Source organism: Strongylocentrotus purpuratus, unplaced genomic scaffold, assembly GCF_000002235.5.
Source record: "Strongylocentrotus purpuratus isolate Spur 01 unplaced genomic scaffold, Spur_5.0 spur5_scaffold_10, whole genome shotgun sequence".
NCBI classification, from domain to species: domain Eukaryota; kingdom Metazoa; phylum Echinodermata; class Echinoidea; order Camarodonta; family Strongylocentrotidae; genus Strongylocentrotus; species Strongylocentrotus purpuratus.
In genome coordinates, this window is record NW_022145595.1 from 4767626 (window position 1) to 4826620 (window position 58995).

General features: G+C 38.0%; 2 protein-coding genes and 1 non-coding gene across 3 annotated transcripts; 2 read left to right on the forward strand and 1 right to left on the reverse strand.

Annotated features, from left to right (window-relative positions):
- Positions 1 to 976: 976 nt before the first annotated feature.
- Positions 977 to 1048, forward strand: TRNAE-CUC. The gene has a single exon. It is a non-coding gene; the product is annotated as a tRNA-Glu (tRNA).
- A 5085-nt stretch (positions 1049 to 6133) lies between these two features.
- Positions 6134 to 19841, forward strand: LOC581457 (matrix metalloproteinase-16). Its single transcript, XM_781452.5, has 9 exons — positions 6134 to 6419; positions 8568 to 8691; positions 9754 to 9962; positions 12095 to 12317; positions 13978 to 14136; positions 14542 to 14661; positions 15574 to 15710; positions 17229 to 17373; positions 18338 to 19841. The coding sequence occupies exons 1-9, from the start codon at positions 6342 to 6344 to the stop codon at positions 18721 to 18723; spliced, it is 1581 nt and encodes a 526-aa protein (XP_786545.2). The 5' UTR covers positions 6134 to 6341; the 3' UTR covers positions 18724 to 19841.
- A 1688-nt stretch (positions 19842 to 21529) lies between these two features.
- LOC581509 (SPARC) lies at positions 21530 to 52979 on the reverse strand. Its single transcript, XM_781502.5, has 7 exons — positions 52803 to 52979; positions 32775 to 32805; positions 28779 to 29009; positions 27520 to 27677; positions 26525 to 26710; positions 24104 to 24218; positions 21530 to 22599 (listed from the first exon to the last, which is right to left on the reverse strand). The coding sequence occupies exons 1-7, from the start codon at positions 52848 to 52850 to the stop codon at positions 22589 to 22591; spliced, it is 780 nt and encodes a 259-aa protein (XP_786595.1). The 5' UTR covers positions 52851 to 52979; the 3' UTR covers positions 21530 to 22588.
- Between the last annotated feature and the right edge of the window lie 6016 nt (positions 52980 to 58995).

Below are 58995 nucleotides of genomic sequence, written 5' to 3' on the forward strand. Positions count from 1 at the left end.
TCAATTTTTTAAAATCCTGACCCGTTTTGGTCCAAAATTTTACTCACTTTCTTTTTTATTCTTGAAAATATAAACGTAACTAAAGCCCGATACTTTGTTCAAGTTCTGAGCTTTTCTTTCTTTTCATTAAGGCCCGGCGGGAAAGCAAACAACCCTAAAGGAAAGCAGAAAAATCAGAGAAGCAGACTGGTACAATAATTATTTTGAACGTAATTGAACAAAAAATAAGGACATTTTAAATCATAATCTTTATGCGTATGGGACCTTCAAATTTGCTGAATCGGTAATGCCATTGTTATTGTAGTGTCGGATATCCATTTTCTCCAACACGCAAAATGACTAAAATGTTGTTTTTTATTCAAAGTGTATGACTGGGGAGGGTCTTTTCTCCAGTCAGAAGACCTATAATCATGTCAATAATATACTGTCCAAATTAGTATTCATAATATATTTTGAGTAGTGCCCCAAGCGAGAAGGCACTTGGAATTTGAAGAAAAAAAAAACATTAATGATACTAATTGTGAACACGACAAACGAAAAAGTGAAAGTGAAAGTTCATTTTATTCAAAACCACACAAAACATGATTTCTTTTACATTAACAAAAATAAAATAAAATCCACTATAAGATTAGCATAGCCATAATGATGTCATATTCTACATATTTATAACTCTCTTATTTGTTGTCATTCCGTATATTTGTTTGCCTTCATACAAATGAATTTATTACATATAGTCAAACCATATATTGTTGTTTGTAATTAATTATTTTCATGTATCAGGCATAGATGTTCATTTTTATTCTGCCCTTTTCTTCTTTTCTAAGCGCATAGGGACTTTCTTTATGTGAGTGATAATTATGCGCTATACAAATAACGTTCATTATTATTATTATTATTATTAACCATGGACAAACTGAGCGTGCAGAAAATATCGGGCCGTTAAATTAGCCACAAACTCTAATTACCAACGAGTCAATCCCATATGGTCTAGTGGTTAGGATCCGGCGCTCTCACCGCCGTGGCCCGGGTTCGATTCCCGGTGTGGGAAGATATCTTTTTCATGATTTGAATGGCATTGTTGAGTCTTGGCGATAGACATTAACTTTTTAAAAAGCCGAAATGAACTCGGAGGTGATGGAAAATCGGAACCTTTCTCGTTACGCCTAGATATTTGTAATGATGTGTGTGCCCCGGGGTGTTTCATAAAGCAAGTTACGCATGACTTTACGAACAACTTGAATATGAAGTGCCAGATAGAATGCCCAAAGTTTTTCCCTGATGTTTTAACAAAGTGTGAATATATTTCCAATAACCTCAATTGAATTATGTCAAAAAATATACCTTGCATTAAAAATGTTTGTTATAATAAGAATGTTAATCTATATCTGCACAGTCCAACTTTAGTCGATGCACTTCAAAATTATTTGAGCACCCCATTTGGCTTTTCATGTTTAACTCATTCGTAAAGTCATGCGTAACTTTACGAACAGTTTTATGAAACACCCCCCCCCCGACCTCTTTCAAGGATAAATCTTATATCTATAATATTCGAACAAAGGGAGAAAAAAATTTACCCTATGAACAAAGTGACATCATAGTGCAGTTTGTACTCTTGTAGGTTGGTATCCCGCTAAGAGTCCATGTAAAACAATAGGATGGGTGATGACGAAAAGTTAACACAAGCTATTTGTCAGCGGGTGAAAGTGGTATGCTTATATGGTAATACCTATAAGGCCAATGCAATTTGTGGAAATGGAAACGTAAGACAGTTACACATCCACATAATATAGTAGGCACAAGGCATATCTCGTTACAAAATCAATAATTTTGAGAAAGATATATATTTTAGAACTAATGGATACTTAAGATTGCATGTATCAATGTATTATTAAAATTATGAAGTACTGTAGTACATGATATTCGAGTCATTTTTCCAAGTGCTCGAACTTACGTAGCGATTCCACAGTGTCATGTTCATTACACGTATCTCATTGTATGTTATTTCTGTATTTGTCTTTTTGTAAATGCATAATTATATGTATTATTTTTCCACATTGTACTGTCCTGTGTATTCAAGTAGTAGCCTGGGACTGAATTTTTTTAAACATGTTTTCTGTTAAATTCAATAAAATGAAGTATGGCAATAAACAATATTCCACTATAATGATGGTATAATGTCCCTATTTGATGGCAAAGAGCTTTGCAAAGCTTTATTTGGCTTTATCTCTGGCTACCGTCATCAGTGCAAAGTGCATTCCAGGAAACAAATGACGTTAGTTTGATATAGGCCTACCTACACACTACACATGGGTCTAGTGGCGAAATAATCTCGACTAAATTCTTTTCAATTAAAGGATATTTTAGTGCCGCGCTTGGGTCTCGAACCTACAACCTTCACATCCCATGCCTATATTACTTTTACCGCCTTTGGTAGCTCATGTGCGCTTCCCCTCACCCCCCCCCCCCCACACACACACACCGTTACGCCACTGGGAGAGATAGCTGTTAAAACGGTGGTTAACTTAGATTGCAAGTGAATGTCAGACTATAAGAATCTTCGATGAAAAGAGTGGCATGAAGAGTACACTCTCACGAAAATGATTAAGCGTTTTACTGCATAACATGATATAACATACTCAATGTACTTAATATTTATGATTCTATGAATCAACTCCTCACAAACTCGCCACAATCAATTTTAAAATTGTATGATTAACACATACATATTTTGTTCTGGCTTTATAACACCTTCTCAAATAAAACAGGAATATTCTTGAGTTATGCCCTTTGCCAAGTGTGACGTTAAGGAAAATTAGTACATATATTGACATTTGGCTAGCAGATCTGTCAGTTGGCAAAAGATGACAGAATACAAGGAGTTGTCTGTTTAGTATCGCCTTATTCAGACTAATATGGACGTTAATTCGATAATGTTACCAAATTTAACCACTGTTTTCTTATGTTAATAGGTGTAAAGGAATATAATCCAAGATAATTATTATGATTTATCTCATGAGTACCTGATTATATGTGTTTGTCTTTAAACGAATCTAACACACAAAGTGGAAAACCAAAAGTGTAAATTAAGTATTATTTTCCCCTGATATTATTACTGTGTCCTTGATTTGTTTTTCAATGAGAGTGGGTGTGGCCGTTTAGGCCCAGCCATGGATCGGCATATGTAAAAATATACCCCTCCCCTCCCCCCTCTCCCCCCCCCCCCCCTCTCTCTCTCTCTCTCTCTCTTCTCTCTCTCTCTCTCTCTCCCCTTCTCTCTCTCTCTCTCCTTCTCCTCTCTCCCCCGCTCTCACCCCTCTTTCTCATCATCTCTCCCTCTCAATCAACTACACTCTCTGCATATAACATACATTTATTTCTTTATTCACATACAACAACACATTGCACATAATTTGGTTACACTTTCACTATGAACTTAGACTTCCTACAGTTTTCTTTTCCTTCCCCAAACAACCGTTTAGATCAGTTTCACATGTTGCATTATTTAAGGGAAACACAAAACTTGAAAATGCTAATCCTTTTGGAGTCTGAATTCTAGCAAGTTCTCATGTGAAAAAAAACCCCAAAAAACGAAGGCTGTCAATAAAATAGTGAATTTGATTAACCAAACGAAGAAAAAAAAAACATTAATGATACTAATTGTGAACACGACAAACGAAAAAGTGAAAGTGAAAGTTCATTTTATTCAAAACCACACAAAACATGATTTCTTTTACATTAACAAAAATAAAATAAAATCCACTATAAGATTAGCATAGCCATAATAATGTCATATTCTACATATTTATAACTCTCTTATTTGTCTTTAAACGAATCTAAAACACAAAGTGGAAAACCAAAAGTGTAAATTAAGTATTATTTTCCCCTGATATTATTACTGTGTCCTTGATTTGTTTTTCAATGAGAGTGGGTGTGGCCGTTTAGGCCCAGCCATGGATCGGCATATGTAAAAATATACCCCTCCCCTCCCCCCTCTCCCCCCCCCCCCCCCTCCTCTCTCTCTCTCTCTCTCTCTCCCCTTCTCTCTCTCTCTCTCTCCTTCTCCTCTCTCCCCCGCTCTCACCCCTCTTTCTCATCATCTCTCCCTCTCAATCAACTATACTCTCTGCATATAACATACATTTATTTCCTTATTCACATACAACAACACATTGCACATAATTTGGTTACACTTTCACTATGAACTTAGACTTCCTACAGTTTTCTTTTCCTTCCCCAAACAACCGTTTAGATCAGTTTCACATGTTGCATTATTTAAGGGAAACACAAAACTTGAAAATGCTAATCCTTTTGGAGTCTGAATTCTAGCAAGTTCTCATGTGAAAAAAAAAACCCCAAAACGAAGGCTGTCAATAAAATAGTGAATTTGATTAACCAAACGAATGTATCTCACCCTTTCTCTTTCTTTCTCTCTTTCTTTCTTTCTCTCTCTCTCTCTCTCTCCCGTTTTCTCCCTCATGTCTCTCTTTCTGTCTCTATCTCTTTCTGTCTCTCTCTCTTGCTCTCTCTCTCTCTCTCCCTCTTTCTATCTCTCTCTCTCTCTCTCTCCCCCTCTTGTTCGCCACACCCTCTCTGTCTCTGTCCCTTCCAATGTAAGTATGTACAAAATACTTATAAAGTCATAATTGACATAAAATAATGAAATTATTTTGTAAAAAAGACAAATAGAAAAATGAAAATGATAATGGAGCTTTTTGTTCACCTACATATATACATTGCAACTTGTAACACGGTATCTATTCTAAATATCAAACGACTTATCTATTAATTCTTTTGTACGTAATGTATGTAATATTTCAAATAAAATAGGGCGTAGCGTGGGACCAACTATAGAAGGGCCCTTACATGGGGGTGGAGGAGGGGGCATCGATCATACTAATAAATAATAATAATAATATATAATAATAATAATATTTTTAAATATTTTTAAGATGAATGCTGCATGTGTGAATTAACAAGGCTAATCATTAAACGGAGTGTGATGCAGTATATGTTTTTCGTCCACTCCCCTCTTACTTTTCATCCCTCCTTTTTCTCTCGACCCCTTTTTTCACCAACCGATGTTCATGATTCGATAAGAGGAGGAGGAAAATGCCTCCGCCCCCCCCCCCTTAGCTACACCACTAAATATGAGACTAACATGAATGTAGGCATTTATCGTAAACATATAGACATTGATCAATTAATAATAATTGCCCTTCAAATAATGAATACAAATTAATTGACAGATATAATTATCAGGAGATAAATATTTGGCGACCATCCATTTATTCGGCAAACAAAGAGATATGTAAACTATTCAATGTATAGCCTACCATATTTCACACCCCTTGGCCACTTAAGTCCCCAAAATAAACTTGAAGAAATCGACCGTATGAGATATGTTTCTTATGTAGGCCTATTCTTGATCTTTCAATATTTTTTAAATTGTTATTTTCTGAATAAGTTAGGCTAATGCTCCTCTGTGCTTTATGTTTTAAATCATTTATTTCATGGAAACTTGAATCCGTTTGTACTAATACAATACAAAACATATGCCTAAGCATACGTATCATTAATACGAGTTGTATCAGTTTTAGAATTTCATGTTATGATTAAAAATTACGTGGCTATCCCCCCTAAACAAAAACAAAACAAAACCAAAAAAAAGGAATTTCGTCTAATATCTATCAACCCTTCCAAACATTGCGAGTAAAATGTGTTTTGAATGTAAATTTAAATTGGGAAGAGGAGGGTTTTGGAGAAGAAACCGAAGAAAATCGTCGACAAGGTAGGTGACATTTTACTACAGGTATATAAAGAAATAATCTTTAGGTTGCCCGCAGAGCTCTGAAAATACCAAATTTGGTGACAGAATTATTAAATTTAAATCTAGCGACTCCCAGAAGATTGATTGTAAAAGGGAAACACCACCGATGAATCATCAATAAATCGGAACATGGGTCATCCTTCCACTTTCAAAATCTTCTTCTTCGGTGACTTACCACTCCCCCACAATCTGCGAGTCACAGCGGGAAATAGCTCATTCTTTTCTTCGCGTGAAACTCGTCGTGCGTGGGTCGTCTGCACATCAACGGTGGCTGAAATCGTCGACTATATAAGCGCGCGAACATTCAGTGTGTCTAGGCAGTATTGTTTTGGACTTTCAGTTGAACTGGATGCAACTATTATTTGCATATGAGCTTTTTTTTGCCCCCTGTCTGGAAAGTGTTTTTAAGAAGTAGTTTGACGACTTTCATTTTTTTTAAATAAGTTATTATAACTTATGGTCGCCAAATTTACTGTGATTCGTTGAAAGCAGAACTTCAAAAAGTGACTGGAAAATGGAGGTTAAAATTGCGCTCGTTTATGCCATGACCTGCATCGCTTGTGTTCAATCGTTTGGAACGAACGAAGCACTGGTAAGTTTGATTTGTTTGAATTGCATCTAGCAGTTTAGTAAAATTAAAATTGACACTCTTTGTAAAAATCGTTGTCAGTGTTGAAAGCAGGGGCGGACCCACATAGCGATTTTTCCGGCCCGCCCCCCCCCCCCACCCCCAAAACGATAAAAAATATAGGATAATAACGTAAAGTTAACCTTTTTAAAACAAAAACAAAGCCCCCCCCCCACCCCCGCTTATTCGCCGGCCGGCTAAGTCGGCGCTAAATTTTGTATTTAGATTTGACCCCCCCCCCCCCCCCCTTATCGCCGACTTGATCGCGCGGATTCACGGGGGGGGGGGGCTACCGGGTCAACAACATCCAAAAATAATTATTTTAAAAAAAATTCTCAGGAATTAGGCCAAACAAACAAAAATAGTGATCTCACCCACCCCCTCCCTCCGCTTATTCACCGGTGGCGGAGTCGCAACCAAAAGAAAAAGTGCCTCCTACCCCCCCCCCCCCCCCCCCGCTTATTCACCGGTGGCTGAGTCGCAACTAATATTTTCTCACGGATTGGGCCCCCCCCCCCCCCCCCCCCCTCTCTCCGCCTGCTGGATCCGCCACTGGTTGAAAGCATGTCTTCCTTATTGCATATAGAGTCATCACAGACTCACAGTTATAGCTCCTTAGTTTTTCAAGCGCTTTTGACTAGCCTTCATATCAATTGCGTTCAAATAACTTTTCAGATTAAAAAAAAGTCTTCAAAGAGTTTGAGACGCCTGTAGCCAATATTCAGTGTCTTATAATGGGGTGAACTGTTCTCTACCAATTAGCTGCTACCCTTTATTTATCACAAAGAGTCGAACGTGTTACTGAGGGGATAATAAATGCCTAAGTTTTATAAGTGTAAAATGGTTGTCAGTTTCGACCGCAATTGTATTAAAGTACGTTACTGCTATATCGAATATCGAAAAACCTAGCGATAGCTTTCACTCTCAGTTTGAGATGTGACTTTGGTTTGAACAGGAATTAAAGAAAGACGACATCGAATCCGTAAATTAATTATTATAGTTAAAATCTTGAAATTAACATCATGTAATGTTACCAACAGAATAATACAGCAACTTTTACGAATGCCATGTGCATTTCCATTTCAAAACAGTAATGTCTGCTTCACGCGGTATGTCATTTCGATTGCGCCATTTAATCCTGTAAAGGCAATTAGCGCATACGTCAATAAAACAAAGGAATATTTGCACTGTTCGTTTTGTGTTTAATTAGCGCATACGCCCATAAACAAAGGAATATTTGCACTGTTCGTGTTGTGTTTAATAGTGCATACGCCAATAAACAAAGGAATATTTGCACTGCTCGTGTGGTGTTTAATAGTGCATACGCCAATAAACAAAGGAATATTTGCACTGTTCGTGTTGTGTTTAATAGTGCACACGCCAATAAACAAAGGAATATTTGCACTGTTCGTTTTGTGTTTAATTAGCGCATACGCCCATAAACAAAGGAATATTTGCACTGTTCGTGTTTTGTTTAATAGTGCATACGCCAATAAACAAAGGAATATTTGCACAGTTCGTGTTGTGTTTAATAGTGCATACGCCAATAAACAAAGGAATATTTGCACTGTTCGTGTTGTGTTTAATAGTGCATACACATGTTTTCGACTTTGGAAATAACATACATAACATGAGCTGTAAAGGGTACATGAGCATTTATTTACATCAATAACACACTTCTTGTAATGGCCAAAATAAAACCGATTGAATCTTTGCGCAGCATAAAACGTCCGACCATTCGGTACAATGGTCTGAAAATCAGACTATTACTTCCTGGCACTATAGCTCTTAAGTCGATTCGACAACTAATAGTCGTTATTTTCCCACGTAAAGACATTTTCAAGAGCCCACCCCCCTTTTTTTTTAAAGGGAAGTTCTAAATTAGTATTATCTTTCAAATGCCGTTGGAATTTAACCTTTTCATTTTATGGCCTGCAAATTGGACATAGTACCTTTAAAACAATTTGTTGATTCAGTGTTTGGCCTATTTTTATTCTATAATAGAAGCCAAATGAGAACAGCTGTCAGTTAATTGCTGTGAATCACCAGTATTCATTGAAGTCAAATGGGTTAGTTTTATCAATGCGAACAATTTCTGATCTTTTTAAACAGAATTATCTATCACAATTCAACTATTTTGAATCAAATGACCTGTCTACCGGTCATCTTAGAAGTCAAGACTCCCTCAACGATGCCATTCGGTTATTTCAAAGGATGAATGGACTCAATGAAACAGGTTGGTGTTTTTTTTTTCTCAGATTGTTCGTTTTGTTTTGTTTTTTAAACCCAGTATAGCATCGTTAAAAAGAGAGAGAAAGAAAGAGAGAGAGAGAGAGAGAGAGAGAGAGAGCAAGAAAGGAACAGAGGTGTCGAGATAATATAGATTCCAACATTTAACACTGAAAAAAAATGTTAAAGTCTGTATTCTTTATTCATTATCACCTCTTTCATTTCTTTTATTTTCGTTTTCACTTTCATCAATATTATTCCTCTAAACGCCCCACAAAATAGCCAAATAACCGGCTTCTTTTGACGATAGTTGGTAGTTGGAAAACTTCTTGCTTTTTATTTCATGATGTACATTCCATAACAGAATAAGGTACCTTACTACCCTTCAAACAAATGTAAAGGTCAAACAGAGTATCTCGTAAAGTTTAGAGGTCAAGAAGTCTTGTTGTTGTGGATATAGTCACAAATATTTCGTTTGTTACTTGAGTCTTACGACATCGAAACAAAAGACACAGGAACACGCACCAAGGTTTCCCAGGGTAGATTCCGGGGATAACAAATACATTATGACAATTATAGAAAACTCTAGGAACTGATCATCATTATCAGCGTCTTCATAGTTTAGACTTGAGTTACGTCAAATGCCTACACTCTCTATTACGATTCGATTCGATCAGAATGCCTGGGAAGATGACTTTTTTATATTCAGTTCTGATGGCAGGAGTAAAAATGTAAAATAAACCGATTGAAATATTAAGATGGAAATTCAAATACACATAGTATTACTGTAATCATATTGGGGGCATCATAATAATAACAATTTACTAATTATTACCAGATACCACGAACACTGATTAGTGATGTAAAAATATAGATATGGCTGGGAGATAAGCGTATTCTTAGAGCAGTCTACATTTCTCGTCTTTTGTGCTAAAAAAATTCCATGTTGTTTATCTAGGACACAAAGTATGATTATATCATTTTCTTCCATTACTCTACCTTCTGTCGGTGACAACTCTTTAGGAATTTTTTGTCCCTCTAAGATTCTGAACTTTTCTGTTCATTGCAGGAATACTTACTGCAGAAGTGCAGGATTTGATGCAGATGCCCCGATGCGGTTTACCGGATAATACCGGTACCCAAGCAATAAATCGAGCCCGACGCTACGCACTATCCGACGTCAAATGGTTCAAGACCGATCTGACTTGGAGATTGGAGAACACCACACCAGACCTACGTAGGTCCAGTGTACGAGAAATCATCGCCAGAGCTTTGAAGGTAAAGAATATATCGATAAATCGATGTATCGAAATTATTGAGAGAACAAAGAAAAACAAACAAACATGGGTTGTCCTTGGTTACATTAAATGATAACTTTACAGAGATATACCATCAATTAAAAAAAAAAGTATTGTAAAGATTCGGAGTTTTACCCTGTTACTCTAAAGTTATGAAAACAGAAATTGTCGTTCCATCAGTTTGAGTACAAAGCAAAACAACAAACAAGAAACAAACCAAAAAGTCACCTCTCGTAGTCCTTGTTTTCTCCTTTAGATTTAGTAAAACCTTTTTATCTTTTCCCGCCTTTAAATGTTTTCACGCCACGTGATTTCATCTATCAGAAACCAACTTGAGAGCTGATTGGTATTATTAATCATTCTTAGTTTCTCTCAGTTTCTTCAATTTAAAGATAAACTTTAGTACTGGTAATGCGAGTGCATTGTGAAAGAAAAGGTGTGGAAAGGATCAGAAACAGTTGATCAGTAGCATGTAAGTATTGGTGTGCACTGCAAGGTTCTGGAGTCATCAAAATCATAATAAATTTGACCGAGTCTTGACCGAGTCTTGGGAAAGTAACACAGAAAGCTATATGTGGGACAACACACATGGTGTCGGGGCTAGTACTACCTCGATTTCCTTGTCTTTCTATGCTCATTACTCAGCCAGTATACATTTTCTTCCAAAATTGTTTGGCACATGTCATTTATTTGTAATCTTGAACATTCAGTGTAAGTTTCGTTTGATTCTGTGAGAATGAATTTTCTTTTTTTTTACCAGAACTGGAGTTTATCTTTAATTTTACAGTATCATTCACATATCAAAGTCCTTTACGAAAGCAATCGTCTAACCGGAACTATCTACTCTCCTTAATATTAAACGTAGGACTGTTAATAAGAGTTATTAGTCATTGAAAACAGTCGGTTTTTACTCATTTCCGATCATGACCCAGTTCTTAAAGAACATTCTTACGCAGGGACGGATCAAAAGTATATAGGCCTGCGTGTTACGATGTTATTTGATGCAAAAACAATGACATCCGGGTTCTTAATTCTATTTCTTTTCGATAGATCTACTCAGTCTCCCATGGCTTTTGAAGTGGTTTATATATATATAGGCACTCCCACTTTCATTTCCACTGTGGCAACTCCTTGAATTCAAGATCATTATTCTGAATTATTGTTAGTATTTTTTGTTGATGTTGGAAGTAGTTTTTTAAATCTTTAAACAACATCGTTACGATCCATCGTTCATCTTTGCGCAACGGGGCCAATATTCCGACTATGAGGATAATATAACATTAATACTCCAGTGATGTTTCATACAAAATTAAAGGGTGCGGTTGAGGGTTATGCCTGGGATTAAGGTTAGGTATGGTTGTGGTTCACCTCGGACCAGTTGTCACTGGAGCATTTGTCGCAAGCTACAACCTTTGACCAATAATCCGGATATTTTGCCTTAGAGGCTTAGGTAACCACGATGAATATTACTACATACTCACAGCGTCGGCCAAGCAGACATGGTTACTAACTGAGGTTTAGGATTAAGGCACATTTCGTATTCTAGCTAAACGATTCCCATCTGGTATTTAACTAATCATTTGACCCGAATTGTTATAACCTATTTTAGCCCAGGAAACGAGCGAGATTGTGTAATGGTTAACAGCCATCATGAAATAATAATAAACCGACTATCGAATGTCTAGGAATATTCGCTAAAATTGTTAAATGCGATAATAATCCTTTCATGACTGTATTTAGGATTTTCGATATATTCTTAATCCAATCTTGATCACGTACCAGAAAGATATTACTGTTGAAAGTGATCTAATGATGATTGGGCGTTTTATGCTGGATATTCATACCGAACAGTGTTACGTCAAGTCCTGAACGTCATAATTAAGAAGTGGGAGAAGCAGAAGATGGGGTCACGTAATTCATCGTTTATCGTCAATACAAAACAAAACAAAAACACTATAAAGTCAATGAAACTGTCATAAAATTTTGAATGCATCATATAACATCTCTTTCTCTCTTTATCTCTCTCTCTCTCTCTCTCTCTCTCCCTCTCTCTCTCCTCCCCCCCCCCTCTCTCTCTCTCTCTATCACTCTTCATTTCTGTTATCTCTTCAGCATTGGTCTGACGCGTCTCAGCTGACGTTCCGTGAGGTCCAATCCGGCGATGCCGACCTCCTCATGAAGTTTACTAGCCGCGACCACGGTGACGGCAACCCCTTTGACGGCTCAGGCAAGGTCTTGGCGCATGCCTTCTTTCCCACCTCCGAACGCAGATATAGCATCGCTGGCGACGCCCATTTCGACGAAGCGGAAACGTATACGGACAACTCTTACGCCGGTGAGTAACGTGATACCGCTGGTACACGATGCGTCATTTCGATTGCGTTAATTCTTGCGCTAATAAAGCCTACGAAGGTAATACGTGCACCCGCTAGTGATTCCTCGTAATGTCTGCCCTACGTCAAAGATAATGACATGGGGCTGACGCAGTCTTACGTCAGTCAAATTGACGCCTTGTGTGCAACAGGTTTGATACGAAGGTAATACGTGCATATGCTAGTGATTCATCATAGTGTTTGCACTGCGCCAAATAATATGACGTGGGGCTGACGCAGTCTTACGACAGTAGAATTGACGCATCGTGTGCAGCAGGTTTGATACGAGCTGCACACGAGGCGTTATTTAATTGTTTGATGACGTCAGTCCGTCAAGCGGCTGGTGCTGCGTTTTACGCGCCTTGTGAGAAAGAAATATCTTACAAAAATGAATGCAAAATACAAACTGAACATTGCGTTGTACAAATGATTTGTCATGCGTGTATTTTTGTTGCATTAGAACCTCCCTTTAAGGGTATAGTATCCCTTTTGCAGCCAACATCAAATTCTGTAGAACTTTGTAGGAATTATTTATATGCCTATGTCACGTATATGTCCTATCTGTGAAATTTAAACGTTAGCAGTGTCCTAGCATTCAAATTATGCAAGGAAACCCGTTTACTTCTGGACTTCACTGTCAGACACTATTGAGTGTCTGACTAGCCTCTTTTTTTCTTTGGTAATATCATACATAAAAGGAGCTGTAAAGGGTACATGGGCATTTGTTTGCATCAATAACCCACTTCTTATAATAGCCCACATTAGACTGATTAGATCTTTGCGTAGGGTCTGAAAATCAGACTATTAAATTAAACAACCGCGATTGCTAAATTCGATTCGACAACTAACGGTCGTTATTTTCCTAAAAAAGACATTTTCAGGCCCTTTTGTTTGGAGGGAAATTCTAAATTAGTATTTTCTTTCAAGTGCCGTTGGAATTGAACCTTTTCATGATTTTGGGACATATTACCTTTAACTCTTATCATGCCACAGAGCTAATCCCCATCGTGCCAAGCCCCAAATCCCCCCGTGTCAGGTTGTTTTGGAGATAATCTGATTAACGCGATGGTTCTATATATGAATGGCGAGTGCAAAACACACAGCACAGTCCAATGAGCATGAACAATAACTGCTATTATACCATGGCACTCAAGCGATAGCTCTCTCGCATGTACAAAGCACTATAGCGATAGCGTGCATGCAGCCTTATGGCAGGCTATGAGTAGCAAGAGTCATTCACTCTTGCGTAAAGATTGTACTGAAACCAATAATGGTGCTTCATAGCTCAATTTGTAAATGTTCATAAATTATGATTACCTAGGTCCAATAATCAGCAAATTTGAAGAATTTGTCAGCAGCATTATACTCTTTCTATGCATTGCTACGTTTGTTTGTTTTTCTCATTCAATATTAAATAAAACAATTTTGAGAGATATGTTGTAGCTCCTAATGCTAATCTTTAGGGAAAGTTTTGGAGAGACCTCTAACTATTTCTTACATGCAGGTGATACAAAGTCATATTCCAAGTTCACTTCCTCTATCGGTATATAACCGACGAAAGTCAAAGAGTCAGAGGAAACGAAGACTGGTTTCATTTTTCATCATATCCTCCCACATATACAGGCACTAACCTCTTTCAAGTAGCAGTTCATGAATTTGGTCACAGTCTCGGTCTTGGCCACTCCAATAACCCGGATGCCATCATGGCCGCTATTTACCGTGGCTACGTGCCGAATGCAGAGCTGCGCGAAGACGACATCGCCGGGATTCAGGCCCTCTACGGTAACTATTTGTTAACCTATACTAATCACACCCCTAACATCAAAATAACCAACCAACCAACCAAATAAAAAGCAAAAAAAAAAAAGCCAACAAACTAGCCGCCCCCCCCCCCTCCCCGCCACCAACAAAAATAAGCCAAGGCAACTACAAAGAAGAAAAGAAAAGTTTCTCAATTATTTAAAGGGTTTCATTAATCCAATGAAGACAAATATGTACTGATAACTCGTCCGCCTGCACAGCAAATGTTTAAGTCATGCTAGCACTGTTTTGCTCCATTTTTTTAGTACCGTGTACTTGTTTATATTATCCTTGGAGCTAAAGGCAAAATTTCGCTAGGTGTGATTGACTCTTTTTATTTCATTCGATTTTATGGTCATTATTTTCCATGATTTGTTGTATTTTTAGGTGCAAACTCTGGTGTGCCTGAGGTGGAAGGAACAGAGGGACCTAAGGCGAGAGGAAGCTGTGTCGCTAACTTCGTAGCCGCTGCCCAAACTCATACGGCTGGATCGTATATCTTTAATGGTAAGAATATTAGGGTGACGTAGCCCCACAGGGGTGGGGGAATCATCGAAAGGGGGGGGGTAGACTCAGAAAAGGGAGAATAGAGAGAGAGAGAGAGAGAGAGAGAGAGAGAGAGAGAGAGAAAATCGAAACGATGAAAGACACTTAATTATGACTCCTTTGAAATACTAAGGCAACTGCAATTGCGATTGATCTAATGAAACTGAAAGATTTTAAAGCGCTTCATTTCTTCATTTTCAAATAGTATCTTTTTATGCCAAGGAACCACTATTTGGGACAAACTACCCCCTTAACTTAAACAGTGTGCATCTTTAAACAGTTTTAAGCATCTTTTAAAACTTCACCTGATACAGCAAATTTGAATTTGACAAACGCAATTTTTGTGTGTGCAATTACCATTGTAGTATTGTATTTTCATTGTCCCCCTTTTGGATTTTTTTGTGTGTACATTTTTAGGATCATCTACTTATAAGTTTGTGTAACTTTTTTGATGATCCAACCACTTCGTAATTTCCTTTAGTGTATTTTCCATTAGTTCCATTGGTTTATCTATGTTTGCAAGAAACTATTGTATTCTTTGCCTTTGTATTTTTTTTATGAAAGTGGTGAATAAATTCAATTAAATTCAATTCATCATACAACGTAGATTGGTATAATCATTCACTTGACTCTCAATCCAAGGACTGAGGGTTCGAGTCCCTGGTAGGTAATAACGTCCTTTGGCAAGAAATTAATCAACACTTTGCCACTCTCTGCCCAGATGTAAATGGGTACCTGGCAATTGCTAGGGTAATAATAATTGCAGGGCCCTCATGAAGAACAGCATTGATGCTGATGTGGTTTCCTTATGTAAGTAAAATTTATTATCATCTTTTTTATTGCTATTATTATTAAATCTTCTCTGTCATACAGACACTCATGCATTTTTGGTGGACCTTTTCGGGTTGGTATCAGAGCCAAAACCCATATCAAACATCTTCCGAGGTCTACCGACAAATCTTGATGCGGCTTTTTACTACGAGAAAACTGGAAAGACTTACTTCTTCAAGGTATGTTGCTGAAATGTCTTGTAATGTAGCCTTTAATTCCACTTAAAAAAAATATTTTCGTATTTTCTTGACGAGTCAATTAATTTTCTTCAAAAAACCACTAGGACATGTTAAATATTATTTTCGATACAAATTGTCATCTTTTTGTAAAACTCACATAATTCATTGTTGTGTCATAAAACGTTTCATTAAAAAGAGTTCTAGGTGATATAATTTGTGGTTTAGTATGTTGTCGGCCTACTGTTGGTCTCGTCGGTATAACTGGGTTCGGTCTATCTGGATTGATAACAGGCGTGTAGTAACAGGCGCGGATCCAGGATTTCTTAGGGGGGGGGGCCAAATTTGAAATCATGCGAACCATATTGGTACTACGCAAAATGTTGACCAGTGACATAATTATCTGGCGCTTGGTCTCGTAGGGCGGGGGGGGGGGGGGGTGCGAAAGGGGCGCAAAAGGATATCCCACGCCTGTCATATCGAAACATAACACCCACATCTAGTTCATAACTTTGGAAGGGGAGGGCTTTCACCAGGCTTTCACTCCCGCCGGAAAAACAGTCTGAGATTTTTATAATGGCTAAAGTTTCTAAATTCCGAAAGAAAATGTATATTTATACCTATGGTGTCGAGGTGCTACTTCTTCATGTTTTGTTCGGTAATGAATAAAGTTAGTTTCTGTGGGTGTCAATCATGGACATGTACGCTAACTCCCCAACCGCGTAATCGTTTACATAGTGCGCTAGGGGGGGGGGGGGGTGTAAGGATGGGGAGTTTTCCCCCTTCCTTATCAGCATAGGCCTACATGTACGTCGGCTCTTGCTGAAGCCGTAATGGCTTATCATACCTCGGCGATCATATCAAATAGTTATTTGTCTGCAAATACTGGAAATCAATAACCATTTTCAATAGGATCAGCCGTTATGTGTGCAAACAAGTCATTGTCCGATGTCGTACGTGATAATAAAGATGTCAGGCTCGGTATTAGGTTTTAAAAAGTAGACTTTATTGACTTGTAAAATGATAACTAAAATATGATTACAAGTTGTGTTTTGACATGATTAAAACAATATTGGTTGGCTTTCGCCCCCCCCCCCCCCCCGATTCACAACTGTCTTGTTGGAGGGAAAATCGCAACTGATATGACCCTTCTTTTCGTCTTCCTCTTTTTATTCTTCCCTTTATCTCCTTTTTCTCTTTCCCTTTCCTCCCTTCTCTCTCTTTTTTTTTTGCTGGGGGGGGGGGGGGGTGAGGGAGGGGGAGGCAAGGCCATTTCGGCACCCCGATCTCCTTCGTTTTCTCTTTTTCTTTTCTTCTTCTTCTTCTTCTTTCTTTCCCTTTATCTCCTCTTTCCCCTTCCCTTCTTTTCATTCTCTCTCCTTCTCTTTTTTTGGCGAGGGAGGGGGGGGTGCAAGGCCCACTCGGCCACCCCTGGATCCGTGCCTGTGTAGTAGAGCACCCTTCGGATACAAAATCTACCAGAAAGTAATCACCTACCTTTTTCATTATGTGTACTATTAGGGATCAAATTATTGGAGGTTTGCGGATTTACAAATGGACCGAGGATATCCGAGAAGTATCCGAGTTGGATGGGGTGGTGGGATACCCGATGACCTAGATTCTGTCTTTGTGTGGAGTGGAAATGGAATGACTTATTTTGTCAAAGGTGAGTAACTTCTTCTTCTTCTAGTAATCTTCAAAGGGCTCTGCAGTCATCATGAAGATTGTTTTTTAAGCAGATGTTTCTGCATTTATTGAAAAATCAAATGCAACATTTGAAATAACAATAATAGTATGTAATATAATTGATTTACGTAAAAGTGACAACTGAGATGCATACACATGAAATGCATATATATAATTGAAAACTTGAAAGTATGCGGGTAAGTTAAGGAATCAAGATAAATTCAAAGGCCAACTATCATAAGCATGAATGCTTGAGTCGATAGCAGCCGGGAAAGAGGGGTGGGTACAAGACGCTGTTATATGAATATGTACTGGAGAATAGAGTGTCACGTATAAAAAAAAAAAATTCAGAAAGTTTCTAAATAAAAAGTACGAAGAAAGTAAAGAAAGAAAAGAAAATTTCAACTGTGTGCATGTGGGTGTGTTCAGGTCAAGTTAGAGTTCGATTCGTATTGTTCATGAACTGGTCGTCTTGAATTAATTGATATAAACAAACCATTAAAATCGTTAAGACCCTTACAATGTTTATGAATATTTGGATATGAAAAGATGAACTGATGATTGCGAGCGCAGTGTGAGGAAAACAAATGAAGCTTAGCGGGGATAGAGGCATTGGATGCCTGAGGATTGGGCCCTGGAAGACTTTAAATCGCTCTTTAGATTCTCGACTCAGGGGTGGATTCTGGATTATCGGGGAGTCCCCCCCCCCCCCCCCCCCACCCCCTATAAAGAGAATTCCATCTGGTACATGATTATGGAGTCAGGTTCTAAATAAACAATAGGAGAAAGGTGATAAAGGTCACTAATGTGACAGTAACCCCAAGCTCCTTTACAAGATAAGCCTGTCTTCTAGCTACCACCGGTAAACCAAGAATACCTAAGTCTTCATTTCGTCGGTGTCACCTTTAAACTTTTAGTTAATTGTTTGTTTCTTACTTGTTCAGGTTCGAACTATTGGCGTTACAACTTCCTTTCCTCTTCGGTCGATCCTGGATATCCGAAATCGCTATCCGTCTGGAACGGAATCGGAACCAAACTCGACGCAGCATTCCAGTTCGAGAACAAACTAACCTATTTTTTCACGGATGGCGAGTACCGCCGGTTCGACGACAACAACTTCCAAGTCGCAGCCGATTATCCGAGACGCTCGACCCGGTGGTTGAAATGCGAAGAAGAGATGGCCATGGTCGTATCACCTGACCCAACACCGGATGATGGGATGATGACGATGGTCACCGATGACGGGTCACGTGGTTCGAAGGATGCGCTCAGCGTCCTCGCTCTCCACGCCTGCCTTATTTTTAGTGTAATGCAGCTGCATAATATATAGGCATACAACTTTCAACTGATTCTCTATACCGTGTTTTTTAGGAATGTCCCTTTCCTGTCGGCTTCATCGTATTGATAAAAACGAGATGATTCATGAAAATTTATGGAGTTTATGGAGGATATGACGAATTTCCGAGATAATCGGGATAAAACAAATTACAATATGAATGTAAAGCACGTACTATGTCGCTCTTATGATTGAAGTGCGATGGATGTTTCTCACAAATGGGGTCAAGGAATGGCCCGTGATCTCCTAGCGCCTAAAAATATTCGCAACTTAAACTACCAGCGCTGCGCATATTCGGCTGCCTTATTAGCGACATAAACGGCCCACTTTGTTTCAGTTGGTCACAGCATGGCGTGTATCATTTTATTTTGTGCTTGTCCAACATAGCAGTATTCGCCATTGTGCCCAACTCGAACCGGGTTGGCCAAACTTTCTTTTTTCAACGGCAATGGGTTCAACCGTCTGATGTAGCCCAAAGGGTGTAAGCTTAGAGCATAATAAGTAAATGTACTTGATCTTCTTCTTCTCAGAAGATCTAAGCAAAGGATACGATACAAAAGATGGATTCAGCTATATAAATGTGTAAAACCTTTTCGACGCCTTTATCTGAATTTTACATACACAATTTATATACTCTGCTATGTTAACTAGTTTTTTTTCCTTTGTATCATTTGAATTTAAATGTTCACTAAAGCAACGGGAAATCATGGCCGTAAATTAAAATCACCTGTAAAAGGATGATTTATAAAATATTAAAAGTTAGAAGGTGGGAGGAACATGAAATAAGTACTTCATGTTTTATTATTGAAAGACTACCCCTTACGGTGGTAATGTTTTTTTGTTTACTGACTGTGACATACTACGATTGAGCTGTACAAAATTATACTTTCCATAAAATTATGAGGTATCAAATTAAGCGGTTTGATAGCAGAGTGTAATATAAGTTATTTATGTATATAAAGAAAGACTATGTATCTAGATCGAGATGTCGGCCTGACAGATATTCGAACGATATTTATATGATCAAAATCCCTGTTGAATAACTCCAAAACGGGAACAATTATCATGTACTGACTATTATATATTTGTAATAAATGGTTGTCATTTTCTTATTTCTTTGTCAAGTCGTAATAAAGCTATTATAATTCTTGGTCCTGTTGTGTAGAGAATAATGTGGAATAAGTCATGTGAAGTATATAGCAAGGACATAGCTCTTCTACATTTCCAGTATTTTGAATATTTGAATTTACGATGATCGACGTCTAGTATTTGTTACGTTCATCTTCATTTTTGGAATTCATATTATCACTGGATTATCACCATTATCACCATTATCACCATTATCATCATTTACACCATTATCATTATCATCGTTATCATCATTATCATCATTATCATCATTTACACCATTATCATCATTGTCATCATTAACACCACTATTCATCATTATCACCATTATCATCATTATCACCATTATCATCATTAACACCATTTTCATCATCATCATCATCATTATCACCATCATTATCTTTCAAAGTGAGAGTGCCACAACATGAAGTAAATGTGTGGAAACCCCCAAAACAACAACAACAACAAGAACAAAATAATTGATTCAGATTTGTTACTTTTGTAAGAAAGCTAGTAGAGTTTTCGCGATGGTTTTCGTTTTTATTACTAAACATTAAAAGACACACTACTCTATACTCACAAAAATGCACAGCACTGTCATCAATAAATTCAAGAGCTATTAAGCAGCTGACTTATAATTATTTTAGTATATGTCTGCTTAACCTAGATATGGATACAATAACGTTTCAGAATGGGAAAATTCCTAAAATAACGAAAGCTTATTTTCTAAGGATCATTGTTAGTAGCTAGGGGTAGCCAGGTTCTTCGCATTGATTGAAAGGAAAGCTTCAGATGAAATTTTAATGATACAAAAAGACAAAAAAAAAAATCTTAATAGTTAAACCAGGGAGGTGAAAGAAAGGAGTGGAAACGATTGTAATTTATTCAAACGCATTCGAGCCGCGCTTCTACTACGGGGAATTTCGGAGGCCAGGCACCATTTTCACATTTATTACAAAATATTAAATTACCGGCAAAATTTCAGTGTAAATCATAAACTTTATATGGGGATTGTATTGGGAATAGTACATCAAACAATTTTTCAAATTTAGTACTCCGCCCTTCCAATAATTTGTGTGCCAGAGTTGGTAAAAGAAAAAATAGATCCTGACCAAAAATCAATATTTTAGTATAATGCGCTAATTTGTGCATATTTTAATGTCCCGTTATTTGATCCATGATTTACAATATTCGATAACTTTAGGTTTGCTAATGCGTGCTTTCGCGTGTTTTTTGTTGTTGTTGTAATTTTGCAGTTGGAAAAAAGGATGAAATTACACAAGTTTGTGTTCGCTTGCTCTACTCATTACACATTCAACAATTGATGAGAAATCACTGAAAGGGACAGCGAGCAGTTGCTGGGATACCATTTTCTGATGTAGGAATTCTAAATCCTGACATTTCATGCGCTCTTTTATCTCACCACCTGGTCAACAGTTGCAGATTAGCGCATAAATTTTCGGCGGCTTGGAGCATGGGGTCAAAGGAAAGCGGCTTGATTCCACTCCATTCTTTCACCTCTCTGTTTAAACTGTACACGTACGGACTATATAACAATAAAATGGGCTCATTAGCAGGAGGTTTTAAGTCAGTATTACAAACATGACAGGATCGTATATTTACAATGTCGCACTTCAGAACGGTTTAGGATTCATCAGTTCGTGATTAACCATCTCTCTTTGAGATGTAAATATATAAAACAAGTAAGGATTATTCGGTTCACTAATCAGGCACTTTATCATCGATTAAATTAGCAGGGAGAAAAAAATGAAACATTTACATAAGTGGCAGCAATATTCTAAATATCCTTTTTGAAAACTGATGAAAATTAACTTACTATAAATACATGCACTTATAAATAAACACACATTTTTCTTCTTCTCATGAGTAGCATAATCTAACGTCTTTTCTATACAAGCCCTGTAGTAAGTACTGCTTAACAAATTACGGATTGAAAACAAAAAATTCTAAAGATTAGACCTCACAAGTGAGCAAATCTGCCTGCTTCTTATGATAGTTTATACATAGTTTAGAATTTTAGGTCATTACTTAAGGCAAAATTTCGAGAATGTTCTAAATACATATCTGAGATTGGATGTAATGAAATCAATGTCAAAAATACATTCATAGGCAAAACTGATCACCGGGACTAATAGGTGTCTATTCTTTTTTTTTCTCATTTGATAAAAATACAATAATTATGCTCAGGGCTATACTTATACTAATGGATTCAGCCTACTAGACCGACAATGTTGGACTTGCGGGTCTTCAGACACCATTTCTAAGGGTTCATCAGCCCGACATTGCCGGTACCACGGGCTGTCTGTCTACCAGGACTATGTCTAGATGATAATCATGATGGCGGTGAAGAAATATATTGTCTATATCTTCTGTTTTGACTTAAAATTGGCAAATTATTCGTGACGAAAAGGTCCCTAAGATCTGATGTTGATGCCATTAACATATAAACATTACAAAAGTAACGAGTCTTGAGTATAATTTATTGAGTTGATTTCCAAAATTATGATACATCCCAATGCCCCCAAGATGGAGTATTAACTTCATTCAAGTATAAAAAAGATAAGAAAAAGAAACTCATTAATTTTATTAACGTCTTGGGTTTTATCGTGGTAATGTCGCAGGATGTCGTCAAACAGTTCTGAATCTTCTGGCTGGGTTTGTCATGAAATTCACTTTAAAATGAGTTGGTTGTGGGTTTCTAAAAAAGAGCTTATACAGCTTCTAGAAGGAGAGAAAGAGATGAAAAAAGAATGGAAAGAAGAGAAATAATCACAGAGAGAGAGAGAGAGAGAAGGGGAAAGATAATAAGACAAAGAGAAGTACGATAAATTCCTCAAAAGGCTCCTTCAAAACATTTCAACATAAATCCAAAATAATTTTGTTGCAATCGATCTTTCTATTTCTTTTGCATCTCTACCATCTTTTATTGTGTGTGTTAGTGTGTGTTTTGTATACTGTTGTACTTGTTATGTGTTTAAATGTTGTGTGGGTGGGGGGGGGGGTAGTAGGTGTTTTGTAGCTTTTTCTCTTTTTATATTTAAATAGTTTTTTTTTGTCTCCAAAGGAAAATGAAGAGGTGTAACTTTTGTATATAAATGTAAAAGATCATTGGTAAATGTATAAAGACCTATGTTAAATTATTTTGTTATTTTGTATCCAATGTTATGAATGTACAATTTTTCTTTGAGAGAAAGGAATAAAAACCTATGAAAAAAAAAAAAAAAACTTCAACATACCTCCAGATAATTCATTTATTGATTTATTGTTTTTGCTTGTTTTTATTTCATTCGAAGCAGATTAACTGCACTTGTTAAATCTGCTTATAAGGATATCTCTCCGTAACAACCCTATCTTGCCACTAGCCAATGTCTACGATCTCAAACTAAAAGAAATATGGTCTGAAGCTCCAGTAAAATAATGGTAAGTTCGTACAGAGCTCAGCACTTCCTTGAAGTCTTGATTTTCGATATTCACGATCTTAGAAGATATTGGAAGATTTAAAGCCCTTCCAGTATAATATCGTACTACGTTCGTGATGAGCTCAAAATTCCTTGTGAAACTGCAATGTTGTGTTAACTCGCAGTAGAGCATTTTATCGGCTGGCGTTATTCCTTGTCTTTCCAATTTAGTATCCCCTCCCATCTGTCTTTGGTTTCCATGTACCTTTTAAGACCCCTACATCTAGGCTAACACCATGGACAACTATCCTAAAGGAAAATCATCCTCTGACCAATACCTCCCCGCCAAATAATCCCAGACAACCATTCTCCCAAAACGACCAACTCCAATAAAGGACAATAGCCCCCTGGTCAAATACAACCTTAATATATAACCAATTTATAACCCGAAGACCACTTCCTAAAAGGATATTGTCGTGGTCGAGTGGTTTAAGGCGCTAATATCCTTTGGCAAGATATTAACCTGCACTTGCTACTCTCCACCCAGGTGTTAAATGGGTACCCGGTAGGATGCGACCGTCATTGTTGGTCAAACAGTTTTTGAGCGTCAAGTACGCCTGGCTGGAATGCTCCCCAGGGAGTGGAGATTGTACACACAGTTTGTGCGGGCAAGCACTGAATCCAATGACTCAGAGACATTTGTATTAAGCGCTATATAAAAGCTAAAAATTATTATTCAAGTAGGGGGTAAGTGTCCGGGAATGGCCTTCCTGGACACTATTACTATTGGATGATGTTTGGGATAATTGTTCTAGGAGGTTACAAACCTGGTGCATCGTCTTCCTCTTCTTCCTCAACGTCCTCCTCCTCCTCTTCGACCACGGGTTCCTCTTGGTTCTGAGCTGGTTCCGCCTCGGACTCTGGTGCTGGACCAATATTAACCTGGGCAATGCAGAAGGAAGCATTAAATATTATTAAAGGTAAAGACCAGTATTGGAAACGCACCAATTTCAAAAAATGAAATGGAAGCTCTCATTACCAATCATGTGAAAGAATATGTTTTGACTAATACATGATGATAAAAAATTTGCCGGGAAACCGCCTACTAATTCATATATTTGGTAAATTTGTTTCTCTCATGGACCGTGAGAGATAGGGTAGTCCCATATATATCTTTCTGTGTATAGTGCTTGTAACTTTACAAAGAATGGGCCAAATTTCTTATCATTTTGATGATTCCAGAACCTTGCAGATGCTAGATGCTAGATGATCAACCTTTTCTGATCGATTCCACAACATTTCTTTCACAATGCAATCGCATGACCATAACTGGTCTTTACCTTTAACCCTCATTAACTGTCTTGAAACCAACTCAAGGGTAAATTCACTACCCCATTTTACATTCCATTGAAATTATGTTTGGATTACATTGTCATGTTTGGATTACATAGTCATGTTCGCACATTTTAAAACATGACGGACAATGCTATTGAAATAAGCCAGTTCATAGATACAATCTGTGCATGGGCAGATAAAGGTAAAAATGGTAAAACCCACAGAAATGAATACTGGATATGCGCTCATGAAAGTTATAACATTATTCATTTATGCACCAACGGTACATTCTATGATACGCAGGTGGAAGTATTCTTTTCAAGAGGACAAACAAAAGGTATTCATGAAGCACATCTAGGACTTTGGCAGTTATTATTCTAAGATGCTCAAAGTGGAACTTCTCCATGTGTAAAAGATCTGTGGATATTTGGGGTCATTTGTACCATGTGCTATCTGTAATCTCCCTTATTGCTTAGACTTAAATCCCGGGTCACTTTCGTAAACAACTGGCGTTTAAAAAAAAAATAAGCGCGTAACAAAAATAGAAAGTAATGTTCACCCACAAATTACAACAATATTATACGTGGTACATAATTCTAGTAAGTGAATAGAGCTCTGCGTAGCATTAGTGATACTTATTGGAGCTTCATTCCTCTCCCCATGTCTGGGTATCATCGATGATAAGACCAGAGGATACCTTGCATCAGATTGTGAGCATTCTAGGTAAGATTGACCCATACTTTAATTATTGATATTTGTACCTGTGTACAGTTGAACAAAAAATAGTAATCCTTCATTCTAAATTGGCAAACTTTGTCACAACATTAGTAATAGTTTCGTCAAATTTGTCACAAAGTGAATCATCCGAGTGTCCCTTCTCATGATCTTACTCAGAAAGCGATTAAAATCAATTCCTCTAAGATTGTCCGACAGAGTTATCTAGGAGCATCAACCCACTTCATTCTCCCACAATTCCAGCTCATTTGTCTCCTTAGAAATGACGTGTACCCCCAACTACTTGGCCCCTTTACAAGAAGTAGGCTAGTAAATGTATTCATAACTCCATATTTTAACTTGCATTATCGGATAGGTGGCACTTTATAGGCGTTAAGATGTGGAAAAATCAGGACCATACGGGGAGATATTAGACAATTCTGAGTAGGGAAAGTTTATTGATGCAGTCTAGCCGAAAATTCCCAAACTGAAATAATCAAAATACCCTTCGATTTCTGAATTTGCCAAAATTGTCATCCAATTATTTAATGTCTAAAATCCAAATGTGCCCAGAATTTATCTTTAAAGCCTCGGTCACATATACCATTACGAACTGCTACGAAGGCCGTACGAACGATTTTCAGACAATGGAAATTCGGGAAGACAATGGAAAACAGGGAGATTCGTACGAACGCATCGTTCGTAAGAGCCTTTGTGACCGTAGCTTAAACTGTGATCATCACGTGGCCATACACCTAGCCTACTCATGCTTGTAACGCTCCTGCCAGCATGGTTTATAATACCCAATGCAGGAGGCGTCATTATACCATTGCATCATTACTTGCGCTAATAAAGTCTGCCAATGCAACTATAGAACGGTGATTTAAAGCTTAGTTTTCATTATCAAATGTGCAAAACTTTTGCAATAACTTACACGATGTTCCTATCGATAACATGGCGTCAATAAAGCCGTTCTACGTCAGGCAATTTACGTCTAACATGCAACTTGGTTAAGATATATGGATGCTTAAAGCGTGAGAAAGGGTTTTCACGATGTTCCTATAAAATGGCGTCAATTACACCTTTTTACTTCAGGCAAATTACGCCTCATATGTAACTTCGTTAAGATATGGATGGTTAAAGCGTAAGAACTGGTTTTCACTAGCCCCCAACCAGGTTACGGTTTGATTGATACGTACATTTAGACAACCTGACCATTCAGCTACGCTAATCTTCTTCGTGTCTGTTCCTTGTATTCTCTTGGCGCATCGGGTGAAGAAGGGAGCAGCACAGTGCTCCAGAGGCATCAGAGAGTAGCGGAACTTCAGCAGTTCAGCCTTGTCCAACTCCCTATCGTTGTTCCTATCCAGAGAGTCGAACTTCCACTGTTAGGGCGAAGCAAGGAGAAATATTGACTTATTATCATCATCATCGTCGTCATCATCATCATCATCGTCGTCGTCATCATCATCGTCATCATCACCATCACCATCATCATCATCACCGTCTTCATCATCATCACCATCATCATCATCATCATCATCGTCATCATCATCATCATCATTACGATTCTCCTTCTTGTTATTACTATTATTACTATTACTACTATTGTTTTCATTAGTAGTAGTGATAATAGTACTCCCTGATATTCTTTGCACGAACGAACGAACGAGTGATAATAGTATAGTAGAAAATATAATAGTTGGTGCGGGTAGGGTATTGGATAAAGGAGTTAGCCGAAAAAACGTGGAGGGGGGATTGAACCCCCAAGGTTCCCTCTGGAATCCCTTATACCCCAGTTGTGAATCTGGGTCGGATCAGAGTAAGTTTGTAGTCGAAGACAGAGAGCTGACCGTATCACGGACAATAATTACCGCTATAGACCAACTCACACCTCCAAGTTCATTGCCTGATTTTTTTATTGTGAGCAGTCTTTTTAATAATAATAATAATAATATTGGATATTTATATAGCGCACATATCCACCCTGCAAGGTGCTCAAAGCGCTCCAATATTACCCCAGCTCTGCTAGGCTCCTGATTTCGGTGCTCAAAGCATTCAAGGAATTCCTTCCTACCGGTCCCCATTTACTTTACCTAGGTGGAGTGTGGCAAATGTAGATCAATGTCTTGACAAAGGTCATTAATAAATAAAAGAGATTCCACTAAATCGAGAAAGGTTACTCGTGTCTTACCATAGCAACCTGCATCCTTAAAGCATTATCGACCAATGTAATGCGCCTGTTAGGATCTATCCTTCCAAACTCGTTCTTCTCCTTCAGATGCATGAACCATTCGAGGAGACGGGACGGGAACTGCAGAAATTCATCCGTCGTACAAGCTTTCTGTGAGGCTGTAACAGGGAGGAAAAAACAACAACAAAGATAACACGATCGCACAGACCTTCGAGAAATCGAATAAAAAAAGGTAATTTCAATAGCCTTATGCGTCATCTATTGAAATATGCGAACATGACAATGACATGTTACATAGTCAGAACATGATTTGCTCAGGCAGTACAATGGGGCATTGAAATTGCGCAGAAAGTATTTTTTTAAACGGGGGGGGGGGGTGGGGAGAGAGAAAGATAATAAATACTGTAATTCGCCGGCAAATTATTCCGACACTTCGTCTAACTTTCCGTTTATGTTTTTTGTTTTGGATACATGATTTTCAAGTAAAATGTGTGTCGATGAAAAAGAAAACGGCGTTGCCAATCTAAAGACGAAAAGATGATGGATTAGGCAACTTAAGCACACAAGAAGACAATGTCTTTTACCAAATATTGGTCAGACTACGTATTATTTCCTTTCTGAATTAACTTTCAGACTTGATGAAAGTAAAAGGATACTGGGAAGCACGTGCCCCCCCCCCCCTCCCCCCGCCGATCGAACTGTGAAAATAAAAGGGGAGGAAAGAAAGGCAAAATGAAGATGAAAGGGGGAGGGAAAACAGGCTGTGCCCCTTTCCAAAACTTATCTGGCATGCATCAACTATACTACAACAAGAAATTCCCCTTATATATCCCCATTTTTGCACTTTTTATTGCAATTTAAATAATAATATAAATTCGCTGTCAGAACGCCCCAGTGTACTTTATGTAAACCTCATAGGCTTATAGTAGTAATTTTACAAGCGTCACTTGCTAATCCAAACACATTAACTTTCGCATCCTACCGGGTACCCATTTTCCACCTGGGTGGAGAGTGGCAAACGAAGATCAATGTCTTGTCAAACGACATTAGTGCCGTGGCGGGATTTGAACCGCGGACCTTGTTACCCACAGTCTAATGACATATCCACTCGACCACGACACCTCTACTTATAGTAGGTACACAAAAAAGAGCCCCTGATTTTATTTTTTATTTTTTTATATTTTTTAAATAGGTAATCGTGGATCAGCCTATGCAAGAACGCCCCTATAGACATCTCACAGGTTCGAATCCTTACTCACCAATACAAGGCTTGTCGAAGGCCATGGGAATAGTCTTCCTCCTCTTGCACGCGTATTTGTGGAGCTCACATGCGCTGTCATACTGCTTTCCGAACACACTGCAGACGGGACTGCCTTGGTCACCTGGGCAGGTCTTGGGGCAAACACAGGTTGCTTTAGGGCTACCGTCCACCTCGACCACCTGACACCAGGAACCTCGGGGCTTCTTGCATTTCACGTCTTTACACAGATCTGGTGAAAATGAATATAATTTATAATGTTTGTGAAAAGATTTGTCTTTAATACTTTATAGGAAGATTATCATTCAAAAAAAGACTTACTACTTTCCCGCCAAAAGAAGTATATGACGTGGAAAGTCCTTTGCAATATTTCTGTTCTGTTCAAATATGAACAAAAGCGATGGAGACTAAATTTCTTTTGAAAAAATGAGTCAAAATGTGTTCCTATCCGGATGCAAATGAACGTAATTATTTAATTTGCGCCTTTCCGAATATCACAGACCCATTCGCCCAAACTCATTAATTATACTTCTGAATCAAGAATTAAACATTATCAAACGATAGATATTAGTGTTTAAAATATTCAAGATTTAAACAAAAAATAGATATAAGTTTTGCCAAATCGGACGAAATCATTGCGCATACCCAAAACGTCGACAAATCAATTTCGTTTACAGGAAGAAAAACTGTAGCCATCTGTGTTTATTATTGAGCCCCCTATCCCTTACAGAGGGACTTCTTTACTCTGGCCGACTGGTATTCCCATAATGAGGTAACGATGTGTAATCATAACACAGAGGTCAATCCAAGTGACACCAAGTGATGATTCGATGGCTTGCTTGCCTCACGCTTTACATGTTACCAGTGGGGTATTATCCCAGACACAATCGGATGTCGAAGATACATAGAAAGAAAAGAAAAAAAGGAGATGGGGGGAAGGACGAAAAGAGAAGACATTTTGACTCCCTTCCCTAACACTCTCATTATCAGTGTAAATTTGCATCCCGTTTGCTAGTAAGTAAGACCGCAATGCCCCTCCTCTTGTGGCAGTGCCCCTCTTAGTGGCTGGACGCTCGCTACGCCACTGCATGGAGCTTTTTGATACTTCATCTTTTTATGGAGAGTGGAGGTCCATGATTCCTTGAGATATTGTCGTTTCTATTTTTGTCTGAACGATTGTATCATTATCCTGGGTCTGTTTTCAATCAGTATTATAATTCGTTGTCTTGAATATGACCCACATTTGTTTGATAATTCTTCTTCTAGAGGATATTTCTGCATAGTTGGGGATGGGGTGGGGAGGAGGTGCAGCAATCCCCTGGAATTTACCAGTAGTAATCGGGCAAACATTACTTTATATTCGAGCTACGGAAAACTATCTTTTTACTCTTCACATCTTGCCGAATAACGAAATAAGATAACGCTATGCATTCAAAATATCAAGTTTTTCGCTCGCTTCACAGAATTGTAATAAAAGAGCCCGTACTAATACAGCCGATAAATTGTGCGATCGCTGTTTCCATTGCTTCATAGTATTAACATAAGCATTTTTAAAAGCATGGGTGAAAAGGGGAAAATGGAATTCAACCATTTCATGTAACGTTATACTACTTTCGAAAGTGTTGTGATGAATCCATCTATAGTCCATCTTGCTGTACACAGTGGGATCCAATATACGTCAGTTCAAGATTTACTTGAGTTGTGTCTAAACCCATCGAAAGTCTGCCACTAGGGCTTTTCAGTTGTGGTCTGGCGATGTACTTTCAACGAATTGAAGAAGAGATGCGAAAGGGCGAGGGTCACCTAATTCAATTTAGCATCATTTTCCTCATCTTTAAAGATTTCTGTTGAAGGATCTCTGTTGTCTTCAAGTGATATCCTGCTGATTTCTCTCACGTTTTGAGACTGTCTTTATATCTTGTTGTGAAGTACCAATAAAACAGATGATTTGGAAGATAACAAGGAGAAGTTGTTGCTATAGTTACCAAAGGGGAAGGAATCAGAGGGAATTGGAATGTTAGACGCTCTTACTCACATCCTTCAGGACTACATCCCACCAGACCGACAGCCTACTGGAATGACCGTGTTGGTCTCGCGGACCTTGTGACATTTGTTGGTTTACTATACACCAACAACCCATGCTATCGACAAGTCCAATGATTCGGTCTCTTGGACCCCATGGGCCCTTCTCAGAGGGTTCAGTGAAACGACGACCCACGAGACCGACAGCCCATGAGACCAACATTTTTCAATCTTCCCTTAAGTATGTCAAGGCATGTTTTGTAGCTTCCGTGCAACGTCGATCTTTTTCGTCTTTTCAATATTTTCTAAGGTAGGCCTATAAGAACGCCTGCTCGGTCTTGTGGGATGCCGGTCTACTGGGATGACCTCTTTCAACAAAGCGCGCATTCCGTGAGCTGAGAAGATGTTCCCTTTCAAATTACTGACTCCTTTCCGTCCCTCTCTCTCACCCCTCTCTCGGGATCATTTTGTACACCAATAGGTCTTCGCATCTGTGTTTTCTCAGTCTGGGGTTACGCTGGGGTTCCATGATGCCTTCGTTGTGCGCTCCAGGAATAATATAGGGTCTTTTTTATATGATTTCTCATAATTCGCTGATAAAATAAGTTTTGAAATATCCTAATGTAAATTGAGTATTCCCGCTTTTCTAATGCTGCCATCAGTGAGCAATGCTATGCAGTTTCATACCCGCTGTTTCATGGTTAATCATATTGTTAATTACGGCTGACCATCGTCTTCAGCAGTATAGCATTAACAATATCTTCATTACCATCATCAGCAGCATCATCATCACCACCGCCGCCACCACCACTACAATAAACAACATCATTATCAGCAGCATCATCATCACCACTACCACCACTATCACGATTATAATAAAAGCCATCAATATCATCATCACTACCATCATCATCATCAGCAGCAGCAGCAGCAGCATCATCATCACCACCGCCACCACCTCCACTACCAAAATGATCATAAAACCATCATGATCATCATCACTACCATCATCAACATCATCATTATCATCATCATCACTACCACCATAAACTTCGTCATCACCATCATCTTCATCATCATTAACAACAACTATGACCACTGTCATCTCCATTGTCATCGCGTTCTATATCACGCTGGAGCACATGTGTCTTCCATCAGATGGCATCGTGCACATCCCATGGTGGACATCCCTTGGTGGCCATCTCTTGAGGTCATAAGTCAAGTTTATAGTTCATCCGTTGACCTAATTCCCGAATATTTCTTTGGACAACGCACATCTGTTTCTTTCGATATGAGATCTGATATTAAATTATACGAGTTTCAAACATTTACTTGCAAGATGCAAAATATGATTTTTAAAAAATGTTTACGTGTTATTTTCAAAACTATCATCAAAGAAGAACACAGAGAAGGAGAAGGGTAAGGAGAAGAAGAAGAAGAAGATGAAGAAGAACAAGAAGAAAAAGAAGAAGAAGAAAAGAACGAGGAGGAGGAGAGGAGGGATGGAAGAAGAATAAGAAGAACAAGAATGATGAGGAGGTGGGAATGGAGGGAAAGGAGGAAGATAAGAGGAAAAATAGTAGAAAATCAAGGACAAATGAGGAGAATGTTTAATGATGACAGTTACGAAAAAGATGACGTAGAATTGAAATTTGTAAAAACATCAACAAAAGAATAAATGGCAAAAAAGGAAATATAGAAAAATAATTTAAATGTAACATACACGGATGAACTTATATTTCAGAAGAGGAAATAAAAGGGAGAACTTAAATTTCAGAAGAGGAAATAAAAGGGAGAACTTAAAAGAGAACAAGAAGAAGAATAGAATGGAAAGCATTTATACAATTCAAATCAGGAAGTAATATCACCATATAACGGTTCAAATTAAAACACAAGTTTTTGAAATTCATTATTACATTATCATATGAGTTTTCTATATAATTATCTTTGATGTCATTATTTTTTTATCACTTACCGTCTTCTTGTTCCACACTTTGTGAAAGTACCTGTAAGAAAAGAAAAAATGGTTGAAAAAGAAATGAGAACAGGCAGATAAATTTAGTCATCTCATCATTTAGCGCCGAAATATGTCATCGAAATTTTCAACGGATCGGTTCTATTAATCAGTATGTTGATGAAAAATCAAGCAGACTTGAATTAAAAGTTATCTAGCATCATAAATTTGTAAAATCCAAACATGTCATGATGGATATGAATACATGTAGGCCGATATATGAGTACTGATTTATATAACAGTACATTACAGTTTATTACGACACATTTTCAAGAAGAGAACAAAACAATTTAGAATAAACAGTGATCAAAAAGCTGGAAGATACCGACAAATGTTTTGCTAGTCCTGCTATCGCTAATTTGCTTAAAATCATTTTCATACTTATCCTAATTTTTGTTAATTGGAAGATAGAAAAACCGACAGAATTATTGAAAGACACTGGTTTCAACGGTTGCCCTGCTAAAACACTGAAGGACGATTAAAGGCAGGTTACATGTTGTTTTCCCCTGAAGGTTCATAATTATATTTCCGAATGGTCGGAAATGGTTGATTCAAAATTTCAAAAGTGAACTTTAGTTCGAGATTCCGAAATAGAGCAGAGCTTACCAATCCGAAGGTTAAAAATTAAGAAAATGGAGTAAAATGCTACTTAATTTTCCGAAATAAAAAAAAAAAACTTCAGAAAAAAGAACATTCTGAAATAGAGCCGAGCTTACCAATCCGATGGTTAAACTTCAGAAAATGGAGTAGAATTCTACTTAATTTTTCGGAATAAAAAACCTTCGGAAAAACGAACATTTTGAAAAATGAGACCCCCCCCCCCCCCCCCCCCCACACGACGTACAGTGGGCAGGGAGTATGGCAAGGGGGCAAGGGTTGAAGACAAAATTTAATTTGACACACTGCCAATCAATCACATGAGCATGAATTAAACAGACTTATAATACTTGGCATTCAACACTTCGTATGTTTTAATTAATCACATATGTTTGTGAGTATTTATGAGAGGGGAAGTTCATTATAGGAAGATGGGAGGGTCATTTCCTGATCACCACCAGATGTTGGCTAGCCTCCTCCACCTCCTCCCGCCAACACCCGGGGGTCAGACGGTCTGAAAGTCTGACCATGACACGCGGTAAAAATACTACCATCTGCTGAGAATTTGTCCTGCTAATTTTAATCATGAAAGGCGAAAACATACAAAGCTTTAGACCATACAACCAGCGAGCACAAGCGAAGCGATCGAGCAAAATATGTCACTTTGTTACGGCAAAAATATTATTTCCTCATCAAATTAAGATTTTAGAACAAAAAATATAACATATTTGGTCTCCTCACTACCCGAAATATTACAGGGTGAAAGTTATTGATATTTTCACTATTCCTGGGGGAGGGGGCTGTAGCCCAAGCCCCTCCCCACCCCTGCCTTAAGTTGACCCCTGTGTATACACCCTTACTTGAGCATAAAAAGCAAGTATATGTTATACCGTGATTTGATTTTAATGTGGTGAGAAAACGTCCCCAAAACAGAAAATGGCTAGGAAATAAATGTTTGTTCTGTGCTTGTTCTAAATGATCTGTCATTATATTGTTACATTGAAATAATCCACGAAAATTTGAAGACATTTCTATTTTCCCTCTTTCCACAAGGAAATATTAACTGTGAATAGGTTGTAGCTCCTTTTCTTTCTGTCAAAAATGCCAAATGAGGCAGGGATCGTTTCATATTTTCACGCAATTCATTAATTTTGCCCTTTTTAAATTTGCGGCATCACAGTTACAGACACACGTCAGTTGACCCTAGCTCATAATGATGCAATTTGGCTATGATTGACCATATGATAGCAATTAAGCCGGTTACATTAATAGCGACTCATGATTTTCACACGCATTTAAGGTTAATATCGAACAATATACAGTCACACAGGTGTGATCCATCTGCTTGAAATATGATGGAACATGATGTATTTACCTTGTCGAAGTTATCTTCAAATTATTTCAAAATAACAGCAGCAAAGAAAACGAAAAAGAAAGAAATTATATGCTCACAAAGTGCGTGGTGATTGACTCTTAAAACTGTGACCTTGGACAAAATAGAAAAGTTCAATGCTACTTCATTTCAAGATTTTTGAGGCGGTCATTTCAGGAAGACGGGTTGGCACTTGGCAGGTTTCCTATAATTCGTGTTTTAATGAAAAACATCGTTTCACGGGAAACAAAAATACGTTCTTTGATATAGTCAGCGGTTTCTTTGTAGAGACAGTCAACATCGGGTTTAATGTAGGATTTGCTTCGCCTTTATCTTCTTTATTTTTTCTATAATTTCGTTTACAAAAACAAAAAAATACCTGTACCTAAACTTGAATATTATTGATAAACGGAGTACAAAACGTTCGCATAGACTTTCAAAACAATAAATTCAATAGCAATTTCAATACCCTATTGAATTGTTTGTAGAAATCGTGTTCCGATTACGTAATGCGTCATTGTCATGTTCCCACATTTCAAATAGTGACGTGCACATCAATTGAAAAATGCCATAGGACAGATGTAGGCCTATATGTGACTAAACAAACATGTGGCATAAAAATGAGGCCTACATTTTTAAGCTGTTACATGTCATATTTAGAATATGAAGGCATTTGAAGAGCCATGCTTTTCAGGGAACATTTTTCTCTGATGTTCTTCCACACTTGCATAATAACAAATTACTGTTCACATCCCCCAGAACTCATCCTTCTCTTTAACCTCAAGCAGGTTCATCCAGATACCGGCATCTCCAGTCGGGCCATGGTCATCATGAACAGCTTCGTCAACGACCCCCGGCCCCCCCCCCCCCCCACTCAGTGTTATTTAGGGTACGCATATGCGTGTTCCAACCGACCCCCCCCCCCCCCCCTTTTCAGCAAAAGTCCGGTGTGTAAAGTCAATACGGCTCGACCTTTTTCTTTTGTATACGAGCCTTTTTCAGCATCCCCCCCTTTTCAGCAAAAGTCCGGTGTGTAAAGTCAATACGGGACGACCTTTTTCTTTTGTTACGAAAAGGACATTTTGGCAACACGCATGCGGTCATTTCGAAACCTGAGTGGGGGGGCCGGGCAACGACCCTCCCCGTTGGAAGTCCCATACAACAACATACATCTATATAACCCTTCATCCACTGTGGACTGTGTCTGGTCATGACACGATTTGAACTTCACACTTTTATGGAAAAAAATATCGTTCGAAACTTCCGCCATCTGGTCCCGCATCTGGTCTGACATTCTTCTCAAAGTATCAATTTACATTTTCGAAATGCAAAATCATCAAGTATTTTTGAGATGGTACTTATTCTTGGGGTATTGTAGGAGATTTGTGCGCTATAATGTAGCATTTTTATAAAATATAATTATATATATATATAATTAGTCCAAGATAAGCATAACACACCTTCTGAATATAGATAACGTGTACGTGCACGTGTACGTTTACACAAAACTTAACTTTGCATACATTTACGCACCGATCTATTTTGCATCTCATTGCATGTTTTGTAGGGGTATGGGGTTCATTGCCATTATCTTCTCAAGTAATGCCTGGTCGGGCGAGGAAGGGGGGGGGGGGGGTATCGTATACCCTACCCCTGCCCATAGAGTGGTCAAGTGTGACGTCATCTAACAACTATTTTTAGATTTCAATAGGAAATCACTGTTATTTGCTCTGGTTCGTATTGTTATGAACCAGAGCAAAAAAACAGTGATTTCCTATTGAAGGCATATCTCAGCCAATATACGTAACGTGTATTCAATTGGTTTACAACATTTGGACATTATTTTTGAAGATATTTCGGAAATGGAGTTCAAATTTGGAAACTCTAAAAATAGTTGTTTTGATGACGTCACAGCTTCTGTCTCAGTAATAGCTGATTAGATGCATGTATGCATGGGGGCACTGAAGAGTAGATAATGCAGAACTGGACCCTGTTTCATAAAACTTGATATCAATAACAAGTTACAAGCTACTGTTATAAGCTACCGAAATCGAGGCAACTGATTGGCTGAGAGCAAATTTGTCATAGAAATTGAGCATTTGTTGTAGATAAAAAGTTTTGTGAAACGGGTCCCAGAAGCTTGTTGTATCCTCCCTTGTTAAAGTGACAGGGTTGGATGTCGAATGAACAGAAGCAATCGAACTTTGGCAAACAATCCTATAATGGCTCAGTGGTACAGCAGTTGTCACGTAATCCAGAAAGTTCGAGGTTCTAACCCAAGTAGATACTCCAACACCACTGTATGCTTATACATGTATTTATAAACTACACGCATTTTTAGCAGTTAGGTTATGATAACGATTAGTGCTGTAGTCAAACGTTTAACCGTCCGGTATCCGACCGCCCATGGCGGATTCCGTTTTCAATTGGACGGTTTCGTTTTCCCGATTTTTTTTTTTTTTTTTTTTTTTTAATATTTTTTTTTTTTTTTTTTTTTTTTTAAAGTTTCGATTTATGCCCCTCCACCTGGCACTATGCCTGGCAATGTCTCCCAGCTCAGTAATCTGTGTGTTGACTCACCACTCCAAAACTAGAACAACACTCCAATTTGTCTGTCATCTTGGTTTGAAAGTAATCTTTGTAATAGATCTCATCATCTCAATATGTAGTTTATAATAATAATTCATCCAACTTTTACACAAGGTTCTGTCCTAGGTCCTCTACTGTTTTTAATTTACATTAATGATCTTACACATTCTTCTAAAAACAACATTGTTACTATTATTTGTGACAAGTTCACAAGCACAAATCGGCCCCTTTAAATGCACCTCGCAGTTAAATGAAAGTTGCCGACAGAGTCGGTAAAAAAAAAAAAAAAAAAAAAAAAACGATTTTTTTTTTTTTTTTTTTTTTTTTTTTTTTTTTTTTTTTTTTTTTTTTTTTTTTTTTTTTTTTTTTTTTTTTTTTTAAATCGTTTAACCGAAAACCGTCCGGTTTTGACTGGCGGTTAAACGGAATTGGAGATATCCGTGATGTTACAGCACTAATAACGATGTTTGGGAGGGAAGAAACAAAATTCTTCCTGTTTCTTTCCTCATTCCCAAATCACCTATCCATTGTCACTCACTGTGTCATTCAATTTCACCAAAGGTCACGGTTTGACCTTGATTGCGTGTCCAGAACAGCCTGTCCCCAATTCCTAGGTCCTCAACCTAATTTTTCCAGATGATATCACGATGATCACTATCGGTTCCTTCCTGTAAGTCTGGGTTTCAGTTGTCTTTGCTTTACCTTCCGACAATATTTCACGAAAATAACTTTTGTGTAGACATAATCATGATAATTGCACATGTAGTTGTAATAACAATACGCATTATACAACACAAAGACATTCGGAAAACCAACTCAAGGGAAATTTCATGCGATAGTCTTCTTTAAATTGTTTGTATTACGTCATGTTTTGATGTGTAAACTAATGTACAATGCGATATTCAAACTGCCTCAAGCTGATTTCTTGCTAAAGTCTTTGTGATCGTGCTTTGGTACAATAATATTTGGGATAGGTTACGAACACATTTGTGGTGTACATGCAGATGTCCCCAGTCAAGGCCGGGAGCATGATAAGTAACAATTAAATTACATAGTGTTAAGGTCAGTCTGTGTCTGTGATCTCTATTTAATTGTATTGGTAGTAAGCAGAGTTTAATCAGTGCGTTGCGCAAGAAAAAGGACGTCCCATTAATTTATGAAAAGAGAAGTGAAGAAAGAAAAATGCATGAAGAGAATAATGTGAGAAGAAAATGAAATGATAGGTGGGTATCCCGCCCAGATATCCACGCCCCCGTTCAGCCCCTCCCTAGTAATTCATCTACCTCGCAAAACTACCACACACTCGTTAAAATCTTAAATGTTTTCTACATACCTTTTTAACCACTTCACTGTTTAAACCTATTCTCAATAAATAATAATTCATGATAATTACTTTTACAGGGGGGGGGGGCTTACACCCTACAAGCTCTGCTTTTTAGTCGGCCCTCCTTCCCTTTCAAATTCATGTTTATTTTTGTAACGTATTGTATTGCAATAAATATGTGAATATGTTAAAATGTACCATCATTGTAAAAATGAACGATTGGAAGAGGAAAAATAAATGAATTGAATTGAAATTGAATTGAATTCTCTATTTTCTTTCACCGGTTCATGCCTAACTTGTTACGAGGCTATTTTGAAGGAACCGAAACCTTTTTGGAGAGCATTTAAAACAACTTGAAATGTAAAAGCGGGTCTATGATTGTCTGAGAAGTGGGTGGGGGGGGGCGAAAAGATCTCAGACAGTATTTTGTCCAAGGAAAATGATTTTGTTTTGGGAATCCATCTGGATAGGCTCCCGGAATTTTCTCCTGAAAATTATTTTCTCTGTGTGAGGGGGGGGGGGTACAAGGCGGTTACTCCGAGGATGGATCATGATGTTTAGATTGATGTGTTTTTATCGGTCTGTTTTGGGAGGAGTAATGCGGGGGATAATGTTTTTAATATCAAGGAAATTGCCCAATTCCTTCCTTATCTCCTAACGTAAACGTGACTAAAAGGACTTAAAAACAAATCAAATGTTTTTGTGAATCTTAGACCCTTAAGGTTAAACAAATCGTTATCTGAAAACATATTGAAAGTGTTTTCTATACCATTAAAGATAATATTTCCAAAAGAACAGGGCGATAATTTAAAATGCAATACAGCGAAAACATATAGCACTCACCCCTGCTCATAGAAAATGGATTATGTTTATTTATAAGAGTATACCATTGGTGAAAAACTTTCTTTAAAAAGTCTGGAAAGAAACGGAATACTTAAACATGGCGATTATTAAAAGAATGGTAACAGTATGATGAATGGGAACACATAACCTACATTATATTGATTATATCGGTACCTTGCAATGTAGATGAGCTCTTGTCTCTCCAAAATAATACACTGACACAGCCGAATCGCAACCACACTTTCGCGGCCCCCTGGATATCTCCAATTTAAATGATGCAACTCTTTTTCAGTGTAGGACTAACCAGTGCATCATGTCTATCACTTGACAAGCGACTTACTAATTTCCTCTCTGAGCTTGTCACGCAAACGAAAATACAGACCTTGTGATTCTTATGTTGATATTTGAATTCGTCACCATAGCACCGAGTGGGAAAATAAATACGTTTGTCACTACTTATTTGGCCTGTAAGGTGCTATACGCTAAACAAATACCTTTAATTGCAGCCCTTTAGCAGATGCTATACCTAACCCTAACCTAATTGCAACCTTAACTTTTTCACTTTCCCATTATATTTGACGAAATAGAACCCTGTATACATATCACCAAAGCAAATTGTTGGGCACCGCCCCCCCCCCCCCCCCCCATAAAGACGGTATTACTTAGTGGAAACAAACACAACTTAAAATGGAGCGATACTGAAACTGTAATATAAGGGGCATCATCGTGCATCTCGTTTGTTAATCTTTTAAGAATTCGAAATATCAAAATCATACTTCCTGTAATATATATATTTTTAGACATGGATATTAGTAGGGAATAAACTTTAACGCCATTATCTGAAAGACACGACTTTTACTGGGTCCAGTATGAAGAACGGATAGCCGACCACTAGATCAACTCACGATAACTTTCAACATATAACATGATGACAACATAATCATCTCTAATTTTGTTTGGAAATTAATTGGTAAATATATTCTGCTAGGTTTTCTTTGCAATAAGTCGATAAATCTTCAAGTTCGCGACAACTAGGGACCCCTCTGTAAAACAGCATTGTTATGCTAACAACGCTGAGTAGGGCTATCCCCCGGCTTCCTTTTATAATTGTGTCTTTATGATTGTAAATTTATAATCGTGTTTTTTTAAATTGACGGAAAATAAATACAATGCAACGTTCCTCTGGCACGGGAAATAGGCCCAGCATGGTCATGTATTTACTTGTCTGGGCTGTTCTATAACTTCCTCCGTCCGAGGCCGTTAGAAAGAAGTGAATATCAAACAGGTTTCCTAAAGTCAAAATATTCTTTACAGCCTCAAATGAATTACCTTACAATATTTACATTTAAAAGCCTTGGAACAAATCTATAATCAATACTGGAACGTCTAGTACGTCATTCCTTCGCAATTATTTTATTCAAAACTAACAAGAGTAGGCTACTTTTAAACAATTGGCATGTGATTTCCAGAACAAAAACAAATACTTAGAGGTAGGCTTAAACTTAACCTTTTTAGGTCTGGAATACATTATATGTAAAATGTCATCTAAAATTGTACAGTATGAATAGCTTATAAGTATTAGTGTTTGAAATTAGCACCCAGTCACCGTATTTACGAGTGCTTAGACCGGTTTGGAAAAGTTCTGAGCATATAATGTTAAAAATGATGTTTGCCTCAATCCTAATATATTTAGGTGGGGAAGGGTGGAGAGAAAGGGAAGGGTGGGGTGATTTTGATGATGGACACTGTATTACATCCACTCTCATTCGGGGTTCGGGGGGGGATGGGGGATAGTATCAATTTAATTCCATCAATTAACGACAATAGTCTCAGCACAGTGATGAAAGTATTACCCTTTCTATTTGATAGTTTGACGTGTTTGAGTTATTAAAACAAGACCAATCAACTCAGCTTTTTTTTTTAGACTAAACAAATTATTTCATGACAGATGAAATTCCTCCTCGACCATAACACTTAACCCCACTTGAGAATATAAACGACTGAGTTTAACCCCGTACTACATCGTGATAGGCATGATGAATTACGACAGGCGTTGCGATTGTATGGATAAGCTATCACCAAAGCAAATGGGTGTGTCTATGTCATGACCTTTGACATCGACTGAACTTGACGTCGAGTTTTGGAGCTTTATCACGGAGTAGTTAAAACTAGTGACGTCAGTGGCGTAGCTACAGAGAAACATGGAGCACGTACCCCCCCCCCCCCCCCCCCTCAAAAAGAAAACGGTGAATATTTAAGAGAAGAGAGAAAAGGGAAACGAATGGGGAAAAATGAAGTTAAAAGAAGACGACATCCTCATCACTCAGACCCCATTCAAAAGCCTTGTTAATTTGAAGTTCATCCATCAATTAAGATAGATGTCCCCGGGGTGCGAGTTGCCCCCCCCCCCCCCTAATTGCGTAGCGTGAGTCCAGTCATTAGGGGAGTCAATACATTTGTCAAAAGTATGTATAACTTTCTATCTTGCGAATAGGAGAGGAAAAGTTATAGACAGTCTGAAAGACAAATCTTTTGCAGTGTTTTGTCTGAAAGAAATATTAGTAAATAAACAGTGGGCGTAATCGCTTTATCACCTACTTGCAAACCCTTGTTTATTTTTATGCTATATACCCAGTTGATTGTTACTTCTTGATTTCAAGTTGCTTTAATCACAAAGTAACTATTTTCCCTTCGAAACCTTTGCTTTTTACATGTTTTAGATTGATAAATGTCAGCTTTAGCTGCGTACAGGTTTTGTTTCTTCAAAACATCTATTACAACAACAACAACAACAACAAAATACAACCATTGTCATACATTATTTTCATCATACTTTCATCAGCATGTATATATATCGTTTTGGGGGATGTGATATTTTGGGTAACTTAACCGTGATCTGAATAAAATAGCCCGTATTATTTGGACTCCTAGATCTAGAATCAAATTCTACCCTGACTGTTAATAAACAATATTATTCATAACTTGTATTCCTTTTCAGCATGTGGATTGGTTTTTTCATTGGGGAAGTGTGTGGGCAGGTAATGATGCGGAAAATTGAATACGAAAAACAGGTTAACATTGCTGACAAAATATTCAGTTGTTAAATGTTGTGACCAAATCTCGAAATAACCACAGTTTTAATGTGGAAACTTGGACTGGCGATTGGCCAAAACCCAACTACTCTAATGTATTTTGGTTCGAAATTAAAAAAGCATGTATCCTTCCCTTTGACCAAATACGCATTTTCCTTGGCTCGGAATATAATGTCAAAGGGATGAATAGATTCAGGAAGGAGACATGGCCAACGCCATATATTAACATGAAACTTGGATTGTTCAATGTTTCATGTCAACAATGATATCCCGTTAATGATGCCCATCCATTAGAACTGGGTAATGAGTGAGGGAGAGGGAGAGGGAGAGAGAGAGAGAGAGAGAGAGAGAGAGAGAGAGAGAGAAGGAGGAGGGACGGAGGGAGATTCTCAAATGAATACCAATGTCTTAAACCGCATCTTCGAGAATTTGAAAGTTACATATAATTGCATTTGCCCTTGTTCGACTTTAAAACGTAACACCCCCATATACCTAACAGTGCTGTCCTATTTTTGCTTTCCACCAACAAATATTTTTTTAAGGTAGTGAAATAATAGAAAACAATAATGATGTGGTTTGATTATCTTTCATCATACAACTTCTGCATTCTAAAGTGTAAACTCTCCCATGATTGGTATATTGGCTTGTCTAGACCATCTCCGTGTCTCACTCTCGATAACGCCCCCAGAGAATGGACTCCCTGCGAGGAGGGCGGGGAAACTCTCGATCTTTAGTCATCTTGGTGAGATCCTGATACAACAAAAGTAAAATCTTTTATTCCAATCTCAGAATTTTCAGTCTGCTTCCGTCAATATCCCATCCTCTTCCTTGTCAGTGCAATACGATCAATGAGCTTTAAGCTTCTTGATACGGTGAACATTGCTTCAGTTGAATCATTTTTACCTATGAGCGTATTGTTGCATTTAATAAATAGATAAAGTGATCCTCCTGCGTTCATAATGGTTAACAACAACGTAAAGTAGGCTAAAGGTAATCGCAGTAGAGACTTAGTAAATACAACGATTATGATGATGATGATGATGATGATGATGATGATGATGATGAGGCGGAAGAGAAGGAGGAGGAGAAGAAGGAGAGGAGGAAGGGGCGAAAGGGCAATATGATGAAGGTACCGATGATGATAATAATAATGACGCTATGAGGGCGATGATGGTGATGACAAATAGCAGACAGGGAAAATAAAGAAGAAATCAAGCTGGAATAGAACGCCTTTAATTGCAAACAATATGGGATATGAAAGACAAATATGTAAAGCAAGTGGAAGGGGTACTGAACAACCAACAAGTAAAAGAGGGAACATGAAAAAAGAAAATTTAAGAGAAATTGTGCGACGTCATTCATGGTACTATCCATCTACCCCATGCATTGTTCCAGACAGTCATACAAGTCTCAATGGGCAGCAATTGCAATATATTATGTAGGTCTATACATACACTGACATATTGTAGACTCTTTCATGAACTGATAACATTCCAAAAGAAACTCACAAAGTTCTAAATAGAATCAAGATGACTCTTTGCTCTCATCCTCTTCACTCCATCGCATAAACATCATGTATGCCGTGATTACATACACATCATAACTCACTCAGGATACTTGGCACGGTAACAATTCGGATACTGCTTATGGAATGGCGGGTTTTAAATCGGAAATATTACTTAAACTGACAGACCCGGCTACTTCGGAATACTGACAGATTAGCTTTCGTTTATTCGACCATGGATGATATCCATGATAATACACATATCACTTCGCAGACGGTTTATTTTGTAAGAGGTGCATGATTTCACTTATAACATATAAATTCGTATATCTTGTAGCATTAACAACCTATTTCAATTTTTTTTTCTTGACAGGTTTTCTGTATCTGTATCTGTAAAGTCAGCAAAATTATTTTCTATTGGTTCTTTTGAACGGAACTACCCTATGGAACTGAAACTTTAATATAGGTAGATAGATATATTTGATTAATTTATTATACACAGTTTGCCTTCTAAAATCCCATAAACTGTTTTGAAACCGACTGAAAGACTGGTTAAAGTTCCTGTGTTTTCTTTCTTTTCTTGTTTGGTTGTTTCCTATCTGCAGCCCCTTTAATATCACGTGGGGTCGCAATCCTTCCCCATCAGTATGGATACAAACTAGTTTAGCTCCGTCAAGATCAAGTTTCATCTACAATCACTTTTTCTTCGCGCCCCAGGAGGCCACATAAGGCGGACATTATGCCGACGCGAATCAGAATAACAGTTTCAGTCGTCAACAATCCTCTGTCTCGGTGAATGAATGTTGTATGTTGTATTTTCAGCTGTAATGTTCTTGTTTGCTCTATCTACTGAAACTTAAAAACTATGACTCATACTACGGTGAAGTGGAATAGTATATTTCTTTTATTAAAAAACGATAATTTACTTGTGGTGAATTTCTTTTGAAATGGGAGTAATTATTATTTATATAATTTACAGTAAGCAGATGATGAAAACCAAACAAACAAACAATGAAACGTCGTGTGCAATAGTTCTTGAGAAGGCAATGTAAAACTTACTGACATTAATAGCGAAAATTCACGCTCCCTTTTCCTCTCCTTTTAAAGGGATAGTTGAGTTCTGTTGCAGAGGGCGCTACACAAAATATTTTTTTGTGAGATAATGAAAAACTGAGTGTCAAATTTGAAAGAACATAATATTTAAATGACAAAAGCATCTTTGTTCGACTAAAATCGGTTCAGAGACGGCTGAAATATAACGATTTCTAATACTGTCTTGTGTACCACCACAAATATTAGATATTTTGAAAATTTGAAAAAACCGTTGAAAACCGTTGAAAAAAACCGAAATAACGCCTTTTACTTCGTATTTCGGCCTATGCCGATGTTGGCTTTTTGGTTGGCATTTTCGTGTTGCTTATATTATCCACAATCAGCCGGCTCATGTATTGTTATTTTTAATTAAATAATTAATTAACGGTCACCGTGTTTTTTTTAAAGAGGAGCTGAATTGTTATGATCGTATTGGCTAAATTTCACACATTTTGGGGTCTAAAATTACCTTCATAGCCATTTTAGGTTCAAAAAAGGGCACTATAAATGTCATAGATAAGAATAAGAGCAATAACCATACACTTTGAAGGCATTTTCGGTCTGAAAACAGAACTCAACTATCCCTTTAAGCATCAATATAAGAGTTAACTATACACAAATTTAAACATTTCTGATTTGACACATAATTTCGCTTTGATACATTGCAGTAATTACTCTGTTTCCAACGTACAATCAGTTAACGATAGAGAAAAAAGAGAGTTATACACAACTCCACCCAAGGAAATGACTTCAAAAATATAATGCAATGTTTATCACGAAACTGTGACAGACAAACTAGTTTCAGAAAGTTTCGCTACATCGGCATGACCGGGGAAGCATTTCCATGTCTCATAAACAATGACGTCACAAGATATAACTGTTTGTTTTCAGATGCATCATATCTACGGAACGCCAACAAAGGTGTAGGAGAACCTCATCGAAAGCTTCGTTCAGACTCCCAGGCTTTTTACGACAAAGATCTCCTTTAAAGAAGCTGTTTTAGAGGGGGAATAGGAGGGGGGCTTGAAATGGGCTTATGTCTCTCAACCTGCATTAGACTTCATTAGAAACGAAAGATCAAAGCAGAGCCCTCCATGACCCCATCCCTCTCCATCCTACCCCCCCCCCCCAAAAAAAGCCCCTCCATAAATGCTACTGCTCGTGTGCCTCAGATAGTCTTATGGACCTCCTCTTTCGTAGTTCTCGGTATGATGGGTCTCTATAGTCTTGTGTCTCTTTCGTCTCACTGACCAGTCAGTCTCATAAATTTCGGTCTTAGGGACCTTCGGACTCGTAGACCTTCAGACCTTTGGTCTCGTAGGCCTCCGGTCTTTGGGAGCTCCGGTCTCGTAGACCTTCAGACCTCTGGTCTCGTAGGCGTTCAGTCTCATGGACCTCATGTTATGTAGTCCTTTGGTCTCGTAAACCTTCGGTCTTATGGACCTTTAGTCCGGTAGGCCTCCGGTCTCAGGGAAACTCTGATTCCGTAGATATTCAGTCTCAGGGATCATAGACGTTTGGTGTCGTAGACCTTTTGTGGTGTAGTTATGTTTTGGCCTCGTTGGTTTGTCTCGTGTGCTTTTCGTATTGCAGCTTTCGGTCAATTTCCCCTCCTCCTCTTCCCCTCATTTTCCCCATCCTTCTCCCGTCCCCGTTTAAAATCGCAACCATCTTTGTGTCATGGTCTCAAATTGATGCAACATTTCAAAAAAGATTTGTATGTTTGTGCATTGTATTATGGAGACAGGATTGTTAGAAAAGGAAAGGGGCAAGTTCATTTCCCCACGCTTTTTTTTCTCTCTGTAAATTAATGGGAGGCCGCTAGTGGGTCCCACACTTATAATTATGATCATATGGCATACGCCTGTGTCTATAATTATGTAGCTTGCAGCATTCCCTTTAACCGATATCAATTGATAATAACTATACAAATCAACAATCAAACATTCTCTCTTCGCAGCCGTCGATAGTACACCACGAATACAAAGCTGTAAGACCCCCCCCCCCCCACACACACACACACACACACTCACACACACCCACTCTCTCTCTTCTAGGAAAAAAATAATTATAGTATCAATTAGTTATTTTGACAGAAATATAATTGACTCTCATATAGTAGTGACATTTTCAAAGCAGAATACTAATATAGGTTTATAAAGTAATTTGTTCCTATATGTCTCACATCTCCATGATAGTCGTATTATGTCCGCATGAGAAATCTTGGCGCCTGATTGTTATCACCCCCATCCACCCCAGGGGCGGATCTAGCTTTTTGCCAAGGGGGAGGGGGTTGACCCAGTGGCGGATACAGGATTTTCCAAAATCACGCCGTTTTACTTTATATTTTTCGTTTTTCACTTGGCCGCCCAAGGGGGGGGGGGGGTAAACTGCCGAACCCACCCCCCCCCCCCCCCCTCCTCTTCCTCCTACTCCTCGAAACGGATTTACACCACCGGCTGTGATATACATCGCAATCAACCTCCAGAGATAAGTTCATCTAATAACTCGCTATTAATCATATCGATGGTATCAGCTATTTCAAGAATGTGTATCGCAACCGCCATACGACTGACCAGTACGCTAGAGGCAAACTCGCCAACATTTCGCTGTAAACAGTGGCGTAGCGAGAGAGGGAGTATGGAGAGCACGTGCACCCCCCCCCCCCCCCCCAAACGAGTGGTGAAAAAAAACCCATGAGAAACCAGATGAAGGATCGAAAGGAAGAAGGGAAGGGGTGGGGGGCAAACGAGAAAGGGGACGGACCACTTCCTGCACCCTCTCTGTAATCAGTAGCCTTGTAAATTTCCATTTCATTTTCCGAAATGATAAGAAATCGAGTCGATCTCGCTGAAGACAGATAAATGCACTGTGCACAGATAAGGGGATATGATTTGAGACAGCATACACATAAATGTTTAGTGCTACTCTTCAGCTATATATATAGGTCTCGTCATAAATGGAATATGGGGGCATTTGGAGAGCCACCCTTTTCAGGGGACATTTAACTATAGGCCAATGATATTTCTACGAACGGACATAGAGAGAGTGGGCCTACAAAAAGCTATCAATGTGAGGCAACCTTCTATTTCAAAGAGTGTTTTCGGTAACATGGGCTTGCATGTGGTCATCTGTTCTCCCTGATATGAGTATTCTACTGCTAGACTCATTATAATAACATAATGATATCTACATGAAGTAGTAAGGAAAAGAGGCAAGCTGTCTCAAGGGGGTGACGTGAGCACATTTCCATCTCTCTTTCAAATCATATCATCGAGAGAGTTGATATTATCCAGACTTTATATTGATATAACTGCATCCTCATTCAAGTTGGGGGGCCTGCGATAGATTCAATTTACTTGACGATATGAACTATTTCCTCTCGAGAAATACACGTCTCATACTTTAGTCGTCAATCGCTGACTCTTATCAACTGAGGCTGGAATACTATGAGCCAAAGAACTGTGAACGAAACTAAGACCAGCAGTGCACTGTCGGTATTGCCTTGACCATGGTAGTTCGACACTTTAACCGTGAGAATAACAAGTTCGGCTTACAGTCTATGCTGACACTTATTTGGATCGGGGCTGACCGGATTATATATATCTTGAAGTAGCCAATCGTAAAGGGTCTGTTTCTATAAACTACAAATTAGTATGACCACACCACAGCTGGTAAAACCCGTGGAGAAGGCTAATAATAAACCGGCAAATTCGGTTGCTGTTTGAGCTATGGAAAGCAAAATAAAGCCGCTTGAAAATAAGAATTCGTGTTATAATGAGGTGAGAATTTACACCAACAGATCGACCTGGTGTGATAGTATTTTGATATCAAAGTTAATAGTAAAGGTAGCCGAGACTACCAACAAAAGGGTAGGGTTGATAACGACCTTGACATTCCTGTATATGAGTATTGAATTGAACTTCAAATCCCAGTGTCAGCTATGGCAGTCGTTATTGTATGAGTACTCTATAGACCAACGATTAAAAATAATTCAACTCGACGATGCCCTATTTACAAAAACTTATGGTGGTATATTCATGTTATGATTTGACCATGGAATGCCTGTTTAAAGGCTGAAATAAAGGAATTTTATTTTCCCAGTAAATTTCGTCTCAAACAACACGAATTTAGAATTTCAAATCTTCTTGTTCTAATAATGTTGTTTTTTCAACAATACTTCCTTCCTTTGTATCTAAACCGTCTTTCCTTCTTCCACATCTTCTACTTCCGTCTTTCTTTTCTTTCATCTACTTCTACATTTCAGTTGTCTTCCTATTCGTGTATGGTCCTATTCTATACATCTTCTTATTCGTATTCCTCCCTCCTCCTCTTTGTACATACTACTACTACTACTACTACTACTACTGCTGCTACTACTACTACTACTACTACTACTACTACTACTACTACTACTATTACTACTACTACTACTACTACTACTACTACTACTACTACTACTACTACTACTACTATACTACTACTTCCTCAACTTTTTGTTCTTCTCCTCCACATTATCTTTCATTTTCTTCTTCTTTATTTTGGCTTTCTCCATTTGTTCACACTCTGTCCAGGGGGATGGGTTGTCACTTTCCATCCCTACGCCCTACTGGTTCGCCCTGGCGCATAGTGGCTACTGGATTAGTCTTACGACTGATCGTACACTTTCAACCAGTCGTAACCATTCGTGTTACAGTCCCTGAACATCACCCGTCTAATGGTAATATCATACATAGTAGAGATACCATACCCCTCTATAATATCACTTCACAACGGCACATGTGTGAGACATCTTTCATTATGTCACTCGTAATCAAATCTAATGACCAACATTGTCAGCCCCAACACCTTCAGGTTTATCTATATCTCACATGTTCCCAAGGAGTACCACGGAGAAAATTAATGGTGGATCCAAGGGGCACAGGGGCACCCCCTGCTAAACCAATCTGATATACCTTTACCACCAATTAGGCGAAAAAAGGTGCCCAAGCGGAATTCAAAAACGTATTTTTTGTTTGTTTGTTGTCGTGGGGCGTGTTCGTTTGTCGTAACTATTTGACATCCCTGCCCCCTCCAGTCCGAGAATCTTGGTTCCACCACTCTGAAATTATTGTTGGTGTGACATGGTCTTAATAATAATATCCAAACAATATTTCAAGATATAGCACGTTAGACAAACGCAAAGAATAAGCAATAAAATGATGTGCAATAAAATCTATTTCTACTTTCTTGTAATGCGATTGTCGTGATTGTGTGTCCGGGAGAAATGTAACCAAATCCTAAATTGTAAATAAAAAATAGAATTCTCTACCGACTATACTTATAAGAATTGATTATTTTGTTGTTGGTGGTGCTCCTCTAAAATCATGGATTGCGCTGCAATTTCCGATTTACCGAGACACACAAATTAAAACTACTCGTAGTTGTATCTAAAACAAAGACATCTTCATTTTTCGTTGAGTAAAATGTTAATGATGCCTAATAATAGCATAACAAAGATTTTGTACATGATGTTGTTTTTAAAGATTAGTTAAATTCCCTAGGATGAAAATGCATTATAAGAATACAAACAATTGTATTTATTTGTTAATTCATTTTATTTTTTGAAGGTGAATTCATTGCCATTGCTTACAGAATAGCTTACATAAATGCAGTACGTGTGGTGGTCCACTGCTATGGATGCATCTAATTAGAGCATGGGCATATCGGTAACTACATTTCCCCATAAACGAAAAGGTGGTATGGAGGGGCATTGCCTCTGCTAGAGTGCGACCCCCTCCCAAGCACACTCCCAGTATCCGACCCTGTGTTTTGGGGTGACACATATGTTTCTTGTTGGACGAGAATTCGGGTCTGTCAAAAAGCTCGGATAACCCACCGAGAAGACGTACCACTCTCAACCCTTCATGACCTCAACATGTCATAACTCTAGTTTGAAGTTAGTGTAATTTATTTAATAATCATGTTCGTCATCCATACATACGCACCATGTTAATGGAAGGACAACGTTTTATAGAACAGATTGCCTTCGTTCTTAAGAGAGGTGATCCGACTTCAGCTCCGGCGACATTATTGCTCCAGGGGGGGGGGGGGGGGCGTTTCACAAAGATCCTAAGTTGAACTTATCTTTAAGTTGGACTTAACAATTATGGAAAGCCGTTAGCATCATTGAAAATATTTTGTAAACGTTATTTTAAAAGGCATAAAATGTTGTTTCAAATCATTCATAATTGTCTATAATCAAATAGATTTCATGTTCTTGATGTGGAATTTATGAAAAGTCTAAAATACTCGAATTTTGATTTTGAATATGTTTTATTTTAAGGCTACAAATGGCTCTCCATAATATTTAAATCCAACTTAGAGTTAAGTTTGACTTGGGATCTTTGTGAAACACCCCAGGCTTTATCTCGTCAAAAGTATAGGGTTAGGGTTTAAGTTGCAATTGGGTTTTAAATTATAGGTTTAGGATTAGGGTTAGCGCCTGTAATATAGTTTTGAATCTAAAGTTGAAATTAGGAATTCAGTTAGAATCTGAAATTACCGTGGAACAATACCGCAGGGGCATGTGTCGTACAACTCATCCAATCTGAATATCTCGGCAGGAAAACTTCTCTTCATATTATGTTTTAACTAGACAGAATTCGTGGTAGGAAATACTGTTCCTTGTCAGTGCACCAGTGTTCTTTTTCAAATACCTCGTAAATTCATAAAACGATATAGCAATACTCACAAACACTGATGAAGCCAGACGTGTTACACGGAGGGGGGGGGGGGCTGGGTAGGGTAAGGTATTAACCTCTAATCTATAGATTCCTTGGATGAACATGGGACCATGGCTCCCTTTCGCCCCCTAGCTACGCCCATGCTTTTAAAAACGTAACAACACGACACAAAAGTGGGATGCATAATATAATGAGAATACCCTCCGGGGAGGAACTTCTCGGTTACCCTATACTTTTCAACGTCAAAAGAAAATATTGACACAGAATAATGCTGAATAACTTTCAATCAATCACTTGCAAGAACCTTTTGAATTTGCTATCTGTTTGTGTTTGATGTACACTAGGTTTGCCTATTGTGACAATTTTCCGGTTGTTACTTTGCCTTCAAACGTTAATAGCACTTACAGGCGATACAAATCACAATGAAATTGAAAAGAAATAGAACATAATGCAGATATTGGTACGCTCCCAACTCTAGAGTCAAAAAGCGCAGTAAAATATTATGAAGACAAATATTAAACATAGAAGAAGTAGATATGGGGAGAAGAAGGAACGATGAAGCTAAAAGTCACCATCATTTCGAAGTATGTCACCAGCTTTATATACAAGGCAACATTACTGTGATATTAACCACAGAAGAAAATAAAGGGAACTATTAAAAACATAGGTCTGTGTCGCCATTTTTCTGACTCAGAGTTGACATAACCGCTATTATGGTTTACTTGTCCAGTCGGAGAAATGCATCGTATGAAAATCTCAATCAGAGAATGGCACCCATTAACGCTTTCTATCAAAATTAAAAACTGTACGAAAAGAAAAGAAATAGAAACTTGGTATAGTTTAATAGTTACCAAAGGTAGGACAAGTCCTAATACCGCTATCCAGAGTAACCTCGTCATTTTGGCTTTCCAAGCAACAGAACCGACTAGATCTGATCAAGTATTCCGTGAGATGCAGGTCTTAAGCTCCTGTACGTCTAGGCAGGCAGGCAAAGGGCGGTATGAGATGGGAGCGAGCAGAGAGGAACAGATTGTACTCTTTCGCGCTTGACTTGTAGCGCCCGCAGATATAGCGCGCTCTCGCCTGCCTAGCTACGTTCTCTCGTACCGTATAGCCATGCCCGTACGTGCGGTGGTACTAGTTGCGCTGTTCACACTGATCTCTAATTCTTAGAGATTAACACCATTGGCTGTAGCCTACTTTAAACTGGATGGAGCGAAAATGTCATCCGGGCAACAAAAGACTCAAAAATGTTTATGAATTGAAAGTTTGATTACGAAGATTGTGTTGTTATTGTTGTTGTTATGGATAATTCCCAAACCAGAGAAAGATAAAGAGGGAGCGAGAGAGAGAGAGAGAGAGATAGAGAGAGAGTAAATGTAGTGGTTTTCGGCACATTATATTTCCGGAAAATGTTACATGTCAGAATATACTGTTTTTTACTCCCCCCCCCCCCCCCCCCCCCCCCCCTCCTCCTCCATCGCCTGGCATTGTACATGCTAAGCGAGTCTGGAGAGTGAGAAAGAAATATTTATGAATTATTGCCACTCCTCTCATGATGAATTCTATAAAGTTGTGATAAAATGATATAAAATAACATGTATTTGGCTAACAAATGATGACAATTTTTATTTAATAGTAGACCTTAGCTATTTAAAAAACAATACGGAGCAATACAAAGTAAAACTACACCAATAAACAAGCAACCAGGCAGAAACAAAATCCTAATTTGCTACATTATATTTCTAAAATTTCATCATGGCTGCACATTGGGATCATATGAACGCGACCCGATACGTAACAATAACCCAATATTACTTTAAGCCAATCAGAGAGCAGCACAGCATTACGTCATCATCTTCGGACATTTGACGATTCGACAGACGTGCAAAGAACGCTAAGCGAATTTAGTTTTCGGAAACCGACTAACATACTTTTCATCTGTTCTGACTGGTTGTAACATCTCTGGGTTTTTCTGTTTGCTGAAGCATTCTTATTTTCATCTTACACAATATACCAATTGTGTTCACTGCTGTAGTGAAGTAGCCGGAGTCGCAATGCCTAAATCGAATGCGGACGAGAATGGGGCGGTGTAAGGTCAATATGGCAAGATGGGGCTATGCCCATGAAGAAGATACTCTCTGTGACTGCGGAGAGACTCAGACGATGGACCACATCTAGCAGTGCGGCGGAACGGGTTGCACAGATGAAGATCTTGTCAATGAAACAGCCATTGCAGCAATTTGGGCGATGGAAGAACTTAATTTAATTTAATTTAATTTAATTAAGAAACTGTACATAACTATTTTGATCTAAGGAGACACGAACGAACGAACGGACTACTGTAGTTCAGTAAAACTCAACTCCCATTAAAATGCCCGTTTTTCCCTTCCCATCCCCGAGGGCTGGGTGATGCTGTCAGTCACAGTGGGTTTGAAAATATATGTGTATCATGTATACAACGCGTTCAAGTCATTTTTAGAACCCGGTCAAGCCACTGCAAGAGCCAATATCCATTCTGAAAATAAATGCTGGGTTTTCCCCCATTTATTATGACACTTAGTTGGAAGAACATCGTGGTACAAGAAGTGTCCCCGAAAAGGATTGATTTTCAAATGCTCTCGTACTAGACAAAGATGAGAAATAACTGAAATGTTGGACTACCTTTTAAGCAGGCGGGGTGCTACATTATGCGTGCATTGTATGAGATTTTCAGCAAGATCAATTTCTTACCTTTTTTAATCATACCTGATTGAACTAATCTCACCCAACCAGACTACCGGCATGAACCTTCGATCATCATCCAGACCCCAGCTCGCACTTGGTCCTCGCACCCACAACCGCTATGGTGACAGGGCCTTCTCAGTCTGTGCCCCCACTCTTTGGAACACTCTCCCGCCAATATCCAGCACTCACCCACCATTGACATTTTCAACAAGAATCTAAAAACTCATCTATTCCAAAAGTAACCCAAATAAGTTCGAATAAATATTACCATGCCTTTATTATGTCTTTTTAAATTATTGCTATTACTGATATAATGTGTTAATTTCCAAGGAATTTACATGTTTTGTTAATTTCTTTAGTAATGTTAGTAATGTTTGATCTTCTTGGTAATTTAAGTAATGTTAGAAATATTTGATCTTCTTGTTAATTTAAGTAATGATAATTTGTTAAGTTATGTTAGTAATATAATTTGAGTAATGTTAATTCCATTTATAATATTGATTTTTGTTTTAAGTAATTTTGATTTGTGTACATGTACAGCGCTTTGAAACTTTTGTCACAAGCGCTATATAAATTTGTCATATTATTATTTTTATTTTTTTTAGTAGGATTTCAAAAATGTATTTCTATTCAAACAAAAAAAAGGAATCGTCAGTCATTAGGGTTCTTATGAACTACATAATATATCTTTCCCTATTGCCTTTACACAGATTCTTTCACAGTGTTCACTATCTGTTATCTTAAAAGATAAAGATGTGTCTGACTGTTCATGCAATTAGTATTATGAAAGAAACTGTCTGGAATCAATTGGGAAAGGTTGATCATGTAGCGCATAACACTTGATATTTGTTGTGAGGTTTGTGGAAGGTAAATTAAAAACAAATCGACTCAGTCTTGCTAAAAATCCCATGCAATGTACACAAAGGAGAGCACACACATGGCTAGTACATAGTTTGGTCCAAACGTTACAGCTATTGCTCGTCATATTTTGAATATGAAGGCATTTGAAAATAAAACCTTGGCAAAGGATATGTCTTCAAAAATATTCTTCCAAACTGTCATATACAAAGAATGAGATGCTTACAAATTATGTTTCATCTTTATCAGCACTCAATCTTTTTAAATTGCATTTGTCCGGTCAAAGCGGTCAAAGCGCTCGTTTCGGCCACTGGTCAGCACACATGGCGACCATATGATATCTTGCCCTCGACAAATTGTTTATTTTTCAAGTTCAATTCTGACTGCTGAAAAACAGCGGGTGAGCGAAATCTCCTTGACATTATAATACAACCATATCACGTCGAATTTTGGAAGGATGTCTACCTCTAAATCTGGAAATCATTTACATTTCAGAAGAGAAAAAAGCGAAGTTGATACCGTCGGAGTATGACAGACGAGAATAGCACACGAAAGCTCTCGATGACCCGAAAAGTTAACCGAGGGAAGGCGGTGGAACTTCCTAGAAATATATGTCGTCTTCGACATAATTTTGTGCAAAACATAAATCTCATAATCTGAATCTCAATTCAATGCTTATAGGCCTCCATGATAACTTCATTATAACATGTTGAGACAGAAATATTTGCTTCTGTTTTTTTTCTTCTCTCTGTTACCCAGTAAAATGGTAGGCAAAATCGTTTACTCAAAAAAAAAATTTGCAGAGTATATACAAGAAGTTATGGTCCTCTCTGTCTCCCTCTCTCTTCTCTGTTTATTCTCTCCCCTCTCCCTCTTTCTGCCCCCCCCCCCCTTACCGCCCACCTCCCCCGCTCTCTCTGTTTCTTCTCCCGTTGTCTACGATGGTTATGATTATGGAAACGACAGTTTAACAGACATCAACTTAACCAAAAGTTAAATTAATATCTAATTCTTTATTCAAGTATAGAACTTTTTTTATTATCAGGACCGTCAAAGTTGACAGAAGGCTTACAAGATCGATGGTTTTAGTCCGGCAGGCCTTCTGAAAACAACGAGTGAATTACCTGTACGAGATCAAAGGCCCACGAGACTGAGGGCCGAGAGACCGAAAGCTCCGATCTTGTTGGCCTTTTTACGGCTAGTGAAAAATACAACGTAGGAATAAACTTTGTTTTGATTTCGCCATTAACTTAGAAAAGCATGAATTGTGTTCTTTACGGCTACCAAGTCAAAGAATTGTTAAATTTAATTTACGAAATGTACAGAAATATTCTCAATTTATTTGTATAACCAATCGCTTTAATAATAGCTCTATTCCCTATTTTGTTCGTATCTTAAACGATTATTATTCAAAAAATTAAGCTTCATGTATTTTTTAAAAATATGTTTATGTTTAATGATGTTGCGTATTATGTGTAGTATAGTATATCTATCCTTTTATATGTCATTAATTTTATTTTATGTTAACATGTATAATGCTCAGTGTATTTTAAATGTCATGATGTTTTTACCTTGTATAAATGACCTGCAATTCAGCTTCGGCTGCCAGAACGTCATATGAATAAACCCTTATTGAATTGAATTGAATTGAAGCGAGACAGAAGACTGGTTATGATCATCGTTTTGGTCTTGTAGGCCTCATCTATTTTGGAGGTTCACAAGACTTAAAGTTTATGAAACAGAGTGTTCACGATGTCAAAGTTCTCTGTCTATAGTTGACCGTCAGCCAACCATCATTGTCCTAGATACAGACATTGCAAGTTTTGTTTTAACGTCCATAGCTCAACCAATCATCTCTGCGTTAAAAAAAAACACAACAACAACAACCTTCGACACCGGTTGGTTGGTTGGTTCTTCGTTTAGATGGCGCTCTTCAATCTCAAAGATTATTTGCGCCAGTCAATTTCGTGTATAGCTTTGGCGTGGGCTTCGGAAATCAAGCCCACGAGCGACTTTCCTTGGTGAAATGAAATTAATAGTGATATGGTTTTATATTAAAAAAAAAAAAAAAAAAAAAAGCTGCAATATTAAAATTGCATAAAATGTACATAAAAGGCGAGATGGGAGTAAGTAGCAATTGTTCATGGAAAAACCGCAAATACTTCATTTTATATATTATTACAGGATCGACATAAGTTAAGGGGATCCCTGATAGCTTTAAAAGCTATCTAAAACGATTAGTATCGTATATGTAACCCAATAATTCACGAGTAAAAATTGGGTTAGACATCAATAATTGTTTCAGATTGGGGTTGTTCAATTTAATCCTTTCTTTTAAGAGACGTCTATCTTTGTCGTATTTTGTACAATAGAAAATAAAATGTTTAATTGTTTCATCTTCTTGACAAACTTCACAAAGACCAGTATCGTGTTGGTTAATTTGAAAAAGGTAATAATTTAAACTACAGTTACCTACTCTTAGTTGTTGTATCAAGCATTCTTCTCTGCGAGATAGGCCTTGTCTATGTATGGGCTTTGAAACGTCGCTATGCAAAGCATATAAAAATCTACCGTGTTCTGCATTGTCCCATTCTGCTTGCCATAATTTGTTATAATGGATCAAACGAGAGGCTGCCAATTCACTTCTTGTATTTGGTATAACTATGTCTATACACCTTTTCATGGCTCCTTTTTTGGCAGCCCGATCTACGATCTCATTGCCCCTAATATCGCAATGTGACGGTCTCCATTCAAAAGCAACACAAACATCCTTAAACTGCAAAATATTAATTATGGATAAAATTTCATTTACAATAGCACATCTAATAAAGTATGAATCGATCATTTGTAAAGCTGACAAAGCGTCGCTAAAAATTACCACCGAAGAGGATTCAATAAATGTATTAATCCACTCTAGTGCCATTAGTATGGCCACTAGTTCTGCTCTCATAATACAGACATGGGATAATCTAAAAAATTTCACCACATTATAATGAGACACATAAAATGCGGCTCCTGTCTTCCCATCCTCGAGTTTAGAACCATCTGTATATATATGTAAAAACCCATTCCATGAATTTCCAATGTTATCTAGAACAATCGATTTTATTTCAAATGGAGGCATTTCCTTTTTTTGCACTTTGCCATGGTGTTCGAAAGACACTTGTGGTCGTGCTAACCGCCATTCTGGGATTTTCGGCAATAAGTTGGTTTGCCCTTCCACCACTACTTCGTCTCTAAAGGATCGCAGTTTAAAAGGTCCTTCTCCTATCTTCCATTCTAAGTTATTTAAATCATAGTCATCACCCAATACTTCTTTTGTTGGGTGGTTTAAAGTACTAGACAGTAAATAAACTCGAAAGTTATCATTTAACAACCTTCTACGATATCTCAGAGGCAGCTCCCCGGTCAAAACTTGTAAAGCCTCCAAGGACACATTGTGTATTGTGCCTGTAATAA

Excerpts from the sequence above, each read along its gene's own strand:
- LOC581457 (XM_781452.5), top strand. The coding sequence starts at position 6,342 with ATGGAGGTTAAAATTGCGCTCGTTTATGCCATGACCTGCATCGCTTGT. Across the intron at positions 9,963-12,094 it reads TCATCGCCAGAGCTTTGAAG|CATTGGTCTGACGCGTCTCA; the intron begins GTAAAGAATATA and ends TTATCTCTTCAG. Across the intron at positions 17,374-18,337 it reads AATGACTTATTTTGTCAAAG|GTTCGAACTATTGGCGTTAC; the intron begins GTGAGTAACTTC and ends TTACTTGTTCAG.
- LOC581509 (XM_781502.5), bottom strand. The coding sequence starts at position 52,850 with ATGACGAGGTTACTCTGGATAGCGGTATTAGGACTTGTCCTACCTTTG. Across the intron at positions 32,806-52,802 it reads TAGGACTTGTCCTACCTTTG|GTACTTTCACAAAGTGTGGA; the intron begins GTAACTATTAAA and ends CTTTTCTTACAG. Across the intron at positions 27,678-28,778 it reads CTTCGACAAGCCTTGTATTG|CCTCACAGAAAGCTTGTACG; the intron begins GTGAGTAAGGAT and ends TCCCTGTTACAG.